At 32.8% G+C, this 72,089-nt stretch overlaps 1 protein-coding gene, 1 long non-coding RNA gene and 1 other non-coding gene across 3 annotated transcripts; 1 reads left to right on the plus strand and 2 right to left on the minus strand.

Annotated features, from left to right (window-relative positions):
- Positions 1 to 22,939: 22,939 nt before the first annotated feature.
- LOC120145198 (CEN-like protein 2) lies at positions 22,940 to 23,800 on the minus strand. Its single transcript, XM_039159092.1, has 4 exons — positions 23,573 to 23,800; positions 23,422 to 23,483; positions 23,264 to 23,304; positions 22,940 to 23,179 (listed from the first exon to the last, which is right to left on the minus strand). The coding sequence occupies exons 1-4, from the start codon at positions 23,771 to 23,773 to the stop codon at positions 22,959 to 22,961; spliced, it is 525 nt and encodes a 174-aa protein (XP_039015023.1). The 5' UTR covers positions 23,774 to 23,800; the 3' UTR covers positions 22,940 to 22,958.
- Positions 23,801 to 47,581: 23,781 nt separating this feature from the next.
- LOC120145506 lies at positions 47,582 to 55,980 on the minus strand. Its single transcript, XR_005518135.1, has 3 exons — positions 55,891 to 55,980; positions 51,497 to 51,505; positions 47,582 to 47,591 (listed from the first exon to the last, which is right to left on the minus strand). It is a non-coding gene; the product is annotated as an uncharacterized LOC120145506 (long non-coding RNA).
- Positions 55,981 to 68,221: 12,241 nt separating this feature from the next.
- On the plus strand, positions 68,222 to 68,324 carry LOC120145778. Its single transcript, XR_005518153.1, has one exon. It is a non-coding gene; the product is annotated as a U6 spliceosomal RNA (small nuclear RNA).
- The last annotated feature ends 3,765 nt before the right edge of the window (positions 68,325 to 72,089 follow it).

The raw sequence follows: 72,089 nt of genomic DNA on the forward strand, positions 1-72,089 counted from the left end.
CCGGGTAGGAATAATAAGCATGAGGGGTAGATATCATGTGGGGTAGGATTTTTCATTTTTATTATTATTTTGATTTACCTCACTAACTCTTTTTGTTTTTGTTCTCTTTTATTTTGTTTTCATCACCTGCATCATTTAAAAGAGGCGTTGATCCACCAAAAATATGTTTGTTAAACATAAATAATCCGAATTAATGGAAAAAGGGGTTGTAATACAAGAGATAAAAATGCAGAGGACAGTCTACAAGGCGACTATGTGTCATATTCAATCCTGAAGGCGTGGTGCCCATAATTGAGGAATATATCACTTTGTTGCGTTATAAAGGACTCAGAATGAATCGGGTCTGCATCAAGCACAATGAAAGACTATCTTGGAAAAACTGAGTGTCAGAGGTTGCAGGAGCAAGATGAAGGTTACTAATCTTAGGAGTCCCTTCAGAGATAACAATTACAAAACGATAGCTGGAATTGGAGATCATTGCTGACGAATTCAAGGAACAAACTAATGACTTTACATATTTCCTATCAATCGAGGGCTCCAATGACGCATTCGTTGGGGACAGGCTCAACAAAAGATAGATGCTAGAGATGCAGTCATTCAAGACTTCTTGGGCTAGTGCAAAAAGTAACTCAACATTGGCACGAACCATCTAGAGAAGCCGGAGTGGTTCGACATGTTATTCAACCAGTGACATACGAATACAGAAGACTAGTCAACATGTCAAAAGCTGTCAGAATATTTTTGTCTCTTAATAGATAAAACACTTTTGTCCCCAATGAGGATTATTCATAATAACAAGCACATTTTTTGGATCAATGCCTCAGATATTTCATGTATCATGCATTTAGACATATTCTGCATTTCGTTATTTTCTTTGCATTCACATCAACTAACGGAAGAATGTCTCAATAAAGGAATAAATACTGGATACACCGCCTCAAGCGTTGGACACACCTCATCCGCATAACACCCGTTTGAAAAAGAAAAAAACAAATAGAGGCCAGAATGGCTCAAATCGAGGAGAACATGGCAAAATTGCAGAAAGAACTTGAAGATAAGATAAACCAGATTAGTCTGAGTACTCTGAATACAATCATGAAGAACCAAGAATCTTTGGTTGATCAGATCGTTGCCAAGTTAGTTGGCCTACAACAGACCAGTGCGCTTGGGGCAGGTTTACCGGAAGGGGTAACTATACCACCTACCCCACAAGGGGTTGTCTCACCTGAAATCTTACCCGGATTACAAGAGGACTCATATGCTATCAAAGGGAAAGCTATATCTGGTGCAAATATATAAGCTTCCACGACCAACACTCATCCGGAAGACTATCATGTCCCGGATTTTGACGAGGAGGATAAGGAAAAGAAGATGGAAAAGAAGATCAAGATGTTAGAAGATCAAATGAAGATGGTCCAAGGAGACCATGATTATTATGGAGTGGATGCAATAGAGCTGAGCCTGGTTCCAGATTTGGTTCTTCCACCAAAGTTTAAAGTTCCTGAGTTTGAGAAGTTCGACGGGAACAGCCGCCCTTCAGCCCATATCACTATGTTCTGTCGGAAGATGACAGGATATGTAGGGAATGACCAACTCTTGATCCACTGCTTCCAGGAGAACATATCCGGTTCAGCTATCCGGTGGTACAACCAGCTCAGCCGAACTCATATCAAGACATGGAAAGACTTAGCCAAGTCTTTCTTGGAACAATACAAGCATATCAATGATATGAGACCAGACCGAGTTATGCTACAAATCCTGGAGAAAAAGCACAATGAAAGTTTCCGACAATACGCACAGCGTTGGAGGGATTTATCTGTCCAAGTTCATCCACCCTTGGATGAAAATGAAACTAAAAAGTTGTTTTTACAGACCCTGAAGGCACCTTACTTCGGGCACCTGGTGGCAATTACATCGGGAACTTTCTCAGATCTAGTTATGGCTGGTGAGATGATCGAGCTAGCTATAAAACAAGGAAAAATTAAGGGAGATATCAACAATGTCAGTACCTACAACGCCAACAAAGGTGTTACGGTATCAAGTCCAAAAACTGTTGCAGTTGTACCGTCTAATACTTCTAAACAAACTCAGAGAGGACCAAGGAAAGAAAAGATTTGCATCAGTCCAATCCCAATGACATATGAGGAGTTATTCCCAACGCTAGTTGAGAAAAATCTTGTGACTCTAGTTCAATCCAAACCTAGAGAGGCCCCATATCCTGAAGGTCATGATATTAACGCCGTATGCAGCTATCATATTGGGAGCTCAGGGCACACCACTGAGAATTGTGGGGCATTGAAACGTAAGGTCCAAGATCTGATCGATTCAGGGGCATTCACTTTCAATATGTAATGGGGCATTCTGATCGAGAGTCATATGGGGCATCCATTAGGAATTTTGTTGCATTATCAAGTATATCATCTTGTTTGAACTGTTTTTCTTTCGTACTTCTTATGCGTGAACATTTTTAAGTCACTTGACGGTTTAAACATTTTAAATAAAATGCTTCCTTCTTAGGAGATGAACAAATTTTAATCTTGAATTCCTTGAATATCACCTCAATTAAAAACTGTTTAATAATTGAGGTTGTAAATCTTTGACAAATGACAAGATTGAACCCTGCAAAACAAAGACCCCTTGGTCCTAATTTAAAAGATACATCAGACTGCATATTTTTCTCTTACCGAGCTAAGTTTTCTCTTCTCTTGAAGAGTTTATCTAAGGTTTGGTATTCAGACACGTATTAAGAGCGAACAGAATAGGGCAACTAGAACATGAGATTGCAAAACTAATTGGTTTATACCCTTGTTTATGATGTTCAGGGATGATAATGATCTTCACAGATGGAATAGTCGAGTAAGCAAATCTAGTTTAGGTCAGTTGTTTGGAAATTGAACTCTAAAGATGAGATCCCTTGACTTTCAAAAACACCTAGACTATAACAGGTTCTTCTTGACAATCTTAAGAAATTAAATCCGTAAAGCTGAGCTATTCCACTAAGGCAATTGGTTATAGAGGAAACTCGAAAGCCCTGGCTTTATGAATAGATTATGTTCAAACTATGACACTGCTCGGACACTTGGCAATTCGGTGTTTTCTCCACTGCTTTTGTCAGGCCAAAGACTTTGTGATGAGATGAACCCTTCAGTGATTTGTCCCTCAAAAGCTGAGCTATTCCACTGAGGCAATTGGTTATAGAGGAAACTCGAAAGCCCTGGCTTTATGAATGGATTATGTTCAAACTATGACACTGCTCGGACACTTGGCAATTCAGTGTTTGCTCCACTGCTTTTGTCAGGCCAAAGACTTTGTGATGAGACGAACCCTTCAGTGATTTGTCCCTCTAAAGCTGAGCTATTCCACTAAGGCAATTGGTTATAGAGGAAACTCGAAAGCCCTGGCTTTATGAATAGATTACATTCAAATCATGACATTGCTCGGACACTTGGCAATTCGATGTTTGCTCCACTGCTTTTGTCAGGTCAAAGACTTTGTGATGAGATGAACCCTTTAGTTAAACCTGATAAAAGTGATTATAAGCTGTCCCTCTAAAGCAATTGGTTGAACGCCCCGACTTTATGGATTCGGCTAGCCAGACAATGGCAAAATAAATCAAATTCATCTAAAAAGAAATTTTTGGTAATAATAGACTAAGGCAGTTGAGAAACACCTGTTATAGTCAAATTCACACGAGCACTCAAGAATTTCATTTTTTAGACCGATATTTCTGCACTACCTTTGTTAGAAGAGCTTACGAAACTTGAACAAATGAAAGATTTCAGAGAACTGAAACAGAAGTGTTCTGAAAGGTCTAGTCATTGATTATGCTAGTTGTGTCATTTAGTTCGCCTCTGATCAAAATACCAAATCAAGAAAGAGGGGCCTGCCATGATCTTCACGATAACCAAATCGATGAAACAAACCCACCTCTAGACCAACTTTTCGATCTTGATATTTGTCAAAGATTTGCAGCTATCAAAGATTAAAAGAGTGTTTGATTCTTTTGATATCCAATGAACTCATGTTTTATGATTTGCTTCAATTGTGAAACCTAGAAAGAGGAAACTTTTTCAAAAATTCTTTTTGATATTTTTCAAAATTTTGAAAATTCGAAAGAAGAAAAGCATTTTCAAACAAGATAAGTTCTCTGGAAGCATATCTTGGAATTCAACAAATATCGCTCCGAAGTTCAAGATCAAAACAGAGGCAAAGGAAACCATCTTTGGGGCAAAATTTGATAAGGGAAGGAAAAATTGTCTTGAGGTCTGCAAGAGTACACCCTGGTGGAAATGAAGACAAATTAAGTCAGAATGAAGACTGCACACGCAGCCATTCCCCTCACATATCAACATATACATCAACACGTACATATATGACGCATGAAATTTGCATCTTTGAATTCATCATCATGAACAATAAAAACCTTGATTTATCCTCCCTTGAAAGCAAATTCAACAGCAAATAAATTTCATTTGGGCATACATCAAGCATACATCATCAGGATAGTTACATCCATATACATTTTACAGATCTTTCAGGAGAAGATGAGATTAAAAGCCAACTCGACAGATTGAAAGATCGACATTCATCTCCAGATTCAACATTTCCAATATAAACTTTGTCTCACTTAAGACAGTCTCATTTAATGCAGATGATTATCTCACTCAAATTTGTTTTTCTTAAAACATACTTTGTCTCACTTGAGACTGTTTTTCTCGAAAGAAGATTTATTTCACTCAAGATTGTTTTTCTTAAAACAAGATTTGTCTCAATTGAGACCGTTTTCACTCGAAAGAAGGCATTTCATTTCACTCAAGTCTGTTTTTTTAAGAAGATTTTATCTTGCTTGAGATAGTTTCCCTCGAAACAGAAAATTTCGTCTCCCTTGAGACAGTTTCTCTTGAAAACATTTCCCTTGAAATTAATTTTTTCTCTCCTGAGATAGTTTCCCTCGAAACAGAAAATTTTGTCTCCCTTGAGACAGTTTCTCTTGAAACATAAACATTGAAAACGTTTCCCTTGAAATGATTTTTTTTTCTCTCTTGAGATAGTTTCCCTCGAAACAGAAAATTTTGTCTCCCTTGAGACAGTTTCTCTTGAAACATAAACATTGAAAACATTTCCCTTGAAATGAATTTTATCTCGCTTGAGATAGTTTCTCTTGAAACGAATTTTGTCTCCCTTGAGACAGTTTCTCTCCAAACATAAACTTTGAAAACAATTTAACGAAATCTTTGAATATGTTTTCCTTCAAACAAATTTTGTCTCCCTTGAGACAGTTTCTCTTGAAACGACATAATTTGCTCGAGAATAAATTTCAACTTCACAACGAAGGATATTGGACTCCAGACAACGCAAGTTCAACTTCACGACGAAGGGACCGCTGCTTGTCAACAATAACTTCTCAATTTCAGAGCCAATTTCAACTTCACAACGAAGGATATTGGACTTCAAACAACGCAAGTTCAACTTCACGACGAAGGGATCGCTGCTTGTCAACAACAACTTCCCAATCTCAGAGCCAATTTCAACTTCACAACGAAGGATATTGGACTCCAGACAACGCAAGTTCAACTTCACGACGAAGGGACCGCTGCTTGTCAACAACAACTTCCCAATCTCAGAGACAATTTCAACTTCACAACGAAGGATATTGGACTCCAGACAACGCAAGTTCAACTCTACGACGAAGGGACCGCTGCTTGTCAACAAAATTTCATTCAGAGTCAATTTCAACTTCACAGCGAAGGATATTGGACTCGATACAACACAAGTTCAACTTCACAACGAAGGGACGGCTGGTTGTCAACAAACAATTTCCCAGTTCCAGAGCCAATTTCAACTTCACGACGGAGGATATTGGACTCGGAACAATGTTACTTACTTGGATTTCAACTTCACGACGAAGGATATCCAACTCAAAGAAGAATTATCTGCCATCAAAATTGTCGAGTTCGACTCCATTTAGCTCGATGACACATCAATCGCAGTACTTTCCGGTTGCAGTCGAGGTTTTCAAGTCGATAAGGTGACATGGGTTAGCCGTGCCTTAGTGACAAGCAAACATTTTCAAACAACATAGCTTAAGTCAAGAAAAAGCTATCTGTCAATGAAGATTTCTGAGTTCGATTCCAATCCAAGGTCTTTAAACCGAGAAGAAGACCGAAGGGTAACGGAAAGCCACGTGCTGATTCAAATTCGGAACTATGGCTTCAATTTCATATCATTTCAAGATGAACTCGACTTCACGATGGAGGAGTCATCCGTAACTCAATTCGACAGGGAGTTATTGAAACATCAGAGTTAATTTTCAACTCCACTGAACGAAAAGTGTCTTTTAATCTTTGTCCTATCCCCGTTACACGACTATGGGCAAAGAGGGGCAGCTGTCAACATACATTTTCGTCATACTAGGATTCAAACTCCTAAAAATACGATAAAATTTTGCTAGGATTCAAACTCCTAAAAATAGGATAGAGTTCTACTAAGATTTAAATTCCTAAAGATAGGATCCACAAGCACTATAAATAGCCATTGTAACTCACCATTGTAACACACGATTTACACACAAAACATAGAGGAAAGCACGGGAAGATACAAAGGAAAAACTATTGCCTTTACCAGAGAAAGCACGACTGTGGTAATCCTTCCATAAGCTAGTGTCTTGGTCATAAGTTGTAAGTGCAGCTTCATACAACTTTCAGGCATTTACTAGAGAATCCTCATTGCCAAGAGAGGAAAGATTTGACTCTAATTCAATGCAATTTTTGTATAACGCAAGACCTCGATGAGGTACAGCCAGGAATCGCTAATACACCTTTTTGGTTAATCTTTTTCGAAATTATATTCTTGAGTTTAGGTCGCTGAAAATTACCAATAGTAATACTTTGTCTCACTTAAGACAGTCTCATTTAATGCAGATGATTATCTCACTCAAATTTGTTTTTCTTAAAACATACTTTGTCTCACTTGAGACTATTTTTCTCGAAAGAAGATTTATTTCACTCAAGATTGTTTTTCTTAAAACAAGATTTGACTCGCTTGAGACCGTTTTCACTCGAAAGAAGGCATTTCATTTCACTCAAGGCTGTTTTTTTAAGAAGATTTTATCTTGCTTGATATAGTTTCCCTCGAAACAGAAAATTTCGTCTCCCTTGAGACAGTTTCTCTTGAAAACATTTCCCTTGAAATTAATTTTTTCTTTCATGAGATAGTTTCCCTCAAAACAGAAAATTTTGTCTCCCTTGAGACAGTTTCTCTTGAAACATAAACATTGAAAACATTTCCCTTGAAATGATTTTTTTTCTCTCTTGAGATAGTTTCCCTAGAAACAGAAAATTTTGTCTCCCTTGAGACAGTTTCTCTTGAAACATAAACATTGAAAACATTTCCCTTGAAATGAATTTTATCTCGCTTGAGATAGTTTCCCTTGAAACGAATTTTGTCTCCCTTGAGACAGTTTCTCTCCAAACATAAACTTTGAAAACAATTTAACGAAATCTTTGAATATGTTTTCCTTCAAACAAATTTTGTCTCCCTTGAGACAGTTTCTCTTGAAACGACACAATTTGCTCGAGAATAAATTTCAACTTCACAACGAAGGATATTGGACTCCAGACAACGCAAGTTCAACTTCACGACGAAGGGACCGCTGCTTGTCAACAATAACTTCTCAATTTCAGAGCCAATTTTAACTTCACAACGAAGGATATTGGACTTCAGACAACGCAAGTTCAACTTCACGACGAAGGGACCGCTGCTTGTCAACAACAACTTCCGAATCTCAGAGCCAATTTCAACTTCACAACGAAGGATATTGGACTCCAGACAACGCAAGTTCAACTTCACGACGAAGGGACCGCTGCTTGTCAACAACAACTTCCCAATCTCAGAGCCAATTTCAACTTCACAACGAAGGATATTGAACTCCAGACAACGCAAGTTCAACTCTACGACAAAGGGACTGCTGCTTGTCAACAAAATTTCATTCAGAGTCAATTTCAACTTCACAGCGAAGGATATTGGACTCGAGACAACACAAGTTCAACTTCACAACGAAGGGACGGCTGGTTGTCAACAAACAATTTCCCGGTTCCAGAGCCAATTTCAACTTCACGACGGAGGATATTGGACTCGGAACAATGCTACTTACTTGGATTTCAACTTCACGACGAAGGATATCCAACTCAAAGAAGAATTATCTGCCACCAAAATTGTCGAGTTCGACTCCATTCAGCTCGATGACACATCAATCGCACTACTTTCCGATTGCAGTCGAGGTTTCAAGTCGATAAGATGACATGGGTTAGCCGTGCCTTAGTGACAAGCAACCATTTTCAAACAACATCGCTTACGTCAAGAAAAAGCTATCTGTCAATAAAGATTTCTGAGTTCGATTCCGATCCAGGGTCTTTAAACCGAGAAGAAGACCGAAGGGTAACGGAAAGCCACGTGCTGATTCAAATTCCGAACTATGGCTTCAATTTCATATCATTTCAAGATGAACTCGACTTCACGATGGAGGAGTCATCCGTAACTCAATTCGACAGGGAGTTATTGAAACATCAGAGTTAATTTTCAACTCCACTGAACGAAAAGTGTCTTTTAATCTTTGTCCTATCCCCGTTACATGACTATGGGCAAAGAGGGACAGCTGTCAACACACATTTTCGTCCTACTAGGATTCAAACTCCTAAAAATAGGATAAAATTTTGCTAGGATTCAAACTCCTAAAAATAGGATAGAGTTCTACTAAGATTTAAATTCCTAAAGATAGGATCCACAAGCACTATAAATAGCCATTGTAACTCACCATTGTAATACACGATTTACACACAAAACATAGAGGAAAGCACGGGAAGATACAAAGGCAAAACTATTGCCTTTACTAGAGAAAGCACGACTATGGTAATCCTTCTATAAGCTAGTGTCTTGGTCATAAGTTGTAAGTGCAGCTTCATACAACTTTCGGGCATTTACTAGAGAATATTCATTGCCAAGAGAGGCAAGATTTGACTCTAATTCAATGCAATTTTTGTATAACGCAAGACCTCGATGAGGTACAGCCAGGAATCGCTAATACACCTTTTTGGTTAATCTTTTTCGAAATTATATTCTTGAGTTTAGTTCGCTGAAAATTACCAATAGTAATACTTTGTCTCACTTAAGACAGTCTCATTTAATGCAGATGATTATCTCACTCAAATTTGTTTTTCTTAAAACATACTTTGTCTCACTTGAGACTGTTTTTCTCGAAAGAAGATTTATTTCACTCAAGATTGTTTTTCTTAAAACAAGATTTGTCTCGCTTGAGACCATTTTCACTCGAAAGAAGGCATTTCATTTCACTCAAGGCTGTTTTTTTAAGAAGATTTTATCTTTCTTGAGATAGTTTCCCTCGAAACAGAAAATTTCGTCTCCCTTGAGACAGTTTCTCTTGAAAACATTTCCCTTGAAATTAATTTTTTCTCTCCTGAGATAGTTTCCATCGAAACAGAAAATTTTGTCTCCCTTGAGACAGTTTCTCTTGAAACATAAACATTGAAAACATTTCCCTTGAAATGATTTTTTTTCTCTCTTGAGATAGTTTCCCTCGAAACAGAAAATTTTGTCTCCCTTGAGACAGTTTCTCTTGAAACATAAACATTGAAAACATTTCCCTTGAAATGAATTTTATCTCGCTTGAGATAGTTTCCCTTGAAACGAATTTTGTCTCCCTTGAGACAGTTTCTCTCCAAACATAAACTTTGAAAAAAATTTAACGAAATCTTTGAATATGTTTTCCTTCAAACAAATTTTGTCTCCCTTGAGACAGTTTCTCTTGAAACGACACAATTTACTCGAGAATAAATTTCAACTTCACAACGAAGGATATTGGACTCCAGACAACGCAAGTTCAACTTCACGACGAAGGGACCGCTGCTTGTCAACAATAACTTCTCAATTTCAGAGCCAATTTCAACTTCACAACGAAGGATATTGGACTTCAGACAACGCAAGTTCAACTTCACGACGAAGTGACCGTTGCTTGTCAACAACAACTTCCCAATCTGAGAGCCAATTTCAACTTCACAACGAAGGATATTGGACTCCAGACAACGCAAGTTCAACTTCACGAAGAAGGGACCGCTGCTTGTCAACAACAACTTCCCAATCTCAGAGCCAATTTCAACTTCACAACGAAGGATATTGGACTCCAGACAACGCAAGTTCAACTTTACGACGAAAGGACCGCTGCTTCTCAACAAAATTTCATTCAGAGTCAATTTCAAATTTACAGCGAAGGATATTGGACTCGAGACAACACAAGTTCAACTTCACAACGAAGGGATGGCTGGTTGTCAACAAACAATTTCCCGGTTCCAGAGCCAATTTCAACTTCACGACGGAGGATATTGGACTCGGAACAATGCTACTTACTTGGATTTCAACTTCACGACGAAGGATATCCAACTCAAAGAAGAATTATCTGCCATCAAAATTGTCGAGTTTGACTCCATTCAGCTCAATGACACATCAATCGCACTACTTTCCGATTGCAGTCGAGGTTTTCAAGTCGATAAGATGACATGGGTTAGCCGTGCCTTAGTGACAAGCAACCATTTTCAAACAACATAGCTTAAGTCAAGAAAAAGCTATCTGTCAATGAAGATTTCTGAGTTCGATTCCGATCCAAGGTCTTTAAACCGAGAAGAAGATCGAAGGGTAACGGAAAGCCACGTGCTGATTCAAATTCCGAACTATGGCTTCAATTTCATATCATTTCAAGATGAACTCGACTTCACGATGGAGGAGTCATCCGTAACTCAATTCGACAGGGAGTTATTGAAACATCAGAGTTAATTTTCAACTCCACTGAACGAAAAGTGTCTTTTAATCTTTGTCCTATCCCCGTTACACGACTATGGGCAAAGAGGGGCAGCTGTCAACACACATTTTCGTCCTACTAGGATTCAAACTCCTAAAAATAGGATAAAATTTTGCTAGAATTCAAACTCCTAAAAATAGGATAGAGTTCTACTAAGATTTAAATTCCTAAAGATAGGATCCACAAGCACTATAAATAGCCATTGTAACTCACCATTGTAACACACGATTTACACACAAAACATAGAGGAAAGCACGGGAAGATACAAAGGCAAAACTATTGTAAAGGATTCGAAAATGAAATAAAAGGTAGCATATTGTTTTCTTTCTTTTGCATGTGCACGTTATTTTTCTTGAGATTTGGTTCGAATAACCCAAAACGTGGGTTGCGCCGATGATCAAAATGGGTGGGGTTTCGAAGTTTCGAACCTAGATCTACCCGAGGCTTATTTTTAAAAACCGGTTTGATTTTCGGTTAAAGGAGGGGAAGAGCTTTTTAAAAATCTATATTAGTCCCTTTATTTATTATATGGATATTTATTCATTTATTTTTATTATTCATGTATTATTATTATATGTATATATATATATATTAATATTTTCATTTATTTTTTTACTATATTTTATTATTATTATATATATTTCTTTAATATTTTACTTATAAATCTAATATTACTATATATATATTGTAATTATCTTTATCTAGTCGTATATATTTTTTATACTTTTAATAATTTATTTATATACCTATTATTAAATATATATATTCTTAATTATTTTTATTTGATTATTTCTTTATTTATGTAATATATCTTATAACTTTATATTTATATTATTTTTATTATTTTCGTTTTTTTATTCATTATTATTATTATTATTTTTTAAAAAAAAACCTTGTGTCTTTATCATTATTATTATTAAACATTATTATATACTACTAACCTAGAGGGCCCATTTTTTTGTCTTATTTCTTACTAAGCCCCCCACTTTCGGTGAATTGGGAGGGTAGCTTTTCTATTTTTAAGTATTTGGTGTATATATAGCTTATTTATTTTATTAATACTTTGATATATATATATATATATATATATATATATATATATATTTATATTTTTTTCCTTTTTCAAATATTACTATATATAATTATTACTTTACTATTTTTTTCTTATCTTACTTATTTATTTTATTTTTTCCCTTGTATCTTTTTTTTTTTTACCTTGTTTATCTAACACATTTCTCGATTTTTTTAAAGGATATTTTCAAATCAATCAAGGGTAAGTAATTAGGATCGAAACTTTACCTTTTAATTTAACTTGTTATTTTTCTTAATTAAGACAACTGGAAATTACGTAGTACCGAAAGGGCGGTTCAAGGGTGCTAATCCTTCCTTGACCGTAACCGACTCCCGAGCCCGACATATTTCTGGTAAGACGCAGATCAGGTAAGAAATAGGGTATCCGATCAACCCATTTATTTTTAAATAAATGATCGGTGGCGACTCCAATCCACATTTTTCTAAGTCGAAGCCCAATTCCGGGGCCTAACCGAAAGACGGTTGCGACAGTTCTCACTGCTTTATTCCTATGATAGGATAGATAAAATTGGAGTACAATTGAATTTAATTGACCTATGGTAGCATTTATTAACATAGTTCTTTGACCTCTCTTGAATTAATAGCATCACTGAGACAACGTGTGCACATGGGATCCCTATTAAGAAAAAATTAATATATTAGATAATAATGTTGCTGAATTACCTTTTCTAATCGTTCTTGTAAAATTGTTGCTAACAAATTAGTTAATTGGGTAATTATGACTGGTGGCTCTTTTTTTTAACTCGAGTGTCCCGAGATTATTTCGAGTGACATAATAGTTGATGCAATTGATTCTTGATATATGGTAGTTGGGCACTCTTTTCCCCTTGTTAGATTTAGGAGTTTTTAATGAGGCTTGTACATGGTTACCTTCAAATATATATATATATATATATATATATTAGATAGAAATAATATAAAAATAATTACATTCTTATCAAAATGAAGTTATACCTGTAAGACCTCATTTCTTACAAGAACAATCTCTAACTTCTAGATCCATCATATGTTGATCAAATGGATCAAATGTAACTTCATATCTTGGACCCCAGCATGTGATGACCAAAAACTTTTAAGGAAAAATACATTCAATTAAGAATAGTTAGAAAATAGACATGAAAATTATGTCATAAAGTAAGACAAAATACATTCAATTTCACCTAACAAATTGTCTAATTAATGTGTCCACCTCCTTTTGAATTTTAGGACAAAGTAAAGCAATATTAAATAAACTTACTCAAATTTATTTAAATTTTTTCATAATATAAACTTGATTTTAGTTTATCATAAGTACACAAATGATTTCCTGGTTATAGAGATCTACTTTGTTGAATCCCCTAGCTATTAAAAGTTATAAAATAGTCCTACGATTATAAGATATTGTTTTGTTGAGTCCCTCGACAATTAAAAGTTATAATATGTTCACCTAACTATTCATACATTCCAAACTCGTCATTTTTCATTAAAAATGACAGTTGTTTGAGTTGAACATTAGCATATTGACTCAATAAAACAATGACCTATAGTCATGGATCAATTTTTTTATTATATCACAATCAATATGATAATATCCAACTCAAATGATCACATATTTTTTAACGAAAAATGACGAATTTAAACATATGAATAGTAAGGTAACCATTTTGTAACTTTTAATAGTCGAGACTCGATAAAATAATATCCTATAGTCATGGATCATTTTGTAACTTCAATAGTCAGGAGAATCAACAAAGCAAAACCCTATAATCAAGGGAACATTTGTGCACTTTACCCTAAAAGAAAAGTAAAAGACCCTTTTCATACCCATACTGTTATGTGAAGCTACAATCGATTTTTTTAGAAGAATTAGGAGTTGGTAGGTTGGTGATGAAAGTTTCTTAATTTCGGGTTAAAATATCATTAAATTCAAAATCTAAAGATAACGCTATTCGTAGTAAATGTAAATCATAAAATAAACATAATATCTTTTAAAAATAAATGTATCAATTAACAAAAACAACTGAAATCAACGAAATTAATCTTAATTATGAATTGAATTGAAAGGTCTCTCTATAGACAACATTGGCATCAAATGAAAGCATTGTTTAGTCTTGGTTAGGTCAGTCATTTTCCGATATTGGTGATTGGCAAACTTTAGTTTAATTACCCGGCAACTTCTCAATTTGTAATAGGGAGCTCAATGCATTTTTTTTCTCATTAGGAAGATATAGGTCAAAATGGAAATAATTACCATATACAATCAAATTTGTAGCCTAAGTATATCTAGATCTTAATTAAAATAAATCTAGATAGAATTTACATATAATAAGAATTAAAATAAAATAAATTTGAATTTTTTACATGTAAAAGATTTTTCTTTTGAATAGTTTGGGGTAATTATAAAATACAATCTGTTCAAAAAAAATCTTAACCTATTAACAACCTATGGACACCCTGAAAGCCTAATTGCTCAAATCAATGTCATAAAAAAAGAATAACATTTTCGTTTTACCACTGATGTCACTCAATGAATTATACACATTAAAATTAAAATATAAACTCTAAATCTTATCTAGGAATGAGAAGAGGTCGTGTTGGGTTGGATTTTCGGTCAACTTGACCTGAAAAATATATACCTCCACCTAAAACCTGAATCGATCATGGTTTAGGATGACTTCATTCGACCCCAACCCGTCTTTATGAGATAATCTAAATTCGACCAAACTTGACCCAAAAAAGATATATTTATAAAAATAAGTATTTAATAAAATAAGGATCTAATAGAGAGTGGTATTATATTATTTGTTTTGATCGAGTTGAATCATGTATTTTTCACTCTAAACTGAACTTAACCCGATTCGAATATATCCTCTAAAAATTCGACATGACTCGACTTGAGTCCAATTTTTTAAAAAAAAAAACTCAATCCAATAAAATCATATTAGATAAGAACCTGTCGAATTCGAATCTCACGTCAATCCCTAATCTTATCATTAAATTAAAGTGTTGTCGACTTAGATTTTATGAAACATGATCAATTATAAATAAATGTAATTATAATATAATAACAAATAGATTCCGAAATTTCAGGTCTTAGCTACGGAGTTTGACCATGACTTGGGTCTACTCAGTAAATAAATGGCAGTTTTAAGGGGTCGAAAAGGATAGATTCATCCCAAATGGGAGAATACCAACCTTGGTTACAATTTCAACACCTGGAATCCCTCCAACACTTCTTTTCTGGCATTTTGTCTTAATTGTTTCCAATCTCAACTTTGAAACTCCACAATTCTAATTTCGAAAATTCTACTATGTTGGATGAGCACAGTTGAATATCATTAACGATGAATATTGTTGAGCATCATTAATTTAATTTATAAAAATTTAAAATTTTAAAGGACTCAATGTATAATTATAAATTTATTTAAAATATAAAAGTAAATTATTTAAAATCCAACACTTGGTAATTGAATTAAATGGACTTGGTAAAATTCTACCAAGAAGAATCAAACTTGAGACACTCGAAAAAAGATCTAAGATTTAGTCACTAGAAGGAATTAAACCTGGGACCTTTGTTTAAAAGAATTTAATATTTAATCACTAAGATTGTTGGCGGGGTATATAGGAGTTTTTATGTTAGCAAATGATGTGGGTTGGTTGGACTTCTTACCAATTCGGCTTAGGGTAAGTCATGCTACTATGTGTTTGGGCCTTTTGTGGTTATTTTAATATTGGATTTTTAATGAAATGGACTTATAAGATATATATTGGTTGGGTTTTTATTTAATTTAGGCTTTAGATAAGACACATATAATATTAAATAATACAATTATTCCTCTTGCTCATTGTCGTGCAACGTAAATAGAACAAAAAAATTGATCAATTTTATATGATTGAGGTGGTTTGTGTTTTCAATGAACTTGAAAGATTATTCCACTATATTGTAACATCAGGGTCGATCAGATTTGATCTACTTCATTACTCTTCAGAAGGATCAGATATAGAAATTTTGATTCATTGCACAACTCTTTAGAAAAGAATGAATCAAAGTTGATTTGTTTGACCGCTCTTCAAGAAGGCCTAATTTGGAAAAACGATGTGATGTTTTTCAAGAAGATTAATGATTTACTTTATTGATCTTAAAGAAGATGAAAACTAGAAAGAGGATATGTTTCACTACTCTTCAAAAAAATCGGATCTAGAAATTTTTTTATTCACTCCATTACTCTTTAGGAAAATTTGAATTGAGGTTGATCTGCTTCACTGCTATTTAGGAAGATAAAATATGAAGAAGAAGAAAATCTATTTCGTCATTCTTCAAGAAGATCATATATGTAAACCAGACATTATCACTTGTTAGTGTATTTGGAGAATTGAAATGTCATACTAGAAAGACCTAGTACTTGAGACATCTTTGAAAATTAGTTTTTCTTGTAGAAATTCATCTTAGAATCATTAGGTATCGTTCTTGAATCCAATAACTTTTGAACGACTTATAATTACTCATTTATATTCTTACCATGTATGCTATAAATTTCATGCTTCTGTTTGTGTCTAGAATGTGTGCAACAATGCAACCTTTTTACGTCTTTAATCTTTGGAGGAATCTTTTTATTGCTGACCACCTTTTTGAATAAATCTTAACCTAAGACCAGCTCTTGAATATTTATAATTTTTAAATATTTTTAATTTTTAAAAAATAAACTAAATAAATTCTTGAACTTAAAAAAAATTAATTTGACATTTGAACTCAATAAAAAAAATTAGCTCATTTGTTATGTCATCATCCACCATGGATCATCATGTCAGTATCGTGAGTTGTCACCATTGATGAAGCTATATGGGGAGTAGGAGGGGTAACAACCCCTCCTAAACTTTTTACTGTAATAGCATTTTAGGTCCTTATCAGTTTAAATTTAAGTAAAATTAGACTTTTATCCCTTAATTTTTTAGATTAAATAGATAATAAGTCTTTTTTATTTTGAAATTAAGTATGTTGCCCCACCCAATATTTGATATGGCTCCGTTCCTGATTGCCACATCAGCATCGTGAACTATCACATCAGCATCGTAATGGTCAACAATGAAAATTGTTAGTCGAAGAGTAAAAAAAAATTATGAGTTCAAGGGCTACATTGAGTGTAAAAGTAATTCAAGGGTCTGCACTATTTGTTTTTTAAAGTTTGAGGGCTTCACATATCATTAAATCATTTTAAAAATTATTTTTTTAAAGAGTGATATTTGAATAAATTAGCCTTGGTTCTGCCTAGGTAGGTTAATTTATTATACACAGCTGATCTCCTAAAATTCCCTCTCAAAGTAGATCATACTAATGAGATTTATATTTAAAGGACAATCTCAATTAAGGTTAGCAAGATACGTAAATATTTCCCCATTTTGATTTATTTATTATTCTTTTAATAATTTTGAGCGATTACACGATAATGTCTAATTAATTTTTTTAATCTATTGATAACACATTTTATAAACACAACTGCTTGAACTCGAATATTCTAAGGAGAATTACATTCTACTTTATCAATGAAATCATTAAGGGTGTATTTGATAGCTGGAAAATAAATATTTTCCTCATTTTCTTGTGTTTGATAATTGTAAAATATTTTTCAGTGCTTGATAGTTATAATTAGTTTTACAAAACTTACTTTTCAGTGTTTGATAATTTTAATTGATTTTTCTCAATGTAATTCATTTTCTAGTTTCTTTGTATTTTCTGTAAAATATTTTACCATCTAATTTTTCATAAAACATTTTCCTATTTTTTTACTTCAAAATACAAGCACTCAAAATAATATTATTTTATTTATTTAATATTATAATATTTTAGTATCATTTTAATGAAAATATTAATTATTAAAATATTTAATATATATATATATATATATATATATATATATATATTTCTATTAATATTATATTTTAATATTATATTAATATACTCAGTTATATTATAATAATATAATATTATATTTTTAATTTAATAATATATAATAAATTATTAATATAATTAATATTAGTTATTATTTTTTTTAAAATAATATTATTAAATTAATAATAATGATAATGATAATATTAATTTATATATTTAATATTAATACAATATTTTAGTATTATGTTAATAAAATATTAATTATTGAATTTAGGGGAGTTCAAATGGTTAATTCGAACACAGACCAAACCAAATTACCATTAATGGAATTAATAAATAAAAAATTCTTTAACCGTTAAGCGAACAATCTTTTTTTAAATATTAACTGAACCGGATTTTTTTTACGTAAATCATTTTCCATAAGATTAATTATAATGTATTAGTGAAAAATGATTTACACAATATTATTAAGACACCGTAAAATAGATTTCAAAACTATTTTCAAAAATGTAATTCATTTTACGTAAAACAGCTTTCAGATAATTCATTTTACGTAAATTATTTTCTAGAAAATCAATTACGATATATCAGACGTACCCTAAGTGAGTTTCCCTCATCTTATTTTATTTATATGAATAAAGGGCCAATAATTTGGTATAGCACACAAACAAATGGCAAAGTTGGAAGAAAGATCATCTAAAATGATGAATTGTGAGGTGACGAGTGACTAAAGATTAGCTACTAAAGATAAAGAAGAGAATACATAAAAGAATAAAGTTGATATGAGGGGTAGATATAAAGGAAGAGAATATATATTATATGACCTTTACGGGTTCATAAATCCCTTTGAAAAGCATGTTTACGAGGTTGTTCCACATTATTTATTGTTATTCTCTTGAGTGCAAATATTCTTCTCTTACAAATGCGATCATAATTGACATTGTTAGATATGCAAAAGTTAGGATTTGAATTCATATAAAATAAAATAGTTAATATAAGTATTTTTAATCAATCGATCAATCAATTAACGAATAAAATTAAATTTAAAGTATATAGATAATATTTTAAAAGCATTTCAAGCTAATAGATTTGTTAGGGGATGGAATAGAGGATAAGTAATATTGAATTCGTTATATAATGTTGATTAAAAGTAAAGTCATGCCCTGAATAGTTAACTTTATGTAACAAGTTTGATTGATCAAAATTTTAAGTTTGATTATTTTTTTTATAGATAAAATTCGCTAGTTTTATTAAAGAATAAAAAATAATCAGAATCACAATGGAGATTTATGATTATAATTGAAAACTAAACACATAATATTTTTTCTATAATTAATAACATAAGAAACTAGCCACTGAATATCACATAACGACCATACGAGAAAAATGTTCAAAAATCTAATCAAATAAACTCAAACATAAGGTAAATATGAAAAAATATAATCGTATTGACAAATATACCACAAAAGAGAATCAAGCTATTAAAAGATCTCAACAAACCGTTAATCAGAGTTGAGAGACGTGAGAAAACTATCCACGAACGTAAATCGCGTATCCAAATCTCATCCGATGGTCCAAAACAGAGAATGTACCAACAAATCTCATCTTATCAATCGTGCCGATGTCAACTCCAATACTAATAAAAAGGATAAACGAAAAAACTCAAACGACTAAAAACATGCCGAAAGACAAAAGAAAATGTACCATAAAAATATAATTATTAAGAATTTTAAAAATCGAAGATATGATATAAAAAATAAAAAGAAAAAAAAGATATTGGTGATTAAAACCGATACTAAGGTTAGTACCGATACACATATTAACTAAAGATGAATAAAAGTGAATGGCTATTAGAATTTTAAGTTTGAGTGTTTAGGAGCCTAGCAACATAAATATTAATGATAAACTTTGTTATTCTTGTGGTCCACCCCACTTGATAAAATATGTTTATACTTAAACCATCAAATGTAAGGTGAGTAAAATTATGCTCGACTTGAAAAAATTAATTTTTTATTTGATTTGATGTTAAAAAAATCGACTTGATTCATAATTTTATAAACTAGACTCAACTCAGCAAAAATTAAATAAAGTTTGAATTATAAAATATGATACAAATAATTCAAAAATTTTAGTAATTAGAGAATTAGTTTTTATGTTTTATTTAAGTCTCTCATCTCTACATGATATATGTAAATCACACATATAAAAAATATTTAAAAAATGTGTATATCATATATGGTTATAGAAAACCATTTAAATTGGAATAAATCATTATCATAATATCATAAATATTTACATTTGATTTTAAACAAAAACCTAAACAACTAGATTCAACTCGTCAAAAAAATTAAAATAAAGTTTGAGTTATAAATAAGACTCATCAACTCGATTAATTTAAAATTTTTTAACTTTGATTCGATTATATTGAGTATTTACCCCTAATTAAATGAATGGGTAGAGAAACATAAAGTCACATACAAAACTGATATATTTTTTAAACAAAAGAATTAAATTTTTCGATTTATTTTTTCATATCATTTTAAACACAACAAATCAACATTTTTTAACCTATAATTTATTTATTCATTATTAATACATACATACATACATACATATATATATATATATACTCTCCAATAAAGTATTTATGAATTAGAAACATCATTAAGCAATAGTCTCCAGTAACAGGTCAATGGAACCCTAAAAACTAGCCAACTTTCCAGTTTCCAGCACAAAGTTATTGCCAAATAATTTCACCAATTTTCCTGCAGAATAGTATGCAGTTATCATATGAACAATTACCAAGGGAGAACCAGTGGCTGTCATGATCCAGTAGTCTTAGATCTTATCAACCGGTGGCGTTCGTGGGATGGAGCTTTGGATCTTAAGCTGGTAAGAAGAGGAGAAGAAAAGAAAACATGAATCTGATGAAATTCGATTTACAAATATTTTAGGTGCCAAAGCTGTGCATGTCATAGCTGCTGAATACGAACAGCGGCTGTATTTTCCTTTCAATGAATTGTTTTAGTCACTTTAAGTTTATCTAACACTGAACCACTTGGTTCTTGCTCTTCAGATAATGGATAAACAAGGTGGGTTTTGCAACATAGACCAACTCAATTGATATTCAAGATCTTTTCTCCTGTTTTTCTGAAGAACACCATACTTCACTTCTCTTCGATTCTTGTAAAATTTGTATGTCTTGGCTTGTCGAACATGATAAAGAGAAAGAAAAAAAAACTAAGTTACACTCTCTCTATGCCAGAACTTTGAAAGTAAAGGAAAATGAGGGTTACTCATCTAGTAGTTGCAAATGATCTTTTCTGCAGTTTCAGTCTGCTTCTTTGTTCTTCAGTTAATGTTTATGTAAAGTGGTTCTTCAAGTTTCACTCAAGATTTACTATTCAGACCAAGTGACAATAGGAGAATTCAAAGGCAGTGGGACAAATAATAATAAATACAGATTTGGGTTAAAACTAATTTGAAGAGAAAATTGAAAAAGCTAGGTTTTCTCCCACGTTCTGGGCTTTACTTTCTTCCTGCAATTTCTTTCAAGTACTGGGTTTTTGTTCTTCGGTCAAAGTGTCTACAAAGTGGTTATTCTAGAACCCTGCAATAAAAACCAGGTGATAATATGAGAATGCATCAAATGATTGATTATTCTGCAGTAAACTTGTCAATTACTACCTTGAGATTAACAGTTGCAGGGGTTGTCTTGTCAACATGATAAAACTTGCCATGCCCCATATTGGGGGCTAACCTAACCAAACTAGAAGAAAATAAAAACGGAAACATGAGAGTTTCTCTTAGTAGGTAAAAACTGTGGCCTTGAATTACTACTGCTCTTGTGGTTTATTTTCTAGTTCTTAATATGGCAAAGCAAGAGATTATATCTGCAGACTTCAGTCTGTTCATTGTTCTTCAGTTAATACAAAGTAAAGTTGTTCTTTTTCTTCCATCTTTGGGATATAAATATAAATAAAAATATAAATATAATAAATAAATATAAATATAATATAAATATAATATAATAAAATATAAATATAAATAAATATAAATATAAATAAATATAAATATAAATAAAAATAAATATAAATATATAAATATAATATAAATATAATATAAATATAAATATAAATATAAATATAAATATAAATATAAATATAAATATAAATATATAATATAATATAAATATAAATATAAATATAAATATAAATATAAATATAAATATAAATATAATATAAATATAAATATAAATATAAATATAAATAAATATAAATATAAATAAATATAAATATAAATATAAATATAAATATAAATATAAATATAAATAAATATAAATATAAATATAAATATAAATATAAATATAAATATAATATAAATATAAAATATAAATATAAATATAAATATAAATATAATAAATATAAATATAAATATAAATAAATATAAATATAAATATAATATAAATATAAATAAATATAAATATAAATAAATATATATAAATATAAATATAAATATAAATATAATATAAATATAAATATAAATATAAATATAAATATATAATATAAATATAAATATAAATATAAATATAAATATAAATATATAAAGTGATGTGATGTGATGTTCAAAGGCGAATGACTGTTTTGCAGGAGATCCCGTACGTCCATCACCTTTTTCAAGAACATGCCAAAATGATTTAACAGTAAATCTTATTAGAATTAAGTCAAATATGTTGGGCTTGAAATGTACTTATAAAGCTAACCAGAAGAGAAAAAAAAAAGTGCCAGTCTAACAGAATGGAATTTAAACTGGGGTTTTGTAGGTAAAAAAAGGCAGAGCCTAGTAATAATAGACTACCAAAACATGTATCAAAGCCTAAAGAAACATGAATTTGCCAAAAATACTAATCTGGGTTGTTTTGAAATTAGCATAATTATTGAAGAAAAACATAAATTACTTAGTAGCTAGCATACATAACCTTAAACTGATAGCTCTTTGAAGCTAAACATTTCCTAAGAAATGCCCCACAAGTGTTTATTCTCTAGCCACATTAGGCTCTACTACCACTACTACTGCAATTACATGTCATTTAATGGTGGCACAGTTGATCCTTGGGCGTGAGCCACTTTATTTTTAGCGTCTTCTAGCAGCTGTTTCCCTTTGAGCATTGAAATAGACAGCAGCAACAGGAACTCCAAGCTCATTCTCTTCTGCAAACTTTCTGGTGTTGAAACGATCCCTTAATGATGGTGTGGTCTTCACTGTTTGCCTGCGCATCTGCTTAAACAACAGGAACACGAACCTGTGGATCCCTATGTTTGGCCTTGGCAGCTCGTAGTTCACCAATTCCCTCCCTGTATGTAACCATAAATGTTGGTCTATTTTCTCTCTCTTTATATATATAGTTGTATACTTGAAGAATATGAAGGGATACTTACCAAATGTGGCATCTGTTGTGCCGGGGATATCTGTCACTATCCTGTGAAATTGTCAATCAAGTACAAACAATCAGTAGATTGCTTAAATTTTGTGTTCTTCCTGCTTGGATGAAATCATGAACCCTAACGGTCATACACATAGTGAATAGCTATATTACCAGTGTAAGTGCTCTCTAAGGTAAGGGTCACTAGGACCTGGAACATCTGGGTCTGTCATCACCTGCAATATCAAAAACATGGTTGATGATGATGACTTATTTTATAAGAGAAAGAAAAGGGAAGATATCAGTGAGAAAGTACAGTTTTTACCAGGGTGAAAAAGGATCTCATATCACCACCATGAACCTCAACCTTAGGCTTGTTAATTACTGAAGATGGGAAAAATTCATGGCCATTATAAACCTGCCAGTTGGAGTTGAAAGTGACTGTCATTTTCACAGATGGGGAGATTGCATCAATAACATCCCCAATCACTCCCCCTACAACAAGAGGATCTGAGAGTTTTGCCATCCTAGAGTAATATAAGGGAATGCTTCTTCTCTTGCTGGTGTTTCGCCTTTTGGAAGGGCTTCTTATTGGGCAATGAAAGGGTAACCCCCTACATATTTATAGTATTGAAAAAACACCCACAAGCTCACATGATCATCAAATCCATTAGTTGGGTTGTGAGGTTAAGAAAATGGAACATTAGAAAAGATTAAAAAAGGTTTAATTGTTCTCATTATATTAAGCTAGACTCTCAGCTATACACCACCATTAAGATAGAAATCGAATCTTATATGGCATAACTTCATTTTTTTAGCATACTCAGTGCAAATAATGTATATATGTTTAAGTTGAAATGATGGAGGTGTTAAAATAATTCTGTGGAGAGAATAATCCTTGTTACTTTTTAGAGTCACACCAGAATTTCTAGTACTTAAGTCTTTATATCAATTCATGGTAGGCTGGGGTGGAAGTTAATCGATATATTTTAGTATGGATTCAGGATTTTGGGTATTTACCAGGCCCCAACGACAACTGATAATATTGGTAAATGGTGGGGCTATCGGCTCAATTTTTTCTCCTTTTCAAAAAAATTTATTTGGGCTTTTCTTCTTCATGAATTGCCTCTATCCCTAGTTGAGGTTGTTCTTAGTTTTTCTGAACAATGATAACAAGTGACAACAACATAAGATTCATCAGTTGAATTCAAGTTTAGAGATCTTGAGACGATGTTTAGTTGTTTTTTTTCTTATTATTTTGTCATTATTTTTGTTTTTTATAATGTATTTATTGATAAGAATAAATTGATTTTGTTAGTCGTGAGTGGAATATTCTTCTGATTTAGGTAGAGAGTTTCAATAGGTGAAAAAATGACCATTGAGCAATGTTTTTGTATCATTGGAGTCGGTCACGGAGGATGGAGGATGAAGAAGACGAGATCAATTGTGGGGGTTTCAACCCTTCTCTCAATCATATTGAGGAATATTTATACTGATCTATGATCTATAGCTAGTGTGTCAACGGTAGGATTATTATGGTTATTCGTAGGTCGATAAGTTAGGTAAATATGATAGTCAAATTTAAAATTTTCCTCTAATAAATCATATGAATTTGTTAGAGATTTCATTTAAAAATCTTATCTATATATTGTAATTGACTCGAAAATTTTTACCTAGAAAAACCAGGATCTTTGAAAACTTCAATACGTAAAACAATCAGCCAAAAATTCTCAATTAGGGGAGAGATGATAGTTTCCAAAGATCATTCTACGAAAATATAATAATATTGTGTTTCTCTATGGTGGTTTTTGATTCTGTAAGAGAGCCCATTATCTCTCTGTCCATGTTATTAAGTTGTATAGGATGGGACTTGAAGGACATGAATTAGGGTCTGTTTGGAACGGGGAAAACATTTTACGGAAAATGTTTTTCCCATTTTTGGGTGTTTGGTTCGCTAAAAACTCCAGGTCAATGTAAAATGTTTTCCAGTCAATGGAAAACTAAGGCTTAAAAACGGTATTTCAACTTACCGTTTGGAAAAGGGTAAGTTGAAATCCAAATTTCTTGCAGTCCTTGCTCCACACAGAGAAGACCATGAATTCTTTCTCCGTCCCTTGCTCCACACTGACGACTGTTTGGAATCCTTCTCACAGGCGAGGGGCGGTCGTATTCTCAGGTATGTCTCGTTTCTTCTTCTCCCTTTTCTTTTTCCTTCCCTAATTTTCCATTTTTTTGAGTTTACTTCTCTCTCCCTCTGCATTTTCTGGTACTTCCTCTCTATTACCCTGCTATTGATTCCAACTGCTATCCATTAAATCTGCTTGTATTCGACAATATTACAATTGTATTTTCTGTCGATTAGCTTTGATTAATTGCTTCTTGGCTTCTGATCTGAATAATGATTTAAATGCAACATGTTGTCTTTAATGGGTTATTAGATATTTAGTTAATTCGTGGAATTATGTTTGATTGTTTATGCGATGTATAATCTTATTTATTCTGTACTGGTTCTATGGTTTTGTCGGAAAGTAATGGTTACGGAGGAAAATTTGGGGTTTAGGTAAGGGTTTTGTTTTGACGGTAAAGAATCTGTTTGTGGAATGGGTTAAATTGCTTGTCCTTGTTAAAAACTTGACTTTCTTAGTTCTTTTGGATTGAGTTGAATTGATTTTCCTTGTTAAAATCTTGATTCCATTTCTTTCTCATGGTTCTATGTCCTTTCTGTTCCAATTTGATCAGATCCAAACGCAATGTTTCATGAATCTATAGTAAATAATGTATTAAGGTTGACTTATGTCGGCTTTGTGCTGGTCCTTTGCTTCCCTACATGAATGTAACCAAGTTAAATTATTTCCTTGTAATATTGTTGATAAATCGGGCAAAGTAAACGAAAGAACACAAGAATTTTAACCAGGTTCGGCAATGTGCTTACGTCTTCGGTGCCTAGGCGGCGCTAGAAAAATTTTATTCAATGATAATAGATTTAGGTTACATCTCTATTTATAATAGAAAACCCTGGTACATAATTCCAAAATTAACCCTGTACCGATATATTTATGAGCCATACCTTACAAATATGACAGTATTAACAGGAGTTGTCTCACTTGTCAGGCTCTTAACACCTCCAGGTACTCCCCTTTTTCCTTCCTTGGAGATGGACTCACAAAAGACTGTAATGAGTCAGATTGGCACTCCTAACACTCGTTCGACTGCCTTGAAATCCAGAGTAACTAATTTTTTCCTTAACGCTATAATATGGATTGCACACATTTGAGAAGTTTGGATTATTCTAGTACATGATACAATAATTTATCTGGAAATTTGAAGTTACTTGATTTCCTTTTTTTTTACCTTGTTCTAAATAAAACTTAGCCCTGTCTTAACTCTTAGCCCTGTTCTAAATAAATGAAAGGCGCATTTTGTACATACATCAATAGTTCACAAGGAACCAGCAAGGATAAATGCCTGATATATTGGTAGTTCAGAGCTTAGCATTAATAATGGCAATTGTTTATACGGGAGTGAAGTAGAATATGATGTCGGCTGTGAGAAAGTTGGTCGATCCCCTCCAGTGTTCATGCCAGATGATAGTGCGTTCAACCATGAGATATGTCCATACGTTATTGTTTTAAGTTCTCCAAGATTTTAACATTTGGTGGAGAGAAACTTATTTCCAGGAATAACCGAGTATCAAAATCATTGTTCTACTATGAATGTAAAGCTAATTAGATTTGTTTACTGTTCAGCTTATAAAATTAATTTGTATTATTACGGTTGGATATTATTGTTGTTTTAATGTGATAAATCCTTTAATTATACATTTTGACACTATTATTATTACAATGTTATGTATTATTGTTGTTTTTAATTTGGTGTAGTAATTAAACAATTCTTAAGATTTATAAACTTTTATAATATATTTTTAATCAATTATTAATATTATCTAAAATACATATTTTTATAAAATATAATTATATATAAAAAATAACCTTTAAAAATAATAAATACTAAAACATATCCAATATGTACAGTTTCTTTATTAAAAGCAGATTCTGAAAATTGTTTTCAGAAAAATTAACCAAACAGTGTAAAACATTTTACAATGTATTATCCAAACACTGGAAAGTGATTTACATTTCTGTAAAATATTTTCCGGATTTCATTTTCCGGAAAACCGTTTTCAGTGAAACAAACGGACCCTTATTTTATATCTTTTCCCTTTTTTTTCTAGGTTGGAATCTAAAGGAATGACTAATCAAGTTGGCAGGCGAGAGCTAAATTAAAATAAAATAAGGGGATATAAAAGTAGGGCAATTTTATATTAAAACCCCAAATAAATAATTATTTAAAAAATAAGGCAGTTCACAAATTATTTGGAAGAATAACCTTCAAATCGTCCATATCATATGACCTCACGACCATTAAACTATGTGTTAAATCATCGTACCCTCAAACACGCGAGATACATCTGACATGAGCGTGCTTTCCAAGTAATCCAATAAAACAATTGAATAAAATTACCTTGCGTATTGCGAAGCGCAAGGTAGAATTTATGATCCAAATATCGCGAGATTTATGGAGACCTTCATGCCTACAAAGCGCGAGGTTCTTTCAAATTCCGTATGGCAGCCTAATGTGAAACGTAGAAATTAAATGAATATAATAAATAAACATAATAATATTAAATAAATATAATTATATTATAATAAATGTAATAAATAAATGTAATTGGAGGGTTCGTGTATCACAGTTGAAGACGGTGAACAACCTTTGGAAACTCACAAAATACGTCCAACTGCATATATGAACCACCAACATCCTGAATCAAGATCATCGTAACTTGAATGTGTTGAAGCCTTCATTCCACAGTTCAAATCAAATCCACGTGTTACAGTTGCAACTTGTATTGCTTCAGTTGACTACCACAAAAACATGGTATGCAAGGTATTTGGCCCAAAAAAAATTGTTCGGCTAATGGGATGAATCATACAGTGAATTGCAGCCATGGCTTAAACTGATGCAGAAACACATTCCAAGAACAGTTGTGAAATTAGAAACAGTCCTAGCATACAAAAATGATCGTGTTATACAAGGTGTCTACTAATTCTACCAGCTCTTTTGGACTTTTCCACAATGCATTAATGCATTCGGACACTGTAAGTCGATTGTTCAAATCGACAAAACTTGGTTATATGGTCAATACTGTAACACCCCCAACCCGTACCTGACCCGGATACGAGTCTGAGGTGTCACATTGACTTTTCAAACTTTGACTATTGACAAAATTCAAAGAAAATTTAAATCTTTCATTAAAGTTGAAGATACTCATTTTTTCATTTAAATATTATTATTATTATTATTATTATATATTATTATTATTATAATTATAATTACTAATTTTATTATTTATTACTAATATTATTATTACAAACGGGCCAAATCCGGCCCAACCCAAAAGCCCAAATATAACCCTAAACCCATTTAGGGTTTGTATCTAGCTCCCAGCCGCCGCTTCCAGAAGGCTCAAGCTGCCTCTCCAGCTTCCAGACGCTGCTGCCGACGCCTCCACTGCCAGATGGTCCAACCAGTCGCTGCCGACGCTGCTTTTGCCACGCCACCTCACCGCCGTAAATTCCAGAACACCAGATGGCAGCCCAAATCGAGCTCCATGGTGAGTCACCAACATAGCTATGGTGACTCACCTAGACATCCCTCTCGGGACCGGTCCAAACAGAACCTCGTGGTGGCTATAAAAGCCACCATACCTGCGAAAGAACAGACAGCCACGGAGAGACACGGCAGAGAACGACAACAAAAAAAAAGAAAAAAGAAAAAAATAATAACAACCCTCAGCAGCAAACAAAACAGAAAGAAAGAAAAGAGAAAGAACTTACCGAGGAAACCACAAGGTAACCGGAGACGCTACGTACCGAGGAAACATTCGAAATACCCGAAGGTATTTCTCTAGATCTGCTCCGATCCAGAGCTTTTTAGGGCAAACCAAGGCCAGATTCGGCCTTGGGAGGTTCGGGTCTTTATTTTAGGTCTTTAGGAAAAATCCGGCCACCGCGTGTGGTAGCCGGCGGTGGAGACCAACACCGGAGTACGGTGTCCGGCGACGGCCGGAAACTCTCTCGGTTAGAGAGAGGCGAGAGAGTTTTATAAACTCTCTCGGTTAGAGAGAGACGAAGAAGAGAGAATGAGGGATGCTGGCCCTACGGGCCAGCCATTTGATCATATATACCCCTCCCAAACGACGCCGTTTTGGGCAGGGGTATATCTGTAATTTCGCACACGGGTCAAACCTCTCGCGTAGTCATCCTAGATTTGTAAATTTCTATTTTTGTCACTAAAATCAATTCTTATATGTTTTAATTAAGTCTCGTAATTTTATTTTATTTCATTTTAGTCCTAGCCTGTATGTTTAAATATTTAGGATAAATAATATATTCAGTCCCTTAATTTTAATAAATAATATTTTAATACTGAGTTTATATTTTTAATTTATTTTAATCTGATATTCGAATTTTAAATAAGTTTATTTTAGTCACTAAATAAATAAAATAAAGAAATAGCATGTTTAATCCCTAATATTTTGATTAATTATGAATTAGATTTTTTAATTTTACTTTTACTATATTTTAGTCACTAATTCTAAATGTTTCATCTATTTTATTATTTTTAAATATATTTTTAATTGTATTTTTATTGTTTTATTTGTCTATATATTTAAATACTTTTATTATTATAGTTATAAATATATATATAATTATTTATATATATTTAATAAATTATTTTGATATTTTTTTTAAATATCGAAGAAAAGGACAGTCTCAATACAACTGGATGTCCTATTCTGGTATTTTAAATTAAACAATAGTATTTAAATTAATATTATCAATATCAAAGGAAAGAGCTATCTTAAGTTCTTTTCTGATGTTTTTAAATAAATAAATATTATTTATATAATTTTGAAATAATAGGATTATAAATTAAATATATTTTGAATTTTTAAAATTTTAATACTAGAGACAATTTATAATTAAAAAGTACCAATTTTGGGCGTTGTAGGGGTGCTAATCCTTCCCTAAACGTAACCGACCACGAATCCCTTTTTATTATTAAAAAGAACGAATTTTTGGTTATAAACGCAGATCAGTTCATCTTTTAACTGATGTTTTCTTAAAAACTCTGTTAAAAGATAATTTTTAGGTATTCGACCTACCTAACCCAAAAGGACGATGGCGACTCCCAAATTATTTTCAAAACCATTTATTCACATCAATTTCCCCGCTAAATAAATATTTCGTGCCCGGACGAAAAACGGTTACGACAGCTTGGCGACTCCGCTAGGGACCGGTCAATCTTTTAAAATCAATTATAAATTGTCTCTATTAATTATAAATTAAAAATTCATATATTTAATTTTTAATTCTTTCTTTTCAAAATTTTTATATACTTATTATTTTCATAGTATTTATATATTTCTTATTAATATTTCATTTTATTTGCAAATATTTTATTTCATTATTTATTTTTTCTGTTAGAGGTTTGAACATTTCTCCTCACACACAACACTTGCATTGCATAACATAAAGCTCTATAATTGAGTTTGTCCCTGTTAAGTGGGAGTGAAAGCGACGTCTTCGTGAGAATTTATTCTCCGTGTCAGACCTAGCAAGTAACTTTCGGGGTTCATATGCTCTATGTCTTCGTGAGAATTTATTCTCCGTATCAGGTATAGAGAAATGTATCCCTTCGAATTGAACTCGATCCGCTTAAGTCTATAATGGACTAGGATTGAGGGTTGACAGCCCAAGGGGGCATCAACAAGGACAGTTCGAGTACCTTTATTCTTAGATCTGAAACCTTGCATATAATAAACCCTAGCACTTCACCTGATCTAAGACAATATTGAACCTCTGTCCGTAAGTGTACACAAAGGAGAAATAAGTTCTAGCTTTTAATTTATTCATTATTTTTTTTTTTTTCTGAATAAATGCCTGCGAACTAGAAATCATACAGTTAGGTTAATTTTTCCAAACAAAGCATGGAACTAGAAAGCATGAGGTTAGGATTTATACTTTGATAAATAGGATCTTTTCTTTCCATTAATTGGTACTAACCAATTTTTTTTCACTTCTCATTTTTTCATACATATTGTTTGCTCTAAACTTGTTTATATTTGATTTCTTTGTTTGCATTACATGATCATGGCATAACCAAAAGGTGTTTACTGGAAAGACTGTTCATCATATTGGAAAGAAATCGTAAATGGACAAAAAGTTTTATGATCAAACAAAATATGATGCGGCCAAAGAAAGACATCCTGAGGAAACTCCGAGGATAGAAGCAAGCAAAGCACACAGAGATCCTGTTATATTAATACCAAAAGTATTACACAAAGATCCTACCAGATTGATACCAAAAGCAGTCTATGGTAAGAGCATCAATCAGGGCATTCAGATTAGTGGAGGTTTTTATGAAGCTCAAGCATGTTATTTGAAGGACTTGAACGACCAAAACAAGAAATTGAGCACAGAAATGAAAACTATGCATGAAGATTTTCAGAAAATCAGTCAAGCTTTTCAAAATACTGGCCTGGGAAGTACCCCACAAGAGTGGATCACAGGGGTCACCAAGCTGAAAAAGAACTGCAACATATATGAAGATCTTGTTCAAGAACTTCTTGGACAGAAAGGATCTCTTACAAGGGAAAATGAGCAACTCCGAGAAATAACACAGAAGATGAAAGAGAATGTCATGGAAGAAGTTGCAGTCCAGACAAATAATATGGTTCTTAAATGATAAATTTAGCTGACTTTACAAGGAGATGAAGCAGACTGAAGACTCAACTTTGAGCATAAATGGAAACTAACTGGGCTTTGGAGAAGTTAGAAGTGAAAGATATCCCTATATGTAAAGTTTTGTTTGATGTACCGAAACTTTTGTGTTCAATGAAATCTGTTCTAAGATGATCACTCTTGAGTAACACCTTTTCATACATGCATTTGTATTTTGCATTTGTACATTTTTACGTTTGTATTTACATTTACATTTTTAAATTTACATCATGCATTAAAACATATTAATTAAATAATAATGTTTATTTATTTTCAATATCAAAGAAAAGGGCAGTCTTAATATAACTGGATGTCCTATTCTGGTATTTTAAATAATTTACATTTACATTTGCATATTTACATTTGGCATTTTTGCATTTGTATTGCACAATTTGTATTCTTATTATTACATTCACATATTTACATTTGAATTTGCATTTGCATTTTTTACGTTTGTATTTACATTTTCATTTTTACATTATTACATTTGGTTTTAAACTATTTTACATACATTTAAACATGAAAACATGAGAGTAATTCGTGGAGAATTCCATGATAGAATTTCTGAAATCAAAGTGGAGCTAACTTGGTCTTCCTAAACAAGGATAAGAACCATGAATGAGATTTTAGCAAGGGTTGGTAGAATTGAGAAACTACAAGAGCAACTTATCAAGACTCAACAAGAGATGATTGATCAAGTAAAAAATCCCATAATGATTCAAAAGAGCAAATGACAAAACTGATGGACCTGATAAATGTTGTACTCCATGGAGAGAAACCCTTAAAGGATCCCACTGTGAAGGCTATGAATAAGGTTTTGAATGATAATGATGAGTTCGATGTGATAGTGTCTGATGATCAAGAACCTATTAAAGAGCATGGTAATTCAAGACAGATTCAAGATTTGGTCTCAAGGGGCAATCTAAGGAGTCTGGTGAACACTACCCCAATTATAGGTGAAATGAGCACCCAGAACCCCCTCGATAACATGAGAGCATTCATTCGTTCAGAACGATCAAAGAAAGTGATAGCCTCGCGAGCGAGAAAAACTCTAAAGGTGTTTCAAGAATCTATCTCAGACCTGTACCCTCATTTTGTTAAAGCTCAATACATTACACCAAGATTGGTGAAGGTGTCACCAAGGCCTTATGCTCATTGCTATGATCAAAATAGCTTCTGTAATTTTCACTTGGGAGTATCTGGACATTCAACAGGGAATTATTGGTCACTGTTAAAGGAAATAGAGACGTTCGTCGATAAGGGAGTCTTGACACAAGAAATGATCAAGAAATGGGGAGCAAATAAGGATAAAAATCCTGGGCCAAGTACATACCCAACAATAGAGGAGTGATGAGTCATGATAAATAAATAAGTAGAAGTGTTATCTACCACTATAGTACTTTTCTATTTTCAGCATCTTGTTTGAACTTGTTTTTTTTGTTTCTTTCTCCGCCTTTTGTGCAAAAAAATAAATTGTGTTGCTTTTATGGTTATGAACAAAGAATCAAGTTTTAATCTTGAGATTATTGAGTATCAAGTAGATTAAATATTCTTTTAAATTTGCAAGAGTTATAGATCTATTGGCAAGTGATAAAATTATATCTTCCATATCCCATCCAACACCAATTACTCGACCTTTACCAAAACCAAATCCTGACACTACATTTATTTGAGACTCTGAAGAAATGTATCTACCTGTTTTTGAGACACAAACTCTAGATGTTTACCTTCTCGGGTAGAGTCGATTGATTGATGATACTACCTTCCACCATATACATGACTTTATAAGTCACACATTTGTCCTTCCAAATACAAAACCATCATAAACCAAAAGACCTCAAAAGAACCAAACTTTCAACTATTCGTGAATTTTACTGCAAGAAGAGACGAGATGAGGCATCATGGACAAACTCATTGATGATAATTTCGAGTGATTAGGGCATACTCAAAGAAGAAGGGGAAAGTGATTGATTGAAATAAATATCATGCATTAATTACATTTTTCATGTAAATAAAGTTAATCTTGAATATTCATCCCCCTGTGGATACCTCTTTTTACAAAGGTTTCTGTGTATGAGATGATGAACGGCATTGTTTCATTTATCCTTTAATATATATATATATATATATCCTTTGTTGTCCCCATTTGAGCCTGAATAATTTTTCTTCTAATTCAACCCTAACCAAGGATCACCCTCTACATTGGGGGGCAAGGTAAAGGATATTGGCTCACAAGAATAAAGATTGTCAATACAGTTTTATTACGAAGACAAGTTTCCATGAAGTCATGAAAGTTTTGAACTACAAAGTATGTCAAATACAGAGTGCTTGAAGATCAATCCAATCAAGAATAATGGAAAACCTTCAAAATACAAAAGGAAAAGGAGGTGCTCAAAGCAATTGAAGTATTATACTCATCCAGCAAAGAAAGAAGAAAAAAAAAAGAAAAAAAAGAAAAAGGAAAATTGAATCAAGATGGGTGATTTATTGAGCCTCAAGTTACAAAGTTGATCAAGTACAAACAAGAAGAGCAAGAAATGCTGAAGATATGAGAAATTGGAAATGAATTCAAAATTTGGCAGTCTTGAGGGATCCAATTGATGGAAAAATCCCCAACAAAGCAGATCCAAGTTAAGCAAGGCAAGATTGATGGCATCAGAATGAATTGATCCTTGGTTTGATTACCCTTAAACACTTATTTGGGCCTTTTTATCCCTTTCTTTCGTAACCATAAGCCATGGCCTACGTTACGTACCTGAAAAGTCCATTTTAATCATACATGGATTTCTAAGTAAAAGATGATATCTTTAGAATTCATTCCGTCTTCCAAGATTGATTTTTATTTGCAAAAATTAGTTTTTAAAATCTTTAATGCATGATATGAAAAATGATAAAGGTGGGTTCAAGATATAAATTTTTAAATAACATCTTGAAACCAAAGGAGGATTCGAGTTGAAAACCTGAAAAGGCGGCTCGAATATTGAATGGTGCAACAACGACATAAGAGACGATCTTAAGCTCTTAATAAAGCACCACACATCTCAAAAACGTTCCTGAGATTCTGGAAACGAGAAGCATCTCTACAAGATGAGCATAACAACCATTTCTTCAAGTTAGTGGAAGCCCGAAGCGACATACTGAACCAACTTGAAAGAACCTACTTTACCAAAATCAACCTACACCTCAAATCAGTCAATAATTTTGACACTTGCCATAGGACTATGATTTTTGAATGATTTAAAAGTGTAGTTGATTTATTTGATATTCATTAAACTCCTTGTTTATGATTCGATTATATTGTGAACCTGAAAGGGGTAATACTTTGCAAAATTCTTTCATTCTTCAATAAAGAAAGGAGAAAAAACATTTTCAAACAGTACAGTCTCAAATGAGGAAGGTCCTTAAAGCAATTGTTGCTTATTCTACCTCTGTTGTAGAAAAAGAATGAACGAAGCCAGAATAATGAAGCACTTCACATTTTTGAAGGCAAGTGGTCCAAGAAGCCAGAAAGTCTGGAGAATTGAACTTGTGACACTCTCCTATGACATTATTAGCAGCTCATCAAGAAAGATCGTTTATCTCATACTGAGGGCAATAAGGATCACCAGACAGATTATTTTCTCCAACCATCAATTCATGTTCTCTAGAAGATTACATTATAGAACCATGAGCAAGTCACTACCTGCACTCTGGTTATACCGTGATGCTGGCTCAAGTCTTGATACATCATTGCTACTTCTTCTATGCCGATCACTTTCTTTGTCAAGATGATACCCATTATGTCCTTCAGAAGATTGCTGAATTTGAATTTGAGGACTTAGGGCACAGAATAAGATATTGGAACAGATTCTACACTTGTATGCTGTACAAGATTCCAAAAGTTGAGATAACCAGTTTTACCATCAACTAAACCTTTCCATAGTTAAGGAAGAGTGAGATATGGCAGTGTGTATTTTGGAGCAGCAGAAGAGACAGCTGTCGTAGCAGTCATTACAAGAAAATGCACCAACAAAAATCTTCTAGTTAATCATGATGATGTTTATGCTTCCGGTAAGATTGTTACACGGGATGCTACCGACAACAAGGTCGAATCCGCCAAATCTATTCATCAATTGCTCCAACCGATCACCATTCAGTTCTTGCACATCTGTTTTCAAAGATATACTAAGACAGTAGAAGGCGATCTTTGCAGCACTGATTCCAGCAAAAAGAAACAAGACATTGATATCACTGGGAAACATGTCTCTAAACAGATCCTTATGTATGGTTTTTAAGGAAACCTAGAAGTATTTCCACCTCATCAGGTTCAAGTGGAGTAACTTTATCCCTTCCAACCCCTACTAGATTCCATTTTCAGCACTCATCAAGAACATACTTCTGGACACTCGAAGGAAGGCCATCATTTCTTTGTCAATGGAAAAGCATCAGCACATGGAGGAAGCAAAATAAGAGAAAATCTGTTCTTAATTGGCAGAATTATGAATATAGCCCTTTTCAGTGTAGTAGCATGGAAATACTTCGAATCTACAAATTCTGGCTCTACATCAAATAAGTATTGTGATATCCTAGTCCAAACATTAACTGAAAAATGAATTTGTTAATAGCATCTTCTGGAAGTGTTCTTTGAGTTATCTGACCTGGTTTAGCAGAACCAATCATTGAATTGGGAAGATGAATTTGTTAATAGCATCTTCTGAAAGTGTTCTTTGAGTTATCTGACCTGGTTTAGCAGAACCAATCATTGAATTGGGAAGATGAATGTGCTCATAGCATCTTCTGGAAGTGTTCTTTGAGTTATCTGATCTGGTTGGACAGAACCAATCATTGAATTTAGAAGATGAATTTGTTAATAGCATCTTCTGGAAGTGTTCTTTGAGTTATCTGATCTGGTTGGACAGAATCAATCATTGAATTTGGAAGATGAATTTGCTAATAGCATCTTCTGGAAGTGTTCTTTGAGTTATCTGATCTGGTTTGGCAAAACCAATCATTGAATTTAGAAGATGAATTTGCTCATAGCATCTTCTGGAAGTATTCTTTGAGTTATTTGATCTGGTTTGGTAGGAACTACAGAACCGATCATTGGAATTGAAATATGAACTGCATGATCATCTTCATTAAGAAGCTTCTTTTCAAGCTTCCTCTGCTTCTTCCTTTTTCCACAAATCATAACCCAAGTTTTGCCTTTGCTTGTAATTGGGATCATTGCATAATGGTTTCCTATCTTCTACCATAAGAAGTGCATCAGTAACCCTAGACATTTGATCAGCACATATAAAATCTGTCAATTCTGCAATTGATGAATCTGAACCACATCTCTCCATGGTTATTGAAGCTTCAGCCTTTGAGAATCTCATTTTTGTCAAGTATAGCAGTTTACTCTCCTCATCAGAATCAGAACTCATGATTTCCTCGATATCAGAAGAATTATCAATATCTGTGAAATCATCCTGAAAGATCGCTTCATAATCAGATGAATTATTATCAGAATCAACATGTTGCATGGGTATGGATTTTTATGAGCCTGTACCACTGTATATGTAGTCTTGCTATTGCATCAGATTACTGTTCGCATAAATTGGTTTCTCTCCCCACAGAAAAGTATATTTCAGAGATGGCTTTCACTGAAAGATGATAAGCCACTGTGTCAGCCTGGAACGGATTACCAAACTATTTTCACTGCTCTGTCTGACTAAATCCCTCCAGATACAGAAAAGGGTCACCTCATTCAGAAGATACATATCTCAGACGTTTCTGTCAGAATGATTGAATACTTCTTAAGTTTGTGACAACATGAAGAAATTTCAATTACTTGATAACACTACTGTTTAGTGACACCAGAATGAGAGTATTCAAGATAAATAGATTTGGGACACGAATAAAGCTACAAGTACCTACAACAAATCAATGTCAAAATTGGACCTCGTGGGGATCATGACATTCCAGTCAAACAGAGATTGAGAGTGAATCAGATAAATCTAGAGGGACATCTTGAGGGCCCATTTCAACCAGAAATAGAATATTGGGGCATTTTGAAGGCTCACAGCAATATGAATATTTGGGCATTCTTGTAGGCTCATCTTAACAAGAAGCAATATTGGGACATTTTAGAGCTCACTTCAGACAGATCCATGTGGTGTATTTTGAAGACTCATATTAACAAGAAGCAAATATTGGGGCATGCTGAAAACCCTTTTCAAACAGAATCAGAAATGTTGAAATATTCTGAATATTTATCAGCAAAATGCTGGGGCATGCTGAAAACCCATTTCAATCAGAATCAGAACTGTTGATGCATTTTGAACACTTGTATTAGCCAATGTGGGGCATGCTGAAGGCCTATATCATCCTGTGTCAAGATCATTGACTTGAAAAAATATTTCCAATGAGACAGAAAGGTGTGAAGAATGAAAATGGTAAAACAGTGACAGTCGAACTGACTATACATAATTGCTTCGTTCATCAGGCAGTTACATTATGATCATGTTGTTGAACAAATGTTACTCAGCAAGTATGTTTTCAAAAACCTAATATTCTTAACCGTATGACAGTGTGTTCTTTGATAAACTACATTACGGTTGCATAAATAAAGATGATCCTCAGGCAGACTACTCGATCCAGGTTTCAGTTCCTTAAGATTTCAGCATTGAATTTGGCCTTCTGTGTGTCGGTGATAATTGAAAATATTTCTTTGAGATTCCTAGCAAATAGTTTCAACTATACTATTGAGATTATGAAGCTGTTTTTCACATCAGTTTTTGCTTCCTTGATGACATTGAAAAGGGAGACTCGACTCTCACTTATATTACTGTTATTCCCGTTGTTATTGGGATCATCATTGCTAGCCAGGGTGAACTGGGTTTTCATCTATTTTGGTTTTATCATGGGTGTTTCATCCCCAGCGGCAAGAATTCCATGAACCTCTTCCTGTACATGGCCCTATAGCTGATATGTTTCTAATTCTTACAACGCTCATTACAGAAGAAAACGTGATCTGTATCACACTTTGCCTCTGCCCGAGATGATATCAAGATCAGTTGGTGTCTCTTCTTCAATTTAGCACTAGCATATCTTGTGGATTTGACTAATTTTTTGGTCATACCAACATCACACTTGAATCCCCATGGAGTTTTGTTTTCAAATGGTCTTGTGACATTATACAAAAGTTTTAAACACTATGCAAAGAAGTTTCTTGACCGGCAATCCAAGCAGAAGCCACATGAGATGATGAATGTGTTGTCAAATGTTTTATGAACCAGTGATTATGGTGTTGAACCAGTGTTGTAATCATATGGTTTCCATTTATCGACCCAAGATGAATTTTGTCTTCTTCAACTTCAAGATTAAAAGTGAAATATAATGAAGACTTCTTTCCACAGAAGGAGAGATGAAAATTTTGACAACAAGAAACTAGTGGAGCCAACTAAGGTTGAACGACAAGTTGTTGCTAAGCATCTCGACATGATATGGTCCAAGTTGCCTTATTCGAAATCTGATTATATGTGGAGACATGAAAGGAATTGGAATAAATCTTCCTTGTGATATGTTTAAAGAGTCAAATTAGAACAGGCTCTACTCTCCTAATTAATCCCTGCTGAGTCAGGCATATCTACATCTACACTCTTCAAAGATGATAGATTCTCTTTTCAAAGATGACAGATTCTCTTTTCAAAGATGAAAACTTTATGGGATTTCTACACAAGTCCAAACAAATAAAGTTGGTTTTATCCAAGACAAGATGGGGCATCAAAGTCATAGCTCTGACTATAGCAAGAGTTCCACAAGTGAAACAATTCTTCTGATACTTTCATGAAGCAAAGAAGACATAAAGATACAAGTTGATCAGATGGTTCTTCAGAAATGCAAGCTTGATAGCATAAGTTGCTACACTGATATCCAGAGGTGACCCTGGCAATAAATGATGAAGTGGAGGAAAATAGAGTTCACCATTTTGAAGTAAAATGAAAAATTGCATCAACATTCATGCATCATATTTAGACATTTGCAAAATAGGAGCATTTTCATTCATTTTATCCATGTTAAAATTTGACAGGAATTTCAAAGATTTTAGCAAAGATATAAATTCATCATTTGATGGATCATCATTACCAGTTAGAGTTCATAATGAGAAGAACTCATTTGAAGAAGAAGAACTTGTTCAACTTTTTGCTTAAATTCATCACCCGGTGGATCAGCAGTGTCAGTTAGAGTTCATAATGAGAAGAACTCATCTGAAGAGGAAGAAGAAATTCATAATGAGAAGAATTTGTTCAACCTTTTCCCTGAATTCATTACTTGATGAATTATTTTTTCCAGAGGAAGTTCATAATGAGAAGAACTTATCTGAAGAGGAAGAAGAAGTTCATAATGAGAAGAACTTGTTTAACATTTTGCTCGAATTCATCACTTGATGGATTAACATTTCCAGAGAAAGTTCATAATGAGAAGAACTTATCTGAAGAGGAAGAAGAAGTTCATAATGAGAAGAACTTGTTTAACCTTTTGCTTGAATTCATCACTTGATGGATTATCATTGCCAGAGAAGGTTCATAATGAGAAGAACTCATCTGAAGAAGGAAGAAGAAATTCATAATGAGAAGAATTTGTTCAACCTTTTGCTCAAATCCATCATTCGATGGATCAGCATTTCCAGAGAAAGTTCATAATGAGAAGAACTCATCTGAAGAAGGAAGAAGAAGTTCATAATGAGAAGAACTTGTTCAACTTTTTGCTTAAATTCATCATTTGATGGATCAGCTTTTCCAGAAAAAGTTCATAATGAGAAGAACTTATCTGAAGAGGAAGAAGAAGTTCATAATGAGAAGAACTTGTTTAACCTTTTGCTCGAATTCATCACTTGATGGATTAACATTTCCAGAGAAAGTTCATAATGAGAAGAACTCATCTGAAGAAGGAAGAAGAAATTCATAATGAGAAGAATTTGTTCAACCTTTTGTTTGAATTCATCACTTGATGGATTATCATTGCCAGAGAAGGTTCATAATGAGAAGAACTCATCTGAAGAAGGAAGAAGAAATTCATAATGAGAAGAATTTGTTCAACCTTTTGCTCAAATCCATCATTCGATGGATCAGCATTTCCAGAGAAAGTTCATAATGAGAAGAACTCATCTGAAGAAGGAAGAAGAAGTTCATAATGAGAAGAACTTGTTCAACTTTTTGCTTAAATTCATCATTTGATGGATCAGCTTTTCCAGAGAAAGTTCATAATGAGAAGAAGGAAGAAGAAGTTCATAATGAGAAGAATTTGTTCAACCTTTTGCTTGAATTCATCATTTGATGGATCAACATTGCCAGGTAGAGTTCATAATGAGAAGAACTCTTCATCTGAAGAAGAAAGAAGAAGTTCATAATAAGAAGAACTTGTTCAACTTTTTGCATAATTCTATCACAGAAAGGAGATAGATTAGCATCAGCCTTTCTAGAAAAAGTTCATAATGAGAAGAATTTGTTCAACCTTTTGCTTGAATTCATCATTTGATGGATCAACATTGCCAGGTAGAGTTCATAATGAGAAGAACTCATCAAGAGCTTATTCAACCTTTTGAATGACTCTATCACAGAAAAAAGGAGGTCATCATCATCCCCAGCAGAAAGTTCATAATGAGAGGAACTCATCTGGAGAGAGAGAAGAATTTATTCAATATCTCCATTATGATCCAAGTTAAGTCAAATGAAAAACTTATTATCTTTTCGTCTTTGCTCTATTCTTGTTAACACAAGAATGAGCAAAGAGGGGCAGCTGAAGATACTCATTTTTTCATTTAAATATTATTATTATTATTATTATTATAATTATTATTATTATAATTATAATTACTAATTTTATTATTTATTACTAATATTATTATTAATTATTATTACAAACGGGCCAAATCCGGCCCAACCCAAAAGCCCAAATATATAACCCTAAACCCATTTAGGGTTTGTATCTAGCTCCCAGCCGCCGCTTCCAGAAGGCTCAAGCTGCCTCTCCAGCTTCCAGACGCTGCTGCCGACGCCTCCACTGCCAGATGGTCCAACCAGTCGCTGCCGACGCTGCTTTTGCCACGCCACCTCACCGCCGTAAATTCCAGAACACCAGATGGCAGCCCAAATCGAGCTCCATGGTGAGTCACCAGCATAGCTATGGTGACTCACCTAGACATCCCTCTCGGGACCGGTCCAAACAGAACCTCGTGGTGGCTATAAAAGCCACCATACCTGCGAAAGAACAGACAACCACGGAGAGACACGGCAGAGAACGACAACAAAAAAAAAAGAAAAAAGAAAAAAATAATAACAACCCTCAGCAGCAAACAAAACAGAAAGAAAGAAAAGAGAAAGAACTTACCGAGGAAACCACAAGATAACCGGAGACGCTACGTACCGAGGAAACATTCGAAATACCCGAAGGTATTTCTCTAGATCTGCTCCGATCCAGAGCTTTTTAGGGCAAACCAAGGCCAGATTTGGCCTTGGGAGGTTCGGGTCTTTATTTTAGGTCTTTAGGAAAAATCCGGCCACCGCGTGTGGTAGCCGGCGGTGGAGACCAACACCGGAGTACGGTGTCCGGCGACGGCCGGAAACTCTCTCGGTTAGAGAGAGGCGAGAGAGTTTTATAAACTCTCTCGGTTAGAGAGAGACGAAGAAGAGAGAATGAGGGATGCTGGCCCTACGGGCTAGCCATTTGATCATATATACCCCTCCCAAACGACGCCGTTTTGGGCAGGGGTATATCTGTAATTTCGCACACGGGTCAAACCTCTCGCGTAGTCATCCTAGATTTGTAAATTTCTATTTTTGTCACTAAAATCAATTCTTATATGTTTTAATTAAGTCTCGTAATTTTATTTTATTTCATTTTAGTCCTAGCCTGTATGTTTAAATATTTAGGATAAATAATATATTCAGTCCCTTAATTTTAATAAATAATATTTTAATACTGAGTTTATATTTTTAATTTATTTTAATCTGATATTCGAATTTTAAATAAGTTTATTTTAGTCACTAAATAAATAAAATAAAGAAATAGCATGTTTAATCCCTAATATTTTGATTAATTATGAATTAGATTTTTTAATTTTACTTTTACTATATTTTAGTCACTAATTCTAAATGTTTTCATCTATTTTATTATTTTTAAATATATCATTTTAATTGTATTTTTATTGTTTTATTTGTCTATATATTTAAATACTTTTATTATTATATAGTTATAAATATATATAATAATAATTATTTATATATATTTAATAAATTATTTTGATATTTTTTTTTAAATATCGAAGAAAAGGACAGTCTCAATACAACTGGATGTCCTATTCTGGTATTTTAAATTAAACAATAGTATTTAAATTAATATTTATCAATATCAAAGGAAAGAGCTATCTTAAGTTCTTTTCTGATGTTTTTAAATAAATAAATATTATTTATATAATTTTGAAATAATAGGATTATAAATTAAATATATTTTTGAATTTTTAAAATTTTAATACTAGAGACAATTTATAATTAAAAAGTACCAATTTTGGGCGTTGTAGGGGTGCTAATCCTTCTCTAAACGTAACCGACCACGAATCCCTTTTTATTATTAAAAAGAACGAATTTTTTGGTTATAAACGCAGATCAGTTCATCTTTTAACTGATGTTTTCTTAAAAACTCTGTTAAAAGATAATATTTAGGTATTCGACCTACCTAACCCAAAAGGACGATGGCGACTCCCAAATTATTTTCAAAACCATTTATTCACATCAATTTCCCCGCTAAATAAATATTTCGTGCCCGGACGAAAAACGGTTACGACAAAAGTAAAAGCGGTTTAGTTACATAAATTAACCACAATACCCAAAATCAATCAGAGCATAACTAATTCAACCAATTAGTACATGCCAACTATACTCAAAATAACCAAAAACATTTAAATTCTCTATTTTCTGATCTGAAATTTTGTAAGGGAGGTGTTGACATGTCTTACTCTTCTTCGCTTCTCTTCTAGCTTCTGTAACCTACGTGTGAAACAATCATACGCTAAGTCTATGACTTAGTGAGGCATAAAAACTTATAATGCACTTTATAACATATATCAATACATGCATGTTCTGTTCTATCATGCTATACCAAATTACATGATTTCCTCATATCATGTAAAAGCATATCAGATTAATTACAATAAATACATATATAAACATAAATCATCATTAGCAGTTTATCATGTAATCACATACTTTTATGCTTAACCTTTTCAATCAAACACTATACACACACAACATCATATCATTTCTATAACATTTATCATATCACTAACATATAATTGTTTATATCTCTTGATTAGCCCATGTACATATGTGAGAACTATAGATATGTGAGTCTATGGAGGCTGGGCACTAATGCTGTCACCACAGCACATATAAATGCATCGAAGTACCACGTAGAATTGCACCGTAGTGCCACGTAGAATTGCACCATAGTGCCATATAATAATGTCCATAAGGACCACATATCATTCATTAAGAATCATATACATATACTAGGGATCAAGTATGTGTCTCACAATACTTCACACATGTTCCAAAGAATATATATATATATATATCCCGAAGGACCGCGTAGACCCTCGACTCTTGGCATGCCAACTATACCCCTAGCTCTCATGACACAAAACATGAGCATTGTCATTTATATAATTTCATATTCACACATGCATATTAATTATCTTTTATCACATGTCTGATCTCTTATAATCATGTAATCACATAGCTCATGTCATTTCTTGTAAAATCACATATATCATGTAATACATATAACTTATACACTTTCTCATATGTTCACATGGTTTATATCACATGAATCATATCTTTTCATATAGTTTATGTTTTATTCTCTTATATTCCCATACATGTAATAAATATCAGGCATGGTTACACAACTCCTTTGGATATAACTTGCATGTACCTATATTCTTTTTCATATACTCACATAGTCATATAGTATAATATTTCATATAACCTCATGAATCAACTCACATTGATACATACTCAAATACTCATAGTTACATATCACTTAAATTCTTCATATTTACCTAATCCATGGTCATATAGCTTCTATCACCAAGTCACTTATCTAATCTCTTATTCTCATATGTTCATATTTATCATATAACACATAAGTTTTATTGCATATTTATATCTCATTCCTACATCACTAATTCATGATATAATTTACATCATATAATCTACCTTATTCTGTATTTCTTGGTATGCACTTGCATTACATAACCTACATTATACTTATAAACCTGAATATATTACTTCTGTTATTTCTTTTATATACAATTTAATCTATTTACTTAATTCAATTCTGTACAACTCCTATAATCATTTCATATCACTCCATAGCTTCTATTATACAACTAATGTATCATAATTTTATTTAAGCATATGAATCTTTCTCCTCTATCTTATCTTATATGCTCATAGTATCACTGAAGTTCAAGTCTCCTAGTTAATATATTATTTATGTAGCCTTTGCTTACTTAGTTCATATCCTTTCTCATAAACTCACTTTTACCATATTCTCATATTATTACTTAAATTATCTCATAACATGTATTCACGTAGTAATATTTCATTTATATATATGTATATATCAAAGATCTTATCACATAACTTATCTTTTATATTCATATAATTTATTATCATATCATATGGTTTATATAATTATAACATATCACATTAACATCAACCATATAATACATATATACAATAACATGTCAACACATATAAATCATACACATATATACTTCTATTTAGGAATTCATGCATTTTTACTATGGAAAATAGACTTGTCGCAAGTCTTATTTCCATTTAACATCATATAATACTAATATGCACTCACCTGGCCTCACTAGTCCATTCCAATCTCTTATCTTCCCTTTTTATCGATCTTACTTGTCAATGATTCCGGAACTCGTTTAGGCTCTGAATCTACATAATTATACATTTTAAGACAATTATTAGATACATACACCTTGTAATTTGATACTAGCAACTTAAACGAACTTATTAAACCAATATTTATAATTTTCCTTTAGGGGGAATCGATTCCCTACTATGGGGGTATCAATTCCCTCATGTCATTCTGGAAATTTTTTGTTCGTTTGAAGGGGTATCGGTTCCCCTTGAATGGGTACCGATTCCCCTTGCCAGAAATCATATTTTTAGCTCAAAATCACTTCATTTTCAGCTCAACACTTCATACTTCACTCCCTTTAATATTCCTAACTTTCATACACATACTTAAACTCATTTCTACTCCATAATCACTTCTTTAAACTCAAAATTCTATCATTTACATGGAATTCAAAAATCACACTAAATTTCCAACATGTTCTAAAGCCGACTCTATCACTTCATATCTCTTAATTTAACCCTTGACAAGTCAAATTAAACTTCAAAATCTATTAACTCCTTCTATTTCAAAAATTCACTTAAAAACTCTTTTTTCTTAATTTCTCATAACTTGCTAATCTTTGAGTTTTAAGCCACCTAAAGTTTTCCTTAATCTTTCTTAACATTCCAAGAATTAAAAAAAGATTTAAAACGAAAGAATTAACCAACTGAAGACCCACTTACCTTATACAAGGCTTCACGGTGGAGAGGAGGAAGAAGAAGACTAAAGAATAGTCTGGAGAAATTATCTCCTTTCCCACGTTTTTATATCCCTTAAACAAAAGAATAAAATCTTCTCTTAGAAAAGACTAAAAATATTCTCTTAGAAAAGACCATAATACCCTTGTTATTTCCAAACTTTACCATTAAATCCAACATCAAATTTCTTTAATTAAATCCATATACTTTTAACTTATTTCGAAATCGAGCACATAGTTTTTAAAATTTGCAATTTAGTCACTGACCCTAATTTGGGATGTTACAAATCTCCCCTCCTTTAAAGAAAATTCGTCCTCGAATTTTCACTGCACACATTGATAAGAACATGTCTGCTAATGTTCTCATGTTGTTTCCTTTACTTAATCTTTCTTTCCCTTAGTTCTTCAACTACCCCTTTTTTTTATACATCCTTATCATGTCACTTATCATATAACAAATATCATCAGTTCTTATCACTCAAAATCATTAATCAATCAAATTCCTTATCAATCTTTAATTACCTTGCAGTAATAACGAACTTTTATTCCATCATCACTTAATTACTTCTTAAACTTCCTTAATACATATAAATTATTCTTTATTCCTCTGACTAATCTCCTTGACCCAGAAACATAACCTTTATCACATCTGATTCTTTAAACTTTTTCCTTATACCATTATTCCTTTATTCATTCAAAAATCAAAATCTCCTTATACACATATCATATCTTTTCTTTAATATACACATACTCTTTTCTTATCATTTATACTCATCTATGATTACTGATTTTCATCATATCTTCGTAGCTTGATAATCTACTGTACTTATACAGAACCTTATTCTTTACCATTTCTTATACTTGTATTTCCTTCCTTAAAACACCCTTTAAAACATAAAAAACTTATTTCCTTACCTACATCATATCTATATGATCAAAACCATATCTAAATCCACATCATACTTGATTAACTTAACTTTATCTTTTCTTCAAATCTTATAACTCTATTATCCATGCTATTACAATTAATCAATAACAATGCTTCCATTTAGGGCATAAGCCCTAATCAAACTACTCATATTCATCTTCTCAGTTGAAATCCAACTAGTGCAATTTACTTACTTATCAGATCCACATTTATTCTCATACACCATACAATTGTTGTTGTTCCAACACAACCTTATAATTCCTTTATCTTATAAACTGATCACTGATGTTCCCATTCTTAAACTCTTCTTATCAATCCTTATTTTTACTCAAACATATGAATCCTCACCTTCTTCACTATATCACATCATTATGATCAAAATATACAACTGTATCCAAATCCACTTCATATTTGGTTATCTTATCCTGACAATATCTCAAAATCTTATAATTACAATACATTTTCCATCACCTCCTCTGGTTAGCCAACGCTAACTCTTTCCATCTAGAATGCAAGCCCTTATAATAGCCACACTCTTGCTTATACACGGTACTATCTCTTTGTTTCAACCTCATAAGCTCTGACTTTATATGTCTTATACGCTTGTCACTGATGCACTTATTCTTGAATTCTCCTAACTAATAACCACATCCATGAATCTTCTATCATTCTTATGCTAAAATCTGTTCACTATACTTCAACTTCTCCACATAGTAACTAAACTACTTCATCTAACTTCTTCACTTCAAAAAAGTGGAAACTCTTTAGTGTTCTTATGGTGACACTTGTTCACCATATTCAATCGTATTCATGAAATAATAAGAATACTTCATATCACTTTTCCGATTCAAAGATGTGAAAACTTTCTATCACTATTCTAATATGATTTTAACTTTCTGAAATCAGTCTTTGATCTTATGAAGCACTTCCTGAGGTGTCCGCTCTTCCCCATGCCTGGCCAGGGCAGGTGAATTTCTATCCCAATCAGGAATATCGCCTCTTACTTCACTTCAAAATTACTATAATCATACTTCTATTATAACTTAACAATCTAATTCTATTAGCAAGACAACACACTCCTTACACTATCAGATCAGAATTTTTCACCTTATGTTGGCATGTACACATTTTATGACACTTTATACTTTGGTTTATGCTAAGAATCGGCTAAACCTTAGCTCTGATTCCATTAAATATAACACCCCCAACCCGTACCCGACTCGGACACAAGTCTGAGGTGTCACATTGACTTTACAAACTTTGACTCTTGATAAAATTCAAAGAAAATTTAAATCTTTCATTAAAGTAAAAGCGGTTTAGTTACATAAATTGACCACAATACCCAAAATCAATCAGAGCATAACTAATTCAACCAATTAGTACATGCCAACTATACTCAAAATAACCAAAAACATTTAAATTCTCTATTTTCTGATCTGAAATTTTGTAAGGGAGGTGCTGACCTGTCTTACTCTTCTTCGCTTCTCTTCTAGCTTTTGTAACTTACGTGTGAAACAATCACACGCTAAGTCTATAACTTAGTGAGGCATAAAAACTTATAATGCACTTTATAACATTTATCAATACATGCATGTTTTGTTCTATCATGCTATACCAAATTACATGATTTCCTCATATCATGTAAAAGCATATCAGATTAATTACAATAAATACATACATACACATAAATCATCATTAGCAGTTTATCATGTAATCACATACTTTTATGCTTAACCTTTTCAATCAAACACTATACACACATAACATCATATTATTTCTATAACATTTATCATATCACTAACATATAATTGTTTATATCTCTTGATTAGCCCATGTACATATGTGAGAACTATAGATATGCGAGTCTATGGAGGTTGTGCACTAATGTTGTCACCACAGCTCATATAAATGCACCGAAGTGCCACGTAGAATTGCATCGTAGTGCCACGTAGAATTGCACCGTAGTACCGCGTAGAATTGCACCGTAGTGCCATATAATAATGTCCATAAGGACCACATATCATTCCTTAAGAATCATATACATATACTAGGGATCAATTATGTATCTCACAATACTTCACACATGTTCCAAAGAATATATATATATATATATATCCCGAAGGACCGCGTAGACCCTCGACTCTTGGCATGCCAACTATACCCCTAGCTCTCATGACACACAACATGAGCATTGTCATTTATATAATTTCATATTCACACATGCATATTAATTATCTTTTATCACATGTATGATCTCTTATAATCATGTAATCACATAGCTCATGTCATTTCTTGTAAAATCACATATATCATGTAATACATATAACTTATACACTTTCTCATATATTTACATGGTTCACATCACATGAATCATATCTTTTCATATAGTTTATGTTTTATTCTCTTATATTCCCATACATGTAATACATATCAGGAATGGTTACATAACTCCTTTGGATATAACTTGCATGTACCTATATTCTTTTTCATATACTCACATAGTCATATAGTATAATATTTCATATAACCTCATGAATCAACTCACATGGATACATACTCAAATACTCACAGTTACATATCACTTAAATTATTCATATTTACCTAATCCATGGTCATATAGCTTCTATCACCAAGTCACTTATCTAGTCTTTTATTCTCATATGTTCATATTTATCATATAACACATAAGTTTTATTGCATATTTATATCTCATTCCTACATCACTAATTCATAATATAATTTACATCATATCATCTACCTTATTCTGTATTTCTTGGTATGCACTTGCATTACATAACCTACATTATACTTATAAACATAAATATATTACTTCTATTATTTCTTTTATATACAATTTAATCTAGTTACTTAATTCAATTCCGTACAACTCCTATAATCATTTCATATCACTCCATAGCTTCTATTATACAACTAATGTATCATAATTTTATTTAAGCATATGAATCTTTCTCCTCTATCTTATCTTATATGCTCATAGTATCACTGAAGTTCAAGTCTCCTAGTTAATATATTATTTATGTAGCCTTTGCTTACTTAGTTCATATCCTTTCTCATAAACTCACTTTTACCATATTCTCATATTATTACTTAAATTATCTCATAACATGTATTCACGTAGTAATATTTCATTTATATATATATATATGTATATATCAAAGATCTTATCACATAACTTATCTTTTATATTCATATAATTTATTATCATATCATATGGTTTATATCATCATAACATATCACATATTCACGTCAACCATATAATACATATATACAATAACATGTCAACACATATAAACATACACATATATACTTCTATTTATGAATTCATGCATTTTACTATGGAAAATAGACTTGTCGCAAGTCTTATTTCCATTTAACATCATATAATACTAATATGCACTCACCTGGCCTCACTAGTCCATTCTAATCTCTTATCTTCCCTTTTTATCGATCTTACTTGTCAATGATTCCGGAACTCGTTTAGGCTCTGAATCTACATAATTATACATTTTAAGACAATTATTAGATACATACACCTTGTAATTTGATACTAGTAACTTAAACGAACTTATTAAACCAATATTTACAATTTTCCTTTAGGGGGAATCGATTCCCTACTATGGAGGTATCGATTCCCTCATGTCATTCTGGAAATTTTTTGTTCGTTTGAAGGGGTATCGGTTCCCCTTGAATGGGTACCGATTCCCCTTGCCCAGAAATCATATTTTTAGCTCGAAAATCACTTCATTTCCAGCTCAACACTTCATACTTCACTCCCTTTAATATTCCTAACTTTCATACACATACTTAAACTCATTTCTACTCTATAATCACTTCTTTAAACTCAAAATTCTATCATTTACATGGCATTCAAAAATCACACTAAATTTCCAACATGTTCTAAAGCCCATTCTATCACTTCATATCTCTTAATTTAACCCTTGACAAGTCAAATTAAACTTCAAAATCTATTAACTCCTTCTATTTCAAAAATTCACTTAAAAACTCATTTTTCTTAATTTCTTATAACTTGCTAATCTCTGAGTTTTAAGCCATCTAAAGCTTTCCTTAATCTTTCTTAACATCCCAAGAATCAAAACAAGCTTTAAAACTAAAGAATTAACCAACTGAAGACCCACTTACCTTATACAAGGCTTCACAGTGGAGAGGAGGAAGAAGAAGACTGAAGAATAGTCTGGAGAAATTATCTATTTTCCCACATTTTTATATCCCTTGAACAAAAGAATAAAAATCTTCTCTTAGAAAAGATCATAATACCCTTGTTATTTCAAAACTTTACCATTAAATCCAACATCAACTTTCTTCAATTAAATCCATGAACTTTTAACTTATTTTGAAATCGAGCACATTGTTTTTAAAATTTGCAATTTAGTCACTGACCCTAATTTAGGATGTTACAAATACACTCAAAAAATGACGGTTGCACAAGACTACAACAGAAAAACTATTCTCATCGCCTTCGCAATTGTCAAAAAGGAAGAAATCGACTTTTGGGAATTCTTCCTTATAAACTTACAAACATATGTTCTATCACATGTTATGCATGATAGAGATGATGGAATTTGTCTTATTTCTGACATAGGCGTTGGTATCAAATACACACTCTAGTTTATGGGCCTGTCTTGCCAAAACCCCAATATTTATCACCGGTACTATTTACGACATATTGCCACAAACTATCTGTAGAAGTTCAAGAGTCAATATGAGCATCTAATAGTGCTTCGAATGTGTATGTCTTTCACCCTTTTTGGTTTACCATATCTTTACAAAACTTATTTCAAATTAATTGTTCCACTTTTTATTGATATGTTACACAAAGTTTGTACGTGAGTTTGAGGACCTGATGCAAGAACTGAGACATATGAATTCTGAGGGCTTCAACTACCTTGCTAGAATCCCAAAGGAGAAATGGATTTGATCATTTAATGGGGGTAGATGGTATGATCACATGACAACAAACTTGTTGAGGTAATAAATTCATCACTAAAGGGAGTGTGCCATTTGCTTATCACGTCATTTGTCAAAGCGACATATTATCTACTGGCAACCCTTTTCGCAACATTGGGAAGGGAAACAGCTGACTGGATGGCAGGTGGCCACCAAATCCACCCAAACCTCCTCAGAAAATTGCTAACATTCCAGCAGCATTCCAACGCAATGAGTGTCATATGCTTTTCTCGCAAAATGTTATTATTCCATGTATCAGAATTTGCGAGGCCAATGGAAGACATACAACACAATGCATATGCGATTAATTTACGAGAAAAAACATGTTAGTGTAGATTCTTCCAAACTTTCAAATACTCATGTACGCATACCATTGATGTTGCTTCTTGTGTTCATATACCCTACGTGAGATTTGTTGATCAGGTTTACTTACTTGAAACTATATTCAAGGTTTATGAATATGAGTTCTCTCCAATTGGAAATGAATGGGATTTAGATGAAGCTGATGATGAATCTACAATACGGCAGATGGTATACTACGACAAAAAAAATCAGTCGTCCATGGTCAACCCAGATTTTTTGTGAGTAGAATTTGGTCGAACATCAATAAAAAACCGGACAACCAAAATTATGCTCTATATGTAGGAATCCAGGACACACGAAGAACAAATGTCTTAATCGTTCAGGCCCACGTATCAATTAAATTAGTTTTTTGCATTATTTCTTTTTCAATTAACAACATATATTACTTAGTTTTCAATTTCTTTTGATTTCTTTATACACCAAATCATACATTCCAACCTTTTCAAACACAATTTTAGCCCCATTAAAATATCTCGTATGTGACTATATTAGTCTTAACATAAATAAAAGTTGCAATACTATACCTCTAAGCATATAAATTCTGAAATCACTCATATTTACAAGCCAGAAATAATACTTCAATATGTTTATCAAATCATTTTTTCTTCCCTCACAAAACCATGATTTCTAACCATTTTCAACATCTTTTTTACCGCTTAAAATGTCTTATACATTATGATATTATAGTCACCTAAAATATAAATTGCAACACTACGAGTTTATAATTAAAAATTAAAAAAATAGTTTCTCACCTAGAAATAGTATCCGAACAAGGCTATGGACACTAAAAGAATGGTAGGGAATCTATTGTCCTCACGTTTTGCAGGCCGCGAGATCTCCCATAAATTTCGCGATATTTTAAATCATAAATGTTACCTATCGCTTCGCAATTCGCAAAGTCATTTTATTCAATTGTTTTATTGGCTTACTTAGAAAGTACGCCTACGTCGGATGTATCTCGTGTGTTGGAGGGTGTGAAGATTTAATACGCTGTTTACAGGTCGCGATATCGTTCGATGCGAACGATTTGAGAGTTATTCTTTCAAATAATTTATGAATAGTACTATTTTTTAAATAAGTATTTATTTAGGGTTTTTTTAATATAAAATTGACTAAAAGTAGTTTAAATTCATATTGATTTGATACGCAGACATTTTTTTTTTTGGATTAAACAGCCTTACGTGGAGCAACGCCATGGAAATGGCCAAATGGGTATCTACCCAATAAAATGATTGGTCAATTTCTTATAGGAAAGAGAAACTAGCCAATGAAATGACTCATGCCTAAAAGAAGAATAGTAGCATATAAAAGTTATACTATAGGTATGTATTTTTTATCAAAGAAAAAGAAAAATAATGAAAATTTGCTGGCTCTCCAAGATCCACGATTCAAGATCAAGCCGAATGAAAATTTGCAGACACACTGGGACTGCAAATGAGGTGAGACAGATCGTAAGTTACTCGAGATCGACTCGATTAAGGCTCGATAAATACTCATATCGAATGGATTCGACTCGAGCTCGAGCTCGACTCGAGTTCTTAACGAGCCGAAATGAGCTACTCGATATTCGACTCAAAAAGCTCGTGAGCAGCTCGAAAAAAATGTTATATTATAATTTTAGATTTTTTAAAATTACATTATTAAAAATATATTAAAAATACATTATTGATAATTATAAAATTTTAAATATATATTAAAAATTCTATAATACAACTAAACCATATTGTAATGCATTTAATATCAAGATATTATATAGTACTTACCTCATAAATCGGTACCAAATCGATTAATTAATGTATTTGTAATGAACCTTAAACCCTAAAATCTAAACCATAAACCCTAAATTCGATTATGTGATAGGGGTTAAATTATGCACATGAAGGTAACATACAAATTATGCAAAATGATGTATGTGACTCCTACATAAATCATTCGCATACTTATACATAAACATATCAACATGCAAAATAAATATACACAACTTGTCCTGCTTAAGAAGCTAAGCAGATATGTTAACCATCATATGCACATCATAGTTTTCCCTTGATCATATTAGCTCTCCAATAACATGCACATTGCCACGTGATATCTAAACAACAAATTAGGTCTGCATACCTTGTTTAACGAAGGCAAAACCTTCAAGAAACTCCCTTGATCCAATGGAGTTGATGCAGCAGAAGTTGCAAGAAAGGTACATCTACAATACAGAACTAGTTATATATCATTGAAAGATGAATGATTAGGAGTTGGGACATTCACCAGTCCTGACCAGAACCACAGAGGAGAAAAAAGAATGACCAAAAAATGGTGTATAGTAAATAATGTCTGTAAAATAATAACCAAAAAATGGCTTATACCTTCAACTGACAACTTCAGCTCCCATTAAGACCCCGGAGAACTACTTCTGCTGCAATGGAATAGAGCTGTGGCAGGAAAATGATCAAAAGCATGCAAACGCCCGAGCGACTTCGCATGAGCAGAGGAAGCCTTGAACTTGGAGAAAAGGACCTGGATGGAGAGGTGAACACATTCAGAATCATGACAGCTACCTTGTTGAAAATCAATGAAAGCAACGTATGAAATCTTATCGGCACAGGTTGAGTAAAATGCGAAATGTTTAGAAAACAATCAAAGGCAAAGCAATTATCCTACTTCACCCATCCAAAAATCCAGCCATAGTAGGCATTAAATAACAGGCAAGTTAGCATTTCCTTGGATGACAAACAGCAGGAAATTCAAGCGACTGTTCGATAATACGAAATAGAGTTATATTAGGAAAGTTTTCTTATCAAAGATTATATTTTCCTGCAAACTGAGGAATATCGTTTATCAACATCCCTAACCCATATTAGCATGATATATTGTATCTATACTACTAGTAAAATATTCAAGTTCCCATCTTTATCCTGAGGATTCCGATTTCCCATCATCCAAACAACAATTAATGTTTGAAACACAAAAACCCCAACATAACCGAACCCAAATTTTCAAAACGGAAAGAGCTGAAAATTTACCAAAAACGCCACTGTTTTCTCCAGTGAGTTACATCCCACATCGTTGGTACTCGGAGAATAAGGGGTAAAGTGGAGTGTATAAAAGGGGATGGGTTTCAGTAAATAGAAATAAAACCCGTCGAGCTTGAACCGAGCTCAAAATTGAGCTTCAATTGAGCTCGAGTCTCGAGTTTTTATCGAACTCCTAAATTTTTTTTTGAATTTGAGTCTTTTTGAGTTCGAGTCGAGTTTTAATATTATTTTTCGAGTTAGAGTCGAGCTTGAAAATTTTAAACTCACGAGTTTTCGAGTCGAGTCGAGTTTGCATTTAAAGTTTTTGAGTTCGAATCGAGCTCAGCAATACTCGAACTTGACTCGACTCGTTTACACCCCTAGACATCACCAAGGAAAGGCCCAACCGCAAGACAAGTGAAAAGACAACATAAATGTAAAAAAAATAAGATTAGTTTTATTCACGAATGTAAGATAATTTTTTATAATAAAATTAATAAAATGTAATATTATTTAATATATTATTAAGAATATTATATTATCTTAGTTGGTTTGTTTAACCGGAATCAAGATTATAATAGTTGAGTGATTAATGATGTCATTTACCCATAAAAATGCAGTGTCGTTAAATTTTTAATAGTGAGGTACTAAAATGAAACAAAAGGTAAATGTTAGGTATAGTTTTAAAACAAATGAAAGTTTAGGTATCAAAACGAAATAAAATTGATAGATTAAGTATTAAACGTGTAACTTACCTATATATTTTAACAAGGTGAATTCTCAATATTAAATTAAAACTATTTACATGAAAGTTCATAGAAAATATATTTTTCTATTATTTCAATTTATATATTTTCTTTTATAGAAATTTTTCACAAATAATTTAATATTCAATTTTCACTTATTTCTATTTTTTTAATTAAAGAAACATACACCAATATAAAAATGTGTTTATTTCTAAGTATTATGATATTGAAAGATGTACATACATACATGGATGTAAGTATGTGATTATTTCTACAATTTTTTCTTAGTTTATTCATGTCACATCTATGAATTGTATAATAAAATATCATATCAAATTATTTCATAAACATAATAAAATAATATAAAAATATAATATAAAAAATTAATCTTAAAAAATAAACACATACAAAAATAAAATTTGAATTACACACATAAACAATAAATATTCAAAATGAAGTAGAAATTTAATATATATTTTTTACTTTCTATTTACAACATCATATTATTTTATAATAATTAATAAAAAAATTAAAATCATAATAAAAAACAAAAGAAATAAAATAAATTTGTTTCAGTGTATGGACAAAAAGTGATTATTTTAAAATATTTCTATTATTTAAGGATGATTTTGTGCTAAAAATTGGTAATCTTCTAACACCTAAGAAAAAAGGAGAATGAAATTATCAGAAAAAAAAATCACAGTACTATAGGAAATGTGTTATTAACCTTTAGAGAAAATATTCTTAAACCAAATATGAGTATGTGATTCTTAAAAAAAATACTAATAATGATTTGATTTATAAACCAAATACTCTCTAAAAATAAAAGAGAGAGAAAAAGAAAGATTATTCAAGCTATGAATCACGTTCTGTCGAAAGAAACTTTGGAGATGATCGATAGGTCTACAAAGAAGGAAGGCTTCTACATACATTTTGTATTGGTCTTGAATCATCGAACAAAATTTTATAATAAGTAATAGATGAGTGATTAAATTATGTAATTTATTCATTTTTAATTATATGTTCATTTCCTAATTTTGGTCAACTATGACACAAAATATAGACCAAAACTCTTGAGAAATATCATTTAATAAAAAAGGAATTTGAATCCCAACATGTAGAATGATAGAGCCCTACTCTTTCAGCTTCCTTAAAACATAATGGAAAGAGAGAATTTTATGTGTTTGAATATGGTGGTAGATGCCTAGATTGTTCAATTTTTTCAGGTGGAGAATGTAGCTCGTGATTAACCGATAATAATAATAGAACTAAAATTAAAGAAAAGAAAACAATCAAGAGTTAGAAGATCATTTTCATTCCTTCTAATGGTTTTTGTACATTAACCTTTAGTGTTGGTGGCAAACGTGAAACGACAAACAATATAGCTATTTGTGGACTAACATGATAGGTAGACCTAACTGATGCAGTCGACTCGTCAAATGATTTTGATCTCAAATGATATTTCTTAAGGATAGTGGTTTCTCAAAGAGTATTGATCCTCGAGTCTTCGGATATCTTATTTCTAGTGATACTCTTATGTGAAGATTATCTCCAGAAAAATTATAAAAATTCTTGTTAAGATTCGAAAGGGATATAATATTCTAAAGGAGAGCAAAACACTAAAGCAAGTGTTCGCTAAAAGGTACAAAACTGATCATAGTCGAAACCAACAACAACACATCAAGATACCTATAAAACATACCCAAAACAGAATTATAGGAAACGCCCAAATCAACCCGACTCAAACAACTAATTTGCTGATTTTATATTGAAAGTTTTTGGAAATTAAAACTATGAATGATTTTTAGTTAATTATTAACTGCACGTACATGAATAAAATGTACTTGCATAGTTGCAGGGACGGACATAAGATCTTATGTTAGGTGGGGTGAACTTGAATTTATAAAATTATAGTGGGGACGAATTTGAACTTATAAAATTTTAGATGACAAAAATAAATTTTCATTTAAAAATACATAGAAAAAATTTAAAATATATAATAATTTTAAAATTTTAGGGGACGACTGTCCCACCCATCCCGCCTAATTCCATCCCTGTTGATGTATACGATATGGAATAAGCTACTTGCTTAGCTGGCTTCTTATGGTTAGGTTGTTAAGAGTTGGTTATAAGATGATAAAGCTTCTATAGTTGTTCATATCAATTGTATAATGCTCATCTCTATGATTGAGAGAGATATGTTAATGAAATAAATGAAGTTCAGTAATATGGTTTCCTCCTTGCTTCTTTCTTGCTTTCTTAGTTTTGTTTCTTTACAGTGATTGTTAATCATTATAGTAAAACTATAACATGGTATCATTCGCCAAGTCCTGGAGTATTTTTTTTCTATCAGCTGTTTGTTCTTTTTTAAGATTTCTTTTCTGCGATGCATGGACGCTCGTTCTTTCTCAGTAGTTGCAGTTGTTGATTGCGTGGTTTGCTAAGGTGGTTGCAGATCTTGAAATGCTGTAAGTAGGTGGTAAGAAGGTTTGTACTCAACTTCTTGTTGGTTTGCTTCCTAGTTACTTCATCTATGCCTTCCTCTTTGGTTAGTTTGACTGTTCAACGTATTTCTAAGCATGACATTGTGAAATTGCCTGAGACCACTTATCTTTTGTGGAAACATCAAGTAATGTTAATCATTGATGGATATGGATTGTTGAAATATTCATCTAATGATACTTCTGCTCCTAGTGAGTTTTTTACGAATGGATCAGGGCAAGAGAAAGAGAATCCTGCCTTTGTGGTTTATATGCAACAAGATAAATTGTTGGCGTCTTGGCTCATAACCACTATGAGTATAGAAGTTCTTCCTCACCTCACTAGTCTTATGTCCACGCTCACCATTTGGAGTGCTATTTCAATACTCTTTGGTGTGAGGTCTAATGCAAAGGTATCTGCTCTTAGGCAAGTCTTCATTCGCAAAGGAAGGCTGGTTTGACAGTAAGTGAATATCTGGCAAAGGTTAAGTCTATTTATGATATGCTGAATGCTGCAGGAAGTTTAGTAACTGAACAAGAGCATGTTAGTGTTCTTTTGGTTAGGTTATCCATGGAGTTTGAGTCCATAATTGCTATAGCTTCTCGTGATTCCTTATCATTAGATGTTTTAACTGAAATGCTTCTTGATTGTGAAGCTCAACAGAAACTTTTTTGTGTGAAAGTGTTTCTGTTAATATGGAAGCTCATTTTGGTGACAAAGACTGTCCAAAATTGAGATCCACTACTGGTAATACTTCATCTCAGCCATAGTCAAACTCAGTAAGAAATCAACAAGGTGACAACTTTCGTGGTAGAGGTCGTGGTCGCTTCAATAATTCTAATCGACCTCAGTGTCAGCTATGTGGAAAGTTTGACCACACTGTTCAGAAGTACTATCATAGGTTTGATCGTGAGTACTCTGGGGTGGCTGACTCTTCTGTGTCAGTTAATGATGGATGGAAACAGTCTCGCAATATCTCAGGTGATAAGCAGCATACTGCTATTAACATGTAGGAATATAGTCACTCAATGAGTCCTGGTTTTGCTCAGTCTCTTGTGTTCTTCTATAATCCTGCTTCTAACTCAGGTTTTCCTAGTATGCAGTCATTTGGTTCAATACCGTATTATCAGGGTGGTCACATGTTCACTCCTTAGGTCTCGTATCCAATGTCAATGCTTCCTATGAGTGCAACTTCTGGTAATTCATCATTTGGTTCTAATATTAGGAAGAATATTTTTAGTTCTTCAATGCCTCCCTCACCAGCAACCTTTGTTTCCACAATACCTTCTGTTAATGCTTCAAGCAAAGCTACTGATGATGTCTGGTATCTAGATACAGGAGCTACACATCATGTCACCAATGATTTGTCTGTGTTTAACTCTGGTGCTGTTTACACAGGTAATAATACACTACTTATGGGAAATGGAGAGGGTGTTAAGATCTCACATATAGGACAATCTTGTCTGTTTAGTAACTTAAAGCCCTTGTTGTTACAAAATATGCTTCATGTGCCAAATATAAAGAAGAATCTGTTATTTGTGTCATAATTCATTCGTGACAATAAGGTGTTTATAGAATTTCACCCGTTTGAATGTTTTGTGAAGGACACACAGACTCAGGAGATTCCGTTGAAAATGAGGCTCACGCATGATGGATTGTATTAGTTGATGCCACACACTACAAAGGACTCAAGCTAGTAGTAGAATCATGTCTCAAAAGCATCGAGTTTACTAAACTTATGGCACAAACGTCTTGGTCATTCTTCGATGGCTACTGTTCTAGCTGTAATGAAGACATGTAATATTGTTTCTAGTGAAAATAAGTTATCTCGTGTTTGTACAGCATGCTTACAAAGCAAAGCTCATAAACTACCATTTTGTAAATTCTTAACTGAATATAAGGAACCGTTTCAGTTGGTTGTTTCAGATGTGTGGGGTCGAGTACCAATTATTTCTGTTGATGGTTTTTCATACTATGTATCTTTCATAGATGTTTACAGTAGACATACTTGGATCTATATGCTTAAGAGAAAGTTTGAGGTTATGTTATGTTTTCTAAACTTCTGTAAGATGATTGAAGTTCAATTTGGTTCTAAAATTAAAATTTTTCAGACTAGTGGAGGTGGAGAGTATCAAGCTCTTAAAGGCCGGTTTCTTGCAAATGGTGTTCAACAAAGAATCTCATGTCCAAGTACGTCTGAACAAAATGGAAAAGCGGAGAGGAAACACAAACATGTTATTAAAATGAGTTTAACACTATTAGTTGAGGTTGCAATGGCATTGAAATTCTGGAGTCATGCTTTTGTTTCACCAGTGTACTTGATAAATCGGTTGCCAACTGAAGTGTTAAGTGGCAAGTCACCATTTGAGGTTCTTTATCAGCAAGTTCCTTATTATTTTATGCTCAAAGTCTTTGGGTGTGATTGTTTTTCTCTTTTGAGACCATTTAATCAGCATAAGCTGGATTTCAGGTCAAAACAGTGCATATTTATTGGATATAATCCTTTACACAAAGGGTATAAGTGTTTAGATGAGAATGGGGGAATTTTTATTTCGCGACATGTTGTGTTTGATGAAGAAGTTTTCCCTTATTCTGAGAAAAAAACAGATGCTCAAAGTCATGGTGGCACTATTACCTCGGTCAATGTTTTACATGTAATACAATCAATTGAAGTGTTAGGTAATAGTCAGCTTAATAGACCTGTGGAAGTAGCACCTAATTCAATTCATGATTGTGGTCAAAACCCTAGCTTATGTCTTCTTGGTTCGTCGCAAGCAATAGTCAATATGGAGGACAACACATATGCAGGTAATGATTTAATAGCACATGCTATGACATATGCTGAGGAGGTTGCTACATGTGAGCATGAGCTACACATTCTAACTATTTTGGGTGGTAAGATGTGGTGAATAAATTAGATTCTAGTGTTGAATCACAAACTGCTGAAGATCAGTGTGTTGTAGAATTGTGCAACGTTCATCCCATGGTGACTCGAAGTAAGAATGGGATTTGGAAGCCAAAAGTGTTTCAGGTGGCTTGCTCAGATAAAGAACCAAGAATTATTCGAGAAGCCATGAAGAGTTCTGAGTGGAAAGCTGCAGCTCAAGCGGAGTATGATGCATTGATGAAAAATAACACCTGGACACTTGTTCCTCTCCTAAGTGGTAAAAAGACAATGAATTGTAAGTGGAGCTTTAAAGTCAAACGAAATGTTGATGGTTCCATAGCGAGGCACAAGGCTCGACTTGTATCCAAGGGGTTTTTGCAACAGCCAGGAGTTGATTATCATGAAGTCTTTAGCCCTGTAGTCAAGCCAACAATTGTGCGTGTTGTTCTTTCACTTGCACTATCAAAGGGATGGTTGTTAAGGCAAGTGGATGTCAACAACACGTTTCTAAATGGAGTCTTAGCTGAGGAGGTGTATATGACACAACCACCAGGTTATGAGCAAGATGATGGAGGCTTGGTTTGTAAGTTTAACAAAGCTATTTATGGGTTGAATAAATCCCCTCAAGCATGGTTTGAGAAACTCAATGAGTATTTGATGGCTCAAAGTTTTGTATTAGCAAGGTCTGATGCCTCACTCTTTGTTAGGGAAACTGCTTACAACGTTACGTATTTACTGGTATATTTTGATGATATCATTGTGACAGGAAGCTATGAAAAGGAAGTTTAGAGTATGATTAACAAACTTAATAGTCAGTTTACCCTAAATGATCTTGGGTCCTTAATTTTTTTTCTTGGGAATTGAGGTGTGTCGAGAAGCTAATGAGATTATCCTGAGTCAGTAAAAATATATATGTGATCTGTTGTGCAAGAGTGGTCTGGAGGATGTTAAAGGACTTCCTACACCTATGGTCACCAGTTGCAAGTTGACAGTTGACACTGGGACACCGATTGAGGATGTAGCTCAGTATAGGAGTATTGTTGGTGCTTTGCAGTACGTTGTTATCACACGTCCAGACATTGTCTTTACAGTGAATAGGGTATGTCAGTTTATGCAATCTCTATGTGATGTCCATCTTCAGACAGTAAAGCGAATATTGAGATACTTATAGGCTACTGTCGATTTTGGTCTTCGGTTTTTAGTATCTTCCTGCTTATCCTTAACAGGGTTTGTTGATGCAAACTGAAGATCAGATGCAGATGACAAATGTTCGACCTCGGGTTACTGTAGCTATTTTGCTAGAAATTTGGTTTCCTGGAGCTCTCTTAAACAACAAGTAGTTACCCGTTCTACAACATAGGCTGAATATCGGAGTGTTGCATGTGCTACTATTGAGATGGCATAGCTTGAATCACTTCTAAGTGAACTACGTGTGACCACTCATGGAAAACCTGTCTTGTGGTGTGATAATTCCAGTCCTGTGGTATTCTGTGCTAATTCGATTCTTCATTCCAAGTTTAAGCATGTTGAGCTTGATATGTTCTTTGTTAGGGAGATGGTTGCTGCTAGCAAACTTTCTGTTCAGGAGGTTCCTGCTTTTGAGCAGGTTGTTAATGTCTTAACTAAACCATTGTTTGCTCCTATGTTTCTTAAACATAGATAATTGTTGCTTGTTTCTCAAATTCAAGACAAGACTTTGCTTTCGAGGGTTGAGGAATGAGTCGAATAAGTTGGTGTTTTAAACAAGGTGGTGTGTTGAAGGATGTTGTTAGTGGGAGAGTTTGCAGTAGGGGGAATGTTGGTGCATGGCCTCGTATGTGTTGAACATATATTGGTGTTTTAAACAAGGTGGTGTGTTGAAGGATGTTGTAAGTGGGAGAGTTTGCAATAGGGGGAATGTTGGTGCATGGCCTCGCATGTGTTGAAAAGTGTTGAAGAAAGTTAGCAGTAAAGTTTATAGTAGGGGGAATGTTGGTGTATACGATCTGGAATAAACTACTTGCTTAGTTGGCTTCTTACGGTTAGGTTGTTAAGAGTTGGTTAAGTTGGTTATAAGCTGTTAAAGCTTCTAGAGATGTTCTTATGAATTGTATAAATACACCTCTCTATGATTGAGAGAGATATGTTAATGAAATGAATGAAGTTTAGTAATCTGGTTTCCTCCTTGCTTCTTTCTTGCTTTCTTAGTTTTGTTTCTTTACAGTGATTGTTAATCACTATAGTAAAACTATAACAATCCCTGTCTAGTTGCCTAAGTGAATAAATACAGAAGAAGAAAATACAAGCTTTCGCAATTCTTGGAACTGCATGCAATGTTTCAACAATCGGAGAATATATGAACACATAGGTTTAATGGTAGTGGACAATATTTTACTTATTTATTTTACATGAATGGCGCAGGGCAGCTCGACTCCTCCATTATCTTAGCTAGGTTTTCAAGTTTTCTATTTTTGAAAAGCTATCTATTTACAGAAATTTTGGACCACCTTATTGTTTTTTATTGTAATTTAATGGTTGGTAGGGGAAATTAATTATGGTAGATAGTAACGTTTGTTTAATTAATTAAACCACTTCATAATAATATGATTAAAATCACTGATACTGAATGAAATATAAATTTTGTGAAGATTTAGATTTAAAATTCATATTATATGTATAGATTATGTTGTTCGAATCTATATTAAAATACTTTTGATGAAAATAACTCATCAAAAAATATCTTTATTCAGATCAAATAGCATTAAATCCAATATAACAAAAGAAAAAATATAGTACATCAAAATAATAATACAACTAATAATAATTATATATATATATTATACGTTTAGAGACCTATATTAGTTTTCCCACGGTTCTCTCCCTAGTTATGGTTAAAACTTTAACCATAATTACACATTTAGTTAGATTAATTCAGGGTAAAGTACACAAATGGGCCATCGCTATAAGACGTTTTGTTGAGTCCATTAACTATTAAAAGTTATAAAAGAATCCTCCAACTATAGGATATTATTTTGTTGTGTCCCTTGACTATTAAATGTTATAAAATGGTCAGCTAACTATTCATATGTTCCAAACTCGTCGTTTTCTATTAAAAAAATTAACGAAAGTTTGAGCTGGACGTTAACATGTTGATTGTGATATAATAAAATATGATTTCAAAATATCAAACAACTATCATATCCTAGTCAACAGGTTGACATCCAACTTATATTGTCATCAATTTTTTAACAGAAAATGACGAATTTAAAATATATGAATAGTTGGGGAACCATTTTATAACTTTTAATAGTCAAGGGACTCGCGAAAGCAATGTCCTACAGTCGAGAGACCATTTTATAACTTTTAATAGTTAAAGAACTCAATAAAATAATACCCTATGATTCAGGACCATTTGTGTAATTTATCCATTATTTAATTAATGAAGTGCATGAAATGGATGGTGGGGACGTTCTTATCCGATCGGGAAAAATGATGAGGCATTTCAAATACTTCACTTGAGAATATATTTGTTGAAAGGAAAGAAATATTTAAGCTTCTGAATTTTTCACTTCTGTAATTCAAAATAACATAAATTTAATTATATATGTCACAACCGATCATTCGGAGGAAAAGTTGACTAATTGTGACGAAGGAGATTTAAAAAAAAAAGATTTTTATGAAATATTAAGAGTTGTCATCAATCATTTTTAAGGTATGAATGAAACACCTAAAATCATGTAATTTTAATAAAACAATTTATTTTATAAAAAAATACAAAGTTTTGGTTTATGAAATCAGAAATCAGGTTCCAGAGTCAATTACACGTGGGGAAGGATTAGTACCCTACAGTGCCAAAAAATTGATACCTAGTCGATTACCTTATATCAAAAATTGGAAAATTTGAGTTTGAAGTTTTATTTAATTTAAAAATCATTATGTATTCAAATTTTGGAAAATGATACCAGTTTACCAAGACCAATAACGACCATCCTCGGACAATTATGTGAAAGCTTCGTTATTGATCTGTATAAGCAAACATTGTCTTGAAGTTTAAGAAACCATGATGTAGGGTTTTTTTTAAAGATGTTAATTCAAGCAAAGGACACACTATTAGTTCCTGGATAAATGAAAATTGCCTTATTATTTTAAAAAGTCAAATGCAATCAAACAACCACTTATGAACCTAATTATGCTAAGTGGGTTAATTAAGGCTTTCTCTAACCTAGAATGTCAAGTTATGAAATTTAAAGAACCTAGAGGATTAAACCTAAAAATATAGGCTTTAATATTAATCCTAATTTATTTTAACCAATTATTTAGTCAAATAATCAACGTGAACCCTTGGGCATTTAATGCAAGGGCCAAATTGAATATTCTCTAAATTAAGAGACTAAGTAAAATTAATGGCTAAAATGGAGGATCTAGTTAATAACCTAATTAATTTTAACCAATTATTGAATCAAATACTCGATTTTAACCCTCGGGCATTTAATGCGAGGACCAAATCAAATATCCCTAAATTAAAAAGTTTAGGGACTAAAGTGTGAAAAATTTTAAATCTAAGGAATAAATTCTAAATGTAAATTAAAGTGGAATGAAAGTAAAGGATCATCCCTAAAATCTAATCAATTAAGAAAGGATTAAAATTAAAGGAAAATAAATCGGAAGCAATGAAATTAAATAAAAGAAAGTAACCAAACATGTATTTAAAAAAAAAAATCTAGATGTAATGTAACAAAATTAAAATTACATGTTACTAATTAGTGATTTCATAACAAAAATTTAATAAACTAAATTAGTATTAGGGTTATTAATAGTACAATTAATATAGGGACCAAAATGAAATTAGGATATACATTAGGGACCTAATGTAAATAAAATATCATATATAATATATCTTCAATAGGAATGGCAACGGGGCGGGCTTTGCTCGCCCAGTCCCCGAACCCGAAATGAATTCACGCCCCGACCCCAACTCGATCCCTGATAGATTTTTTATCGGGGTATCCCGTCGGGGATTTTTTTTGTCCCGTCCCCGAACCTGACCCGAAATATTATACCTGAACCCGAAAATATTATATATATAATTAATATAAAATATATAAAATATTATATATATAATTAATATAAAATATTATATATATATAATCGGGGCGGGGCAGGAATACCTTGCCCCGTCCCCGAACTTGACCCGAAAAAACCTCCGATACCCGATTCGAACTTGACCGAATTTTGAGTTTTCTCGTCGGGTTCGGATCATTCTGCAATCCCTAATCTTCAATGAAACCTCATTTTAAATGGTTGTAAGTATTTTCTAAATCCATTTTCTTAGTACCTATGTACAGACTCTTAGTGAATATGCCAATTTAACAGCCTTCTCAATACCTCAGATTCTACCTAACAAAAGAGCATGTCGCTGACCTATGTAAAGACTCTTAGTTTTATGATACTAAAATAATCTACTGCTTTAATGTGACCGTTGATTGTTTAAAAGTAATTATTGCCCTAATTTGATTAATAAATTTTTTTAACATTTAAGGTAAAAAAAATTACTTAAAACATTAATGTTTTTAATATTTTCGTAAAGTGCCCAATAATAATAAAATCGAAAGAAAAAAATATAGTTTAGGTAGTGTTTTACCAAATATGTTAATAAAACCGATAAATCACCCAATAATAATAAAATCAATAAAAATAATAATGTTTTAAATAATTTTTTACTTGAAATGTTAAAAAATAATAACAAAATCAATAACATAATTCATTAACTGTATATTAAGATTACCGCGTGATATATATATATTTTTTAAAGAGGTATCCAATAGTCAATTTAGATCAAAAGGGATGCAGAGTTGAGACACGTCAACAAACCACGCTTGAATAAAGGGGTCCCACTCTACAACCACAAAGCCCAGGGCTTTTGTACCGAGTTTAGCCACACCTGCACCTATGTCTGAACCAGCCCACACCGTGGGACATGATCTTAGTTAGGTTAAAAGTTGAGATGCGAAGCTAGTCAAGTCTTTAGTCGAGGACCAACTAAATATCCCACACCAGTTACGAACAGTACAACCGTAACATTTTATATACGAAAACCAGCAACCTTTGCTTTTCCCTTCAGATACATCCGATAAAATTGGAACGATACAGAAGATTAGCATGGCACCAGCGCAAGGATGACACGCACAAATCTAGAAATTGTCCCAATTTCCCCCCTAATCTCTGGCTCCATCTCTTTCCGTGTTTTATGTGTTTTTTCTTCTTCTTGGTTTGGTGACCGGTTCCATGGGTATTGCTCACATCGGATTACAATCTGGGCTTCGGCTTTCTTAGGTCTCCTGAACAAAGAGTATTTCGAGATTCATTATTTAGGGATTTGGTTTAGTTTGTGATGCGAATTTGCTGAATTAGCTTCTGGGTTCTTCATTGTAAGTTTCATGTCGCTTCTGGGTTTATGAATGCTGCTATTGAGTCTTGTGTAGAAATTGGGTTTATCTTTTATATTCCAAACCCTAACTATTTCATTCAATAAATGCTGTGGAATTGGAGAATGTGAAATTGACCGGAATTTGTTTATTTAACCCAACTGAAGTACCAAATGCTGCAGGACGAATTGCAATTGCCTTTGAGGAATGAATTTGAATTGAAAGTTCCAAATTCACCTGCAGTGACATGCTAAAAGAGGTTAGAATGATCAAGATTTCATGTATCGGTCTTGCAAATCCAGACCCTAATGATTGTCTGTTTGTCACTTTGAATCCGTTTGTCGCTTCGAAGAAATTCGCGGTGTGACCTGAACTAATTCAGCTTCAGCCTTTAGTTCGAATCAACCAAACATCCTGCATCTATATGAATCAGAACAATGAAACCTTTCATTATAGAAACCAGCATTCAGCATATATTAGTATGGTGGAAAATTTGAGAAGTGGTTCACACGGTTTTTCTTCTGATTTTCCGTTTTTGCAGGTCGGTCTCCGTCGCTGTTTTCTTTGAATTTTAATGCTTAGCTCGGCGTTCAACTTCATGGAATTTTCTCACTTAATATTTCAACTCAGAGTCTTCTTCTTCCAGGTTCGGTTTGATTTATCATCTTAAATCTTATCCGTTGTACGAGTGTGAAGTGTGGAGCTGTATGAATTCAGAGTACTGAGTACTATGCTTTGTGTATGAATTGGTCTTTCTATCCCATTCTATATCTGGTCATAACAAATTTGTGTTAAGAAAGTTATGAATCGATATTACCTTGTAATTACATCATGAAGAAAAATTCATGAATAAGTTTTAATAGGGAAAGATCAAAGATTGTTTTAATACGTTAATTATGGTAAGATATGTGATACGCAATTGAAATGTAAAGTATGTGATTGAATACATTAATTATGCATTCGTTTTTTTAACTATCAATATCCGATTTATTGATCGATTAATCTAAATCAAATAAGTTTTAATAGGGATGAATTCGAATTGAAAGGTCAAGACTCACTGGCAGTTCACTGCTAAAAGAGGATCATAATGTTGCAATAATTTGACTAAAATAGACCGAGAACTAAATGAACTTGTTAAATTAGAGGATGATCGTTTATTTTGTCTAATTTTAAAATGAATAAACTTTTAATACGAAATAAGAATCAAACTTAACTTCAAATAAATTGGGTCTTAAGGAATGTTTAAATCGAAGAATATGTTCTAAGAATTGATTTTTTTTTAATTTTAAACTTCGAAAAGACCTTAAAGTAATGGGCAAAGTACACAAATGATCCTTGATTATAGGGTATTATTTTATTAAGTCACTAGACTATTAAAAGTTATAAAATGGTTAATGTTGTTTTGTTAAGTCCTTCGACTATTAAAAGTTACAAAATGATCACTTGACTATTTATTATGTTTTAAACTCATCATTTTTCGTTAAAAAAATTGACGGTTGTGTAAGTTGAATGTTACACGACGACTAAAATATTATAGTCATCTGAGATTTTGGATCAAATTTTATTATATCATAGTCAGTGGATTAACGTTCAGCTCATAATATCATCAATTTTTTTAACGGAAAATGATGAGTTTAGAATATAATGAATAGTCAGGTGACCATTTTGTAACATTTGATAGTCAAGGGATTCAACAAAGCACCACTCTATAATTAGAGGATCATTTTATAATTTTTAATAGTTAAATGATTTAATAAAATAATATCATATAATCGAGAGACTATTTGTGTACTTTACTCTAAAGTAATTTGACCCCAAAAAATTAAAAGAAATAAGACTTAATTTTCTGAATTTTAAAATCACGAGGGATCTAAAAAGTTATTTGACCAAGCTTACTACTAGTAGCAGCATAATTTATTTTTGAGAAAATCACCTCAGTGACCAAAAATGCCTTATAATATACGATTTTAACCAACTTTTTTTGGATTTGCCAAAATGACCAACAAAATCGCAACGCGAAATAAAAATCGCAACGCGATCCCCAGAATCGCAAATCAGTTTCCAAAATCGCAACGCGATTCTTGAAAATCGCAATGCGATAGTACAAATTCGCATTGCGATTTTCCAGAATCGCAACGCGGATATGAAAATCGCAATGCGAACACATAAATCGCAACGCGTATCCGTAAATCGCAACGTGTATCCGTAAATCGCAACGCGTATCCGTAAATCGCAATGCGTATCCGTATATCGCAACGCGTATCCGTAAATCGCAACGCGATTTTTAAAGCGCCATTATAATCGCTACGCGTATTTTATTTTCAAATTACAAAAACGAATATTAAGACAAAATCCCGTAATCGCAACTCATAACCTAAAACCTAAAATCACAACTCAGTCCCATCTCCATCTCTCACTCTCTACGGCGAAATCCGTCCCCATCTCCGGCGAAATCCCTCACAACCATTCACGGTCAGAAATCCCTCACAATATTCAGAAATGGAAAATCAACCTCCGAGGGTTAGTTTTTTTAATTATTTTTATTTTGAAATTTTTGCATTATTGTAGGTTTTTCATATTGAAACTGATGATAAGTTTACTGGTCATTTCAATAATAGATTAACCATTTCACTTAGATTTCATTTCGCGTTACGATTCTCTCGTTGCGATTTTCATTTCGCGTTGCTATCTCTCGTTGCGATTTTCAAGTTAGTATTTGTCTTTGTCTTTGTTCTGTCTTTTGGTTGAAGTAATGCAATCCATTCAAGTTTCAATTTGCAGAAGAGTCGCAACGAGATAAATGAAAATCGCAACGTGAAAATGACTATCTGCAACGAGAAAAATGAAAATCGCAACGAGAGAATCGCAACGCGAAATAAAAATCGCAACGAGAGAATCGCAACGCGAAACCTAAATCGCATAGCGATTTTCATTTCGCGTTGCGATTCTCTCGTTGCGATTTTCATTTTGCGTTGCGATTCTCTCGTTGCGATTTTCATTTCTCTCGTTGCGACAGTCATTCTCTCGTTGCGATTTTCATTTCAACCAAAAGACAAAACAGTGTTGCAAATTTTAGTTTCAAGAATAAACTACTACTTTTTATGTTTATTGTTTTTGGTATATCTTCACAGTGTAGTTTTTGGTATATCTAACTTGGTATGTTTATTGTTTTTGTAGAAATTTTTTTCGGCTTCATTGACATTAAGGAATAAAGTTAGCCTAGCCACTACAATTGCTTCGAAGCTTTCACCTGCACAAAGACAATTGTTTGAGGAAACCTGCTTCGGGCCATGGCTGAGAGTACAGCATCCGGGTGGAGATGCTAATTTGACCCATTTGTGGCTTCAGACCATGACATCAAATCTACCCGACAGTATACAACGTGGTGAGGAAGAGATATGGTTTCATTTTCCACCAGCGTATACTTGTTTTGGGCAGAAGGAGTTCTGCTTAATCACTGGTCTATGATTCGGACACGATGATGTAGGCCGGTACACTCGTCATATCGCCCGCCCATCATGGTTATCCCGGGTTTTTCCGGATGAGTCAATG

The sequence above is a fragment of the Hibiscus syriacus genome, unplaced genomic scaffold, assembly GCF_006381635.1.
Source record: "Hibiscus syriacus cultivar Baekdansim isolate YM2019G1 unplaced genomic scaffold, ASM638163v2 tig00110893_pilon, whole genome shotgun sequence".
Taxonomy (NCBI): Eukaryota; Viridiplantae; Streptophyta; class Magnoliopsida; order Malvales; family Malvaceae; genus Hibiscus; species Hibiscus syriacus.

What these genes read in the sequence shown, in the direction of transcription:
- LOC120145198 (XM_039159092.1), bottom strand. Translation starts at nt 23,773, where the DNA reads ATGGCAAAACTCTCAGATCCTCTTGTTGTAGGGGGAGTGATTGGGGAT. An exon ending in TGAGATCCTTTTTCACCCTG is followed by an intron (nt 23,484 to 23,572) that starts GTAAAAACTGTA and finishes TTGATATTGCAG; the next exon opens with GTGATGACAGACCCAGATGT. An exon ending in CACAACAGATGCCACATTTG is followed by an intron (nt 23,180 to 23,263) that starts GTAAGTATCCCT and finishes GGTTACATACAG; the next exon opens with GGAGGGAATTGGTGAACTAC.